At 33.9% G+C, this 72,089-nt stretch overlaps 3 protein-coding genes and 1 non-coding gene across 9 annotated transcripts in view; 2 read left to right on the top strand and 2 right to left on the bottom strand.

The window, feature by feature from the left end:
* The first annotated feature begins 18,042 nt into the window (after positions 1–18,042).
* Positions 18,043–25,638, top strand: LOC120067633 (uncharacterized). Of its 4 annotated transcripts, none has more exons than XR_016525617.1 (5): positions 18,043–18,423; positions 18,577–18,710; positions 19,499–19,617; positions 24,453–24,673; positions 25,341–25,638. XR_016525617.1 is itself a non-coding variant. In XM_090308787.1 (4 exons), exons 2-4 carry the CDS (start codon positions 18,605–18,607, stop codon positions 24,564–24,566), a joined length of 339 nt encoding a protein of 112 aa, XP_090164913.1. In that variant the 5' UTR covers positions 18,043–18,423; positions 18,577–18,604; the 3' UTR covers positions 24,567–24,884. The 4 variants fall into 4 exon arrangements, 2 of the variants coding, with proteins under 2 accessions (XP_090164913.1, XP_038875103.2); XR_016525618.1 differs by having other exon boundaries at positions 18,083–18,423; positions 18,594–18,710; XM_090308787.1 differs by lacking the exon at positions 25,341–25,638 and having other exon boundaries at positions 24,453–24,884.
* Positions 25,639–39,412: 13,774 nt separating this feature from the next.
* On the top strand, positions 39,413–40,179 carry LOC150032213 (uncharacterized). Its single transcript, XM_090308445.1, has 3 exons — positions 39,413–39,647; positions 39,843–39,988; positions 40,087–40,179. Exons 1-3 carry the CDS (start codon positions 39,413–39,415, stop codon positions 40,177–40,179), a joined length of 474 nt encoding a protein of 157 aa, XP_090164571.1.
* Positions 40,180–47,538: 7,359 nt separating this feature from the next.
* TRNAL-UAA (transfer RNA leucine (anticodon UAA)) lies at positions 47,539–47,621 on the bottom strand. Its single transcript has one exon. It is a non-coding gene; the product is annotated as a tRNA-Leu (tRNA).
* Positions 47,622–70,199: 22,578 nt separating this feature from the next.
* LOC120092751 (RNA-binding (RRM/RBD/RNP motifs) family protein) overlaps positions 70,200–72,089 on the bottom strand; it is a 4,604-nt gene continuing 2,714 nt past the window's right edge. Inside the window, exons 5-6 of one of the 3 annotated variants that reach the window (XR_016525536.1) lie at positions 70,720–70,929; positions 70,200–70,575 (exon numbers count right to left, since the gene is read on the bottom strand). The gene's annotated coding sequence lies outside the window, so the exon portion shown is untranslated. Of the gene's footprint in view, positions 70,930–72,089 lie in introns of all 3 variants that reach the window. The other 2 variants (XR_016525537.1, XM_039050935.2) reach the window with 2 other exon arrangements.

Below are 72,089 nucleotides of genomic sequence, written 5' to 3'. Positions count from 1 at the left end.
GATTGAAACAATTAGGACAGATATGGTACAATCGCCTGAGTGGATATTTATTGAAAGAAGAATATCAAAATAATCCAATATGTCCGTGTGTTTTTATAAAGAAATCACAATCAAAATTTGCTATTAGAACTGTGTATGTTGATGTCTTGAATATAATTGAAACTCCTGAAGAGCTTTCAAAGGCAATAGAATATCTTAAGAAAGAATTTGAAATGAAAAATCTCGGAAAAACAAAATTTTGCCTTGGTTTGCAAATTGAGCATTTAACAGATGGAATATTTATTAATCAATCAACTTATACAGGAAAAATTTTGAAAAGATTTTATATGGATAAAGCACATCCATTAAATATTCCAATGGAAGTCCGATCATTGGATATAAAGAAAGATATATTTCGACCTCAAGAAGATAATGAAGAACTTCTTAGTCCTGAAGTACCATATCTTAGTGCAATTGGTGCACTTATGTATCTTGCTAATAATACAAGACCAGATATTGCATCTTCAGTAAATTTATTAGCTTGATATAGTTCTTCTCCTACAATTAAACATTGGAACGGAATTAAGCATATACTTCATTATCTCCGAGGAACAATTGATATGGATTTGTTTTATTCAAATAAATCAAATTTTGATCTAGTTGGTTATGTAAATTGGATATTTATTTGATCAACACAAAGCTAGATCTCAAACAGATTATCTATTCACATGTGGAGGAACTGTTATATCATAATTATCGGTTAAACAAACTATAACAGCCACTTCCTCAAATCATGCTGAAATTCTTACAATTCACGAGGCTAGTCGAGAATGTGTATGGCTAAGGTCAATGACTCAATACATTCGTGAAACGTGTGACTTGTCTTCTAATAAAAACCTTCCAACAATATTATACGAAGACAACATGGCTTGCATAACCCAAATCAAATGAGGATATATTAAAGGAAATAGAACATAGCATATTTCACCGAAGCTTTTCTACACTCGTGATCTTAAAGAAAATGGCGACATTACTGTATAACAAATTTGTTTGAAGGTTAGCATGGTAGACTTATTTACAAAGGCATTACCAACCGCATCGTTTGAAATATTGGCGCACAATATTGGAATGCGACGACTCAGAGATCTTAAAGTAATATTTTCATGAGGGGAGTAAATATATTGTATTTTTTAGGAATATGTATTATATAAAATATGTACTCTTTTTCCTCCACTAGGGTTTTTCCTAGTAAGGTTTTAACGAAGCATATTTCATATATATATATATATATGGGCATATGAGGAAGAGTATTATGAAAATTATAATAGAAAATAGATACTCATTGCTTAGTGTCCTAAATACCATGTGTCACCATTCATGTTTTCCATGTGTCATCATTCATGTTGTCCATGTGTCATGTAGTTATTCATGCTTTTGTCACTTTGCATATAAATAGTGGCATTTGGTGGATTTTAAGAACACACTAACATTGGTGAGAATTCCACTTTTACCAATTTTCATATTATCCACTTCATGATTTTGGTTTTTTTTTTAGTTTTAGTTATTTTATTTTATAATTTTAGTTTTTATTTATTTATTTATTATTATTATATTATATTTTTCATATCCGTATTCTCGTTGTGCTCCTAAATTTTTATAATATTTATTGCAATATTTTGATTATCTCTTAATGATAAACTTCGCTTTAAACCAATACTTTAAAAAAATCATGATAATTTCCTTATTTAAAAACAACTCTATCTGATGATTTGATTACCATTTAAATTAGAACCAAAATATTATTGTTGTTTTAAACATAAACCCCTAAAACTTCTTAAAACTTATTCTCTTTGGATAAATTTGCAATGATTTCTTGATTTTAAACTTTATTTGAAATTTTAAAAGACATGAATTAATGTGTATTTAAAAAAAAATGAAAAGAGAAAAAAAAAAGTATAAAAGCATGAACAAAAACAGTGAATTGTTATAAACCAAATTTGTGCATTTACAAAAATTAAAAATTAAAAAAAAAATACAAAAGCATAAAGCATAAAACATAAAAAAATCGAGTTTGCCCACCTCTAAATTGATTGAACCTTGACAAATTTCTTTAACCTTAAAAGCAAGAATAATCACATGAAATTGAGGACATGTGTTAAACAAAAATAAATAAATAAATGTGATATCTCCTTCTAAATTTAATGCGTAAAAAATATTCTAAAAAAAAAGATATATATTTTTTAGAATAGATGATATTATTATACAACAACAAGGGAGATCCCACAGCCGGGATCAAGGCATCAAAGCAACAAAGCACAAAAAAAAAAACAGGACTCGACTGAAATAAAGCCGAAACAAAAGCAAACAACACCATCCACTTGGGAGAAAAACAACGAAAAGAAAACAAAACCCCACCACTCGGGGCCAACCGCAAAACAAAGAACATCAACAAGAACAAAAAGAGGAAAAACATCCATAAACGCATTAGATATGACCAAGAATATCAACCCGCCAGGAAGCAGCATGAGTACGAATTGTGTAGACCATAATGTGAAACAAAGTAGACACCGTCCTCAGATTACCCCCATGAAGCCGTCGATTACGCTCCTGCCAAATGTAGTAGATGGAATCACACCAGAAGACACGAAATAACTTACTATGCACCCCCTTACTCGACCCCACTCGGTATACCCAAGACAACTCAACATCCCAACCCGCCACCTGATGAGACAAACCCAACTGACGCAACACACATGGCCACACCTCTCTCCCAAACCCACACTCAAAAAATGGATGATCCTGCGATTCCACACCTCCTCCACACATAAGACGCCCCCCTCTGACAGCACACCCCAACTCCTCAACCAATCTCGTGTACCCAATATATCCCTCACAACTAACCAAACACAGAAGGAGTGACGCGAAATACCTCCCCCAGACCACAAAAGACCTGGCCAAAACACCTTAGGATGATGAGGGCGCAAACTTTCCCACGCATTAGTGATAGAAAACTGACCACTAGCACCTAGCACCCAAACCCAATAATCCTCCCCCCTCACCCTAGGCCCCACTGCCTGAATAAGACCCTAGATCTCAAGCAAGTCCCATGACATTGTAGGCCACCTCCACCCTCCCTCACCATCCATAAACTCTGATAACCGCGCCTCCATACTACTTTTTGCATCATAGACCATTGTAGGTCCATATGAATCCATAATCGCACCCCCTGACAACCAAAGATCCCACCAAACAAAACAGACCTTCCATCATTTACCATCAAATGAACTAAATGCTTGAATCTATCCTTACAACGCAAGATAGCCCTCAAGCACCATGACCTCTCAACCTCACAGCGAACAGCCCATAAAAACCACCCACGCAAAACATATGCTTCCACCCACGCCACCCACAAAAAGCCCGATTTAATTAAAAGAAGCTAGAACAACTTCATAATAGCAGCCTGATTCCATGAAGCCACATGTTTCACACCCAACCCTCCCTCACCCTTTGACGAGTACACCTCATCCCACGCCACCCGTGCACCACTCCGACTCTCTGCACTGCCCTTCCATAAATAACTATGCAACAGACGATCAACCTCATGAGTTACACACACAGACAACACGAAGATGCTAGACCAAAACATCTGAAAGAACTATAAGACAGACCTGACAAGCTCCAACCTCCCAGCAAAAGAGAGGGACTGAGCCACCCAACTTCTAATACGAACTGTAATCCACTGTATCAAAGGTGCACAATCCACAACCCTAAACCGACCAGCCAATAAAGGTAACTCCAGATACCTAACAGGTAGTGAACAAAGAGAGAAACCCATAAAAGCAACAAGCTCCTCCGCCTCACTAGATTCCACACTCGTAACAAACATGGAACTCTTCCCAACATTTGTAACTAACCTAGACAGCTTTGCAAACTCTGCCAGAACCTGCCTCACAAACTCCAAAGAACCCCTCTCAGCTACACAAAAAATCATCAAATCATGTGCAAAAACCAAATGAGTCAGGCCCACAAGCTCACACCGATCAAGGAACCTAAACCACACAGTAGGCTTATTCAACAACCTGGTCAGGACCTCCATCACCACCACAAACAAAAAAGGAGACAACGGATCCCCCTACCTTAACCCATTTCTACCAAGAAAAACCCCTCAAGGGAACCATTAATCATCACAGAGAGCGTAGGCAAAGTAACACAAGCCCTTATCCAACTAACAAATTGAAAGAGCAATCAACACACCAAACAAAAAATCCCAATTGATCGAATCATATGCCTTTTGAAGATCAAACTTCAACACACAACGCGACTTCCCTCTGCTTACTTTATAGCCCCTACAAGCTCCTGACACAATAAAATGTTATAAAAAATCGACCTATCAAGAACAAACGCAGACTGGTTACCACTAATAAAAAAAGGCAACCACAACCGCAATCTCTCAGCTAAGACCCTCGAGATACACTTATACACAACATTGCAACAAGAAATAGGAGAAAGTTCTCCATACGTTCAGCTCCCTGCCTCTTTGGGATAAGAGTAATAGTAGTAGAGTTAACTCCACCCGACAAATAACGGGACTCACAAAAATTTAGAATCGCATCACATAAATCATCCCCAACCACACTTTAAGCAACTTTGTAAAAATCCACTAAAAACCCATCAGGCCCAGAAGCCTTCTCAGATTTCAACGAGAATAAAGCCTTCTGAATCTCATCCCGACTCATTGGGCTACCAAGCACCTCCACCCCCTCCGTGGACCAGCCGAACTACACAATATCCCTAATCCGGGCAGTAAGATCCCTATACCTCACACTCTACTACGAAAGAAATCCACTGCCACCCCCGACACCCTATCATGTATCGTCTGGTGAGTCCCCCCAGCATCCACAACTGAGAATAAACCACTGCAGCTATGGCGAGAACAGACACAAAGATGAAGAAACGCCATGTTCATATCACCTAACTCCAGCCATCTCACCCTAGCCTTTTGCCGGAGCGACGCCTCATCCAATCTAGCCACTGACCATAACACCTCAGTGGCCTGAGTTGCCTCCGCACACACCGACTCTAGAAAAGGATCCCTCTCCAACTCGGCCTGAGTAGCTTCCATAACCTGCCTAGCAACCCGCACCTCATCAGATAACATAGAGATATGCCTACCAAACAAGGCACTTAAAACTCGATTCACTACCTTCAAATTTCACACAAATCTAACCATAGAGGACACATCCTCCGACCTTCTCCACATTGACTTGATAGTATCAATAAAACCATCTGCCTCCGCCTAATGAGTAAAATAGCGGAACGTAGAAGGTGGCCTACTCCTCTTCTCCCCTGTAGACACCAGAAGAGGGCTATGATCAGTAATCCCCCACTGCCTAACCCTAACCTCAGAATATGGAAAAGCCACCTTCTACACCTCATTAGTCAAGCAGTGATCCAACCGGCGCAAGATACCATTCCCCTGAACTTTACTAGTCCAAGTAAACCAGTTACTTATCACCCCTATCTCAACCAGATCTGCCTCCAACAATGCCCCATCAAACTCTTCCATCTCCCTCAAGCTAGAGCAACCACCAATATCCTTCGAACTACTACGAATAGCATTAAAATCACCATAACAACTTCAGGAAGCTACCATGAGGCACACACATCAATCAACTAGGTCCACAAGTTCCGCCTATCACTCACGTGATTAGAGGCATACACAACGCCAATATATACCCTAGCACTAGATATAATATCCACCAAAGTTCCAGAAATGAATTGATCCCCATTGACATCCAGAATAAAATCATGACACTCTTCCGCCACATTACTTAGATCCTTCCAACTCCTCTCACATTGTAGCTACTCACACAACTCCAAGCATCACCAAACCTACCCACCACCATACCAAAGTTTTCGCGGTAAATCCTCGTCTCAAGCAAACATCAGAAAGTAATAGAAGAGGAGGATAGAAAATCCGCCACCACCCTACATTTGACTTGGACATTCAACCCCTTAATATTCCAAGAACACCAGATCATGAAACTTGCAAGAAATCACACCTACCATCTCCCACTGGACTTTTGCCCGAACTTCCAAACATCCCATCCAAAACAGACAAAGGATCAGGATTAGACTGCACTAATACTAGTGCCAACGATTCTCCCCTCTCATCACTCAATACGTCAAACTGATTACGATCATCTACATGCTTAATGAACCCCGTAATCCCAGGGAAGCCATAAACTACTCTAATCCTCAAAGGTGTCGATCCCGAAGACCCACTGCCACCCCTATGTCCTACACCTCCTCGATCACGCCGACGATAGCTAACCATAGTAAACTCGTCCTCACACCCTACACTCTTATTCCCAACCATTGGGCTAACTTCCTCCCACCAATACTCCACTCCTGACCCTTCCTTACACTCTCAAGGCCGCCAAACACCCCTCATTAACCGCCATAATACTCAAATCCTGACCCTTTGCCACACCTTGTTTCTCACACATAGCCCTAGTATGTCCAAAAGATCCACAACAAGCACTAAGGCTTCCACTTATACACTACTAGAATGGTAAACTCCTAACCCTGCATTCTAACAACGACTGAAGAGGGCAATAACGAATCACCATCCACCTGAACACAAACTCTCACATACGATACCCGACGTCGCTCTCTAGTTGCAACATCAAACGAACACAGGCTTACCCACGATACTAGCCAACACTACTGAACCCCTATCTGTCCACAACTCTAAGGGAACACACTTCAGTTTAATCCAGATAGGGACAAAATAAAAAAAATAAAAAAAAGTTTCAGGAACAATACCTGGTGACCACTGTCGTAATAAGATAGGCTTGCCACCCAAGTGCCACGGACCATTCTCCAGCACCCAGTCTCGTGACTCTGCCTTTTGAAATTTAAAGATAATTAATCCGTTCTCCAGCAAGGTAATAGTTGGCATTTCTATGCGTCCCCAAATTCTCTTGATAAGGCGACAAATAATAGAATACGGGAGTTTTGCATCCAAAAACTGATCCACCAAAGATTTCTCCCATAAACAAACACCCACATCGAGAACCTCCTCACAAGGCTCAACAATCACTTTATCATTTTCAATCAATGGGGGAAGGCGGGAGGGGGGTGGTAAACTTTAAATTTCCCCTCAAATTGGAGCTAAAAAGGGCCGCCCACGAATTTCTCCCTTTCAAACCGGAACTGGATCCAACAGAACCAAACCGCTCCCCCGTTGAACCTAACTGGTCTGTCTTTGAACCACACCCCGTAGTTGAACCGACTCGCCACTCTCATTCGTAGAAACCAGACGCTCAATACTCCCCACAAACCCAACCCTATTTACCTCCTCACGATCCAGTTTCAGTCCCACCACGACCCCCATCTCTAACCCAACACCTCTCAATCCACCCCCCCATAACACCCAAGTCATTCGTCATTCTCCCCTGCTCCCCCTTTTCCAGCCCACTCCCATTTCGTAGCCCATTCATCCCACTCCCATTAGGCCCAACCCCATCTCGCATACCACCCAACATCTTAGCCACACACCCAACTCCCTCCAAGCCCAGCCCAATCACAACCTGTGCCCCAATTTCACTAGAGCCCAGACTGCCTTGCCCACCACCTGACCCAATACCCAGCCCACCCAGATCACCCAAACCCCGGTTCTCCCCAACTCGGATTGATTCGGGTTCTAGGTTAGAGGACATAGGCATCTTCATCCCTTCGAGCGCCACTGGAATACCAACCAACAAACTTTCCAGCCCAACTCCGGCAACACTTCCCGCATCAGACTCTTCACCCTCCTCAGAACGACCATCAGACACCCCAAACTCCTTCATCTCCAAACGAGCCACCAATCCCTATTCAACCTCCGGTTTAAGGAGACGAAAGGGTTGTCGTGCCACGTGAGCTCTATTCTTCTCCTTCAGTCCTAAAGACGACCATTTATGCACCATCCTCCCAAATCCAAACCCGATTAGAACTACCCAACACCCAACTGATTTTAAGAAGAAAAATTTCGTGGCAATGACAACAGAGACCAAATGGTGAACGAAAATACCCAACACCTACCCGACAAAATCACAGTGCCCAAAAAACTTACCACCCAGCATCCTGATACGGAATCACCCACCCAAGCAGAATCACGCGAGCGATCGACGAGGCTGAGGCGGCTGATACGGAGTGACCACCAAAGAACGCGCGGTGACGACAAGGAACCTCACGAGATTGTGCGATGAATAGACTCCCGGAGACAACACACGGTAGCACAAACAACAAGTCTCGCCGTGGTCGGAGAGACGCATGTAGATGTGCAATGGCGAGAGGCAGCTAGGGTTCCCTTTACACGGCGAACAATGTTTGTGTTGTTAAAAAAAAAAAAGAAAGAAATTAATAGGTAAGAATGATGTTGCTATTACTAAAATAAAAAAATATATATCATAATGCTACAAACAAAATTTCTAGCAAAAGAAAAAAAAAAATAGAGAGCATTAAAAAAAAATGGGAGGAGTTACCTAATTGAAAATTAGAGATTTGATATAGCTATTTATAAATTAAAAAAAAAAAAAGGATAGATTATTTATTTTCATAGCCACTTTTAGATTTTAAATTTTAGATTTAGATATAGATCATATATAATTTTTTTCTCTAAACTAAAATAAACCCTTTCAGATTTTAGACCTTAAATAGGGCATATCTTTTATTATTATGATTATGATTATTATTTTATTTAATATGTAATGCCAAAAAAAAGGGAAAATCTCGTTTATTATTATTATTATTAGTTAATTTAACGTGTGTGTCAAAAGATGGTTTTTTTTTTCTTTTTTTAAATTTCACGTGAGAACAACAAAAAGGATACAAATTTCTTTAATAATTTAAATATAAAATCATCTAAGATATTCTTATAACCATTACCAAATTTTATTTTTATAGCTTTTTTTTTAATGATAAATAAATCAAATATTAAAATTAAATGATAAATTAAATATTAGAGGTAACCAAATTTTAAATTAGCCAATTTGATTTTTACATGAATGATATAAGAATGATATAATTTTTTTTAACGATTTTTAATGTAAAATTACAACATATAACTTTATAACCAACTACTAAGAGGGAAAAACACGGAAAGCAAATGTTTTATCCTATAGCTCATTTTAGATAGTACAATATAGAGATAGTAGACAGAGGATAAAATATGATTTGTTTTTATTATTTTTTCTTTACCTTTATTTAATTTGAAGTAGATATTGAAGATAAATGTGATTTTAAAAAATCGTAAATAAGAGATTAGAAGATAAAATATGATTTTTGTAAAATAAAAAATCTCTTTATTTAAAGAGATGTAGGTACTATTAAAGATAAAATGTGATCTTATTTAAATATTTCTCGTTAATTAGAGATTAGAGAATGAAATGTGATTTTTTTAAAATTTTATTTTTCCTTTATTTAATCTTAGATAGATATTAGAAGTTTTAATGTGAAACTACGTCTTAGTAACATCAAACTAAAAGGGACAAAAGGGAAATTAAATGTTTCTCTCTTTATAAGATAATTGAATTTGAAATTAAAAAAATGAAGATTTTCAAAAATAGAAAAATAAGGGAAACTATTTTCATAACATAGAGATTTTTTTTTTTAATAGAAACTAATAGAAATTTATTAGTATATATCAGTGGAATTGATAGATGCTGATAGAAGTAGAATATAAATGGATAGACATTGATAGAATTCTATCCGTGTCAGTATTTTTTTTTCTATTTCTATGAATAGTTTGACATTTTTTCTATTCGTAAAAATTTTCTATTAAAAGATCATATAAAATATAATGAGATGAAAGATATAAAAGAAAATTTAGATATTTTAAAATGCAATAAATAACTGAAAAAAATACTTTAACTGTGAGGGCATGATGGAGATTAACATTTAATATACACACGACCACATGCAACCAGTTTGCCACAAATCAAAGAAATGTAAAACTACGATTTTGGTCCTTGAGGATTTTTTTTTTTTTTTTTTAAATTTTAAATTTACAATCTACATGGATTAGAGGGTTGCCATTTTTGTATTTGGATACTGATTTTGCTTCACTTCCATGAGTGAAGTATTTTCTATAATTTACTCGATTCATCTTCCGTAAGAGAGGTGAGATCCACTTTTAGAGATTAATTTTTTTTGTTAGAATATTAGAAAATAGATTTGAGGGCCTTTTCGAAAAGGAGAAGAGGGGAGGAGAAAGAAGAGGAGAGAGGTGAGAAAGAAGAACGAGAGGTGTGCAAAAATTGGACAAAAATGACGAACCAAACCGAACTAGGTTTCTTTTAAGAAAATGGAACCATCGCTTACTAATATATACAACTGAATGGTTCAATTGGGTCTACGGTTCACAACCCTAAAAAACAGTAAAAATCGAACCGAATCAAATATTTATTATATACGTGGACTGACATGAGAAGTAGCAAATTTGAAAGTTTCATTTGTAAAATTAGAAAAATATTTTTAAATAAGAAAAATGGAAAAATGAATTTCATTAATATCAAAAAATAATTATCAAAGGACAAAAATACCCTAACATAGAAAAACGTGATTCACCGAAAATTGCATTTTAAGAGAATAAAACAGATTTTCAAACATTTTAAAATAATAAAAAGATTTACTACGTATTAGAAAATGGTGGATCAACTTTTTTCAAAACTTTAAAATCGTTGGCAATTTTTTTTTTTTCCTTTTGAAAAAATGTTCAAACAATCTTAAAATCAAATTCGTCGACACAAATACAATGTACTTGAGAATTCCTTTTGAAAAGTTGTTCAAATAATCAGATCCAAAGGCAACCATAAAATCAAATTTGCAAATGCAAATACAGTATACTTAAAAATTCTTTTTGAAAAGATAACCATAAAATTAAATTTGCAAACGCAAATACAGTATATTGAATTTATTTATTTTTTTTGAAAAATTGTTCAAATGACCGAATATAAAGTTGCAAAGAAACCTGCAAAAGTATAACAAAAGAATCCAAAACCAAGGAATTAAAAAAAATGGTTGATTCCTCACGAATCAAAAATCGTGACAGTCGTAGGTTAGTTAGTCCTAAGATATGTTCATTGGGGCATGCGGGATAGCAAGCGGAGTGCGCTCTCCTTCAACAAATGAGAGTTTTCGGTGGAACCGGTGAACCAGGTGTGTGCCTACTCTTGAGGGATCATGATGGATGGACATATTGCCTTTGGCACTACACTGGTCGGGAGCTATTCCCACTCCCCTGATGAACCCATGGGAGGGAAAAACTAATTCGTCTCGAGGATAATATAGAAGACTTACCTCGGCCTAGGGCAATTGAGGTATCGCACGGGAGATGCCGTGTGTGCAAGAACTCTAACCCCGTGACAGATTGTCCCTCCTTCTTGAAGCAAATTTAGAAAATATTTTCTTGAATATAGAAATTAACCATATTACTAAAAAAAAATCCATAAAAGTCCACAAGTTCATCAACATAAGTTTTTTTTTTAAGAAAATCCCAATTTAGTAAGTGTGTTCATGAAATTAAGATTACGGGAAAAAATCCATAAAATGGTGCACTACACAAAAAATGGCAACAACTAGCAAGAAAAAAAAAAGGTCATACCCCACCCCATCGAGTTAACTGGAATCACTCGTAGACTACTTGACGACGACGGAGATGACAACCCAACAGGGCTCATCTTAGTTGCCACACTCCTGCTAGATCCAACCCAGACGATGGTGGCTCTAACTCAAAAGAATTTTCTAAGAAACAAACTTCTAGTGACCAAGATGCATGGGTGAGCTCATTAGAATATTAAGATAGTCTAAAGAAAGGGATTTAAATTAACCTCTGGAAAAATTTTATCCTTAAATAATGTATTGTATGTACCTTCCTTACATAGGAATTTGGTATTTGGGAGTGTGTTGACTCGGACTAGGCTTAAAATTGTCCTAGAAGCTGACAAGGTTATCCTCACCCAAAATGGAGACTTTGTTGGTAAAGGATATCTTGCTGATGGTCTTTTTGTACTGAACACTGTCTCTATTTCAAATATGATAAATGCAAGTGCTTACATAGTTGAGCCTTTTGATACATGGTATGGTAGACTAGGTCATGTGAATATTGCATCAGTTAAGAAACTTAAGGATTTAAAATTGATTAATACATTTGAAACACATGAAACTAGTAAATGTTTTGTTTGTGTAGAAACAAAGTTTGTCAAGAAACCTTTTAAACCTGTCACATCTAGTAGTATACACCACAAGTAGAGGTGAGATAAAATACTACATTTCTTTTGTTGATGATTTTTCTAGATATACTAGAATTTATCTTTTAAAGACAAAAGATGAAGCTGGTAGTATGTTTCTGAACTATAAAGCAGAAGTAGAGAATCAATTAGATAAGAAGTTTAAGAGGTCAAGATCAAATAGAGGTGGTAAATATAGTGATAATACACTGAAAAAAATTTGTGAATCAAATGGCATTATTCATGAATTTACCGCTCTTTATTCACCACAACAAAATGGTATAATATACCGTAAAAACGGAACTCTTAAAGAAATAATGAATGCTATGTTGTTAAGCTCTGGATTGTTTGATAACATGTGGGGGGAAACTGTGCCTTATGCCTGTTTTATTCTTAATAGAGTACCTCACAAGAACCTGGAAAAGATACCTTACGAACTTTGGAGAGGATATGCACCTAATCTCTCTTATCTAAGGGTGTGGGGATGTTTGGCTAAGGTTTCATATACTGCATTCAAGATACCCACGGTAGGATCTAAAACTTTTGATTGTGTGTTTATTGATTATGCACAAAGTAGGCGTTGCATACAGATTTATGCTTGAATGATAAATCTATGTGTGAATATAGGGATGCATAATTTTTTAGCATATTTTTCCTTTGAAAAAGGGAAACACTGAAACTGTTAGAACAACTAATTGTGAGAATGATTATGTTTTCATGCAATAACTAATTGTAAGAATAATTTTGTTTCCATGCCTTCCTTGTCTAATAGTATACACGATATAACTTCTAGTAGTTTGTTTGACATTGTAGATGTTAACAACACAGATAGAATACCTAGAACCAAGAATAAGTAAGAGATAGAGAACTAAGAAAAATTTTGATCATGATTTTTTAACTACTTTTTAGTTGAGAAGCCAAATGATATTGACTATCAGTTTGCATGTATGTACCTTATGGATGAGGATCCTAAATCTTACCAAGAAGCCTTAAGTTCTGTAGACTCTAGCTTATGGAAAGGAGCTATTAAGAGTGAATTAGATTATCTAATCATGAACCAAACTTGGAACTTAGTAGATCTTCCAAAAGGAAGTAAACCTATTAAATGTAAGTGGATTTTCAAAAGGAAAATGAGGTCATATGGTTTAATTGAAAGATACAAGGCTAGATTGGTAGTAGTAGGGTATGCACAAAAACGAGGTGTTGGTTATTTTGACACGTATTCCCTTGTAACAAAAATAGCTATTATGAGGGCCTTGATCGCGTTGGTTGCTATCCATGGGCTTCTAATTCACCAAATGGATGTAAAAACAACATTCCTCAATGGTGATCTAGAAGAAGAAATCTATATGGTACAGCTTAAAGGCTATACAGTAGCCGGTCAGGAAAACAAAGTATGTAAACTAAAAAAATCTTTTTATGGTCTTAAACAAGCTCCCAAACAATAGTATGAAAAATTCAAAGATACTTTGATAAACAATGGTTTCAAGGTAAACTCTTCAAATATATGTGTTTATTCAAAGTTGTTTGGAACTAAATGTGTGATTATATGTTTGTAGGTTGATGATATGCTCATCTTTGGAATAAACATAAAGATGATATAGAATACTAAATTGTTATTATCTTCCACTTTCGAAATGAAAAATTTAGGGGAAGCTGACGTAATACTTGGTGTTAAGATAAGAAAAATTGAAAATGGTTTTTCTCTATGCCAATCACACTACATTGAAAAATTACTAAAGAAGTTTGATTGTTTTGATGATCCTCCTGCAATAACTCCTTAGAATGCTAGTATAAGTCTTAAGAAAAATAAAGGTGATCGTATATCTCAGCCTAAATATGCAAAGATTATAGGTAGCGTTATGTTTTTAATGAACTATACTAGACCTAATATTGCATATGATGTTAGTAGATTGAGTAGATATACACATAATCATGAAAAGAATCATTGGAGTACTCTTTGTCGTCTATTAAGATATCTTAAGGGAACCATAAACTATTGTTTACATTTTAACAAATTCCCTGTTGTATTAAAAGGTTATTGTGATGCTAACTGAGTATCTAATAATGACGAAGTCAGTTCTACAAGTGGTTATATCTTTTATTCGGAAGGGGAGCAATATCATGGAAGTATGCAAAACAAACTTGCATAGCTAAATCCACTATGGAATCAAAATTTATTGCTCTAGAACTAGCAAGACATGAGGCTGAATGACTTAGAAGCCTACTAGGGGATGTACCATTGTGGGGAGCATCAGTACCGGTATCTGTGCACTATGAGTCACAGACCGCCATAGGTATTGCCAAGAATAGTGTATATAATAGCAAAATGAGACATATACGTCTTAGATATGGAGCTGTGAAATAATTGTTAAAGGGAAGAATTATTTCCTTGGATTTTGTGAGGTTTGAGTAAAATTTGGCTGACCCTTTGACCAAAGGCCTAATAAGAAAAATAATTTTAGAATCATTAGTAAACATGGGGCTTAAACCCTTGTAGAATTCTATAGCCCTTTATCTGGGTAATCTATTGCGATAGACTCAATGGTCCATAGCCTTTAATTTCGGTGGTCCAGTACGGATTTGATGGAAAGACCTAAAACCTTTTAAAATTCCATAGCCCTTCTTTTGGGTGGTCTTAGTATGGACTTGATGGATGAGTGTGAAACCTTCATAGCTCAGTTTTGAGTGATTTGTCTTTGACATATTTGATGAAGTAGGTTCTAGTATGGACTAGACTCGAAGTCTTCATAGCTCAGTTTTGAGTGGCCTATTACGATAGATTGGATGAAGCAATTAACGTGATTGTGAAGGTGTGGCTTCTTCTATGAAAGAGTTTAAAAGTCTCTTTCTAGAGTTTTCATGATGACCCGAGGTTTATGTGTATGGCCATAATAAGCACATTTTATATCGCATAATCGAGAGAAGGACTAGGAGTAAGACGTGTTGTGGGGGCCTCAACCAGTGTTATTGAAAGTTCAAGAGGTAATGCACTCTCTCTAACAAGGTTGTTGCCCTACTTCACTGTGCATCAATTCAAATCGTTAGATATTGATGTTTAAGTCTGATCTCCTTTATTTGCTCAGAACACTTATTTATTTTCAATTAAACTTTTATTTTCTTTACTTGTTAACTTTTCTCTAACAGTCATTTGTGGAGAATTGTTGGAAATAGGCCCATACGAAAAGTTAAGAGAGTGGGAAGTTTTGTCCCACATGAATAAATTTAGAATTGCTTAGAGGGTATAAATACCAAGACATTCTAGATGAGAATCCAAAGTAAGTTAGTGGTGGAAGTATAACCCTTTACTATACGTGCGTCGCCGTCCGTCCGTCCGGTCGGACGAACGGGTTCGGGTAACCGCACTTGTGCGAAAAGGAATTAAATTTTTATTACTTATCCTTTTATTTATAAATTAAATTTTTATTACTTAACCGTTCGGACCATTTTAGTTTTCGTCCGTTAATGGTCCTTTCCGCTAACACACTATATAATACTGTTCAGATCTGTGAGAGAGGACACACAACTAAATTTTCTTCCTTCTTCTCCACTTGATTTCTACTGTTTTGAGCAACCTTCTTATCGGTTCTAGTCATTTTTCCGGCGAATACATGCCTGAATTTGGAGGTTGTGTTAACCTTGAAGAGCAATTGGCATGAGCGATTAGTACTGAAGTCTGCACCGTATTTGCTTTCAGGACAGTGGTTCTTCCATAGCGCAACAACTTTCGTGACATCTATTTCAACAATCCTCATCCCTCAGCCACTCAGCCTCCCTCACTCCTGTAGCGCCTCTCCTTTCCACGTCGCAACAGTCTGCCTTCCAAGTGAAGTCGCAACACCCTTCTTCTCTCCACGCTAGCTGTCAATGGTGCTCAACCTCAAGCTTCCATTCTCATTCTTCCTCATTTTCGACTCCCACTTCCATCTCAGGTAATTAGTTAGGACTACAATTTTTTAAAACAAAATATAGTTGTTGAAGCTTTAAGTGTACTATATTATTATGGTTGTTTTTTTTTTTTGTTTTTTTTTTTTTATGTGTATCATATTATTATGGTTGGAAAAGAAATATAGGAGGAGAAAAAGAAAAAAGATTTCTAACACCGACTTGACCTGAATCGATTTGGGATGGTTTAGTTAAAAAACTGAAATCAAGGAAAGTCAGTTTTTTTACGATTCCTTTTTAATGTAAATCGAGCACCTCGATTTAGTCCTTGGTTTTGTTTAAAATTGGACTGAACCTAACCACACTTACCCCTCCTATAAAGAACGAGGAGAGAGAGCGGAGAAAAAGATTTAAATGATACTTTTGTTCCAAGTCATACTGCCACATAATCCATATAGTACATTTTATGTTTAAATTTAATGGTTCTATTAAATGATCTTTTTAAACTTATTCTTGAAAACTCAAAGACTTAAATGGCCAATTTAAAATTTTATGAACCAAATGCACCTAAAAAACTCGGTGGAGTGCAAAGAAGGCTACTTTTAGATTATTGCATTTTTTTAAAAAAAACTTAAAATAAAGGTTCATGGCAAAAATACCTAAACCTACATTTTAGGAGAATTTGTTAGATTTCATAATACAAAACTACCCCTACAATCAAGGGCATCTACTAAATAGACTATAATTGAATATAAAAGAATAATAGGTTGAATGAAAACTTTCAAAGTGAAGATAAGTGCAAGAGGTTGTTTAGGTGAGCTCCTACAATCAGGTACATCGCTAAAGATACCATATAATGTAAGTGTAAATATATATCCTAACCTCTGTGTATATGGAACATTATAGTGGATTGGAACCCTAAACTTCAAAATATAGTGGATTGAGGAAAAAATGTAGTGGATTGGAACCCTAAACTTCAAAATAATCCAATTGAACCTTTGCATATTAAGTGTATTGAAAAAAGAAAAAAGCACATGTCAATAGAAATAATTATATGGAAATGTTATATGAAGATTTTTGAAAATCTTCTATTGTCTAAGACATATACATTGAAAAAAGCATTGAATGTCTTCTTCTTCATCATCTTCGAATGCCTTGATGTCTCCCTCAACTCTTTCCTTCAATGATCTTTGTTTACATCTCATTCTCACACTACATCCTACTTAAAGTTTGTCTTTCTCTTTATCTACATCTTAGCTCGGATTATAAAATAAAAGTATGTTCATTTTCATGATACTTTGATTAAGGGGTGTGATTTATCAACGACTTCAAAGTTGTGGCTTAAGTATTGGATGAACTTTAAATTCTGAAAATTTGAGACTTGAAGATAAAATTATGTTTCTCGTTTAACAACAATTTCATTGAGCAATGTTTTTGTATTTAAATTCCTAACCCCCACCAATATTTAAAGGATTTTGTTGAAGGTTAGAAAATTGAAGTTGAAAATGCTGAAAAAATCATGTAATTCAATTAAAATATAGAAAAATAACTGTTAGATTTACAAACCATTAAATTATTTACAAGTAAATATAAGTGATATATTAAAAAAACAATAATATAATCACTATCTTAGGATTAAAATTCGTTAAAAGCAAATCATTATTGGGTGCCCTAGTGGCACATAAGGGAACTACTCGATAAAAGACTAAGTGTCACTATGCCAATTAAGCTAAACTCACGTTTACTTTTGAAGAAGAAAAAAAAAAACAAAAACTTCCCGTTTTGCTATTTTGAAATTTTCCTTTTTTTTGCTATGCCACTTTGCCTTAGAACCCAACCTATTAGCTTCAATGGGCCTCTCCTTTTCCCTAAAAACCGGCCCAATTAAACCCTCAGCCTTCCCAAACTTCTTCTTTCCCGAAGCAAACTCGTGAGCCGTGACCGTCAGTATTGCTGCCGGCTGCCTCTGCCCAATCTGATCTAAAGCTTCTGCAGATCATCCTTCTCCATCTCCGGCCAACACACGACCTCGCCGGAATAAACCCGTCCTCGTTAACTTCACCCTTAAAACATCCCTCTTTAAACCATTCATCTTGCCCACAAACAATTTCCTCCTCCACTAAACCGGCACAGAAGACGCAAATTGTTTCGTTCTCAGGAAAGGGGGAATGTCCGGCGCCGACCAAACTCAACCCTCCGGCCTTCCTCCACCGGTCAAAAGTCCTAACTCTGAATGCTGAAGCCTTTAGGAAAGAATTGTATTACCAATCCAGTTGCGATAGAAGTATGTTCATGAGTCCAATTTTGTTTGAATATTTATGTGGAAGTATTTGTTAATTACACGTTCTGCCTATTTATTCCATCCTTATTGTGCTCAAAATACCTGCTTCTTTCTTCTGCGTAATGGATTTTGATTTCTTCAATCTGAATGTTTTAGATACTTCATACTTTTAGTACTGGGAGACATGGAAGGAGTAGAGAATATAACACCAGAGAAGCAGAATAACTCCATGGGATCGAGGAGGCGGTTGTCCTGCACCACCTGCTTTGATGCACTGTGGTTCTGCTATTGTATGCAACCTTATGATCAACTCAATTATATTATTTTCATAATTTCATTTTTTTTGTCCTTTTACAACATTTCACCAATCACTAGCATATTTGTGTCGTTTGCCCTCTCCTTATTTATAATAAAGAGTGTGTGGCCCTCTTACTTATTTTTGATTGATCCGTTCCTCATGATAATAAAATAGAGCGAGGAAACCAGACAATGAATGAATTTACTTGCCTTTTGGAACTATTAATGGTTTCTCCATGCTCTATCAAATGATTCAAATCTACTAAAAGCATGTCTATCAATCTAGTAAAATTGCATTTTTTTGGTTAAGCCAAGAGTTATTTTAAAGAGATAGCCTTGTTATTTGCACACTAGTTCTGGATCATTCCTTGGGTTGTGATTATTGGGTTTTGCAGTACCAAACTTATATATTAAAGATTTTTATTTGCAGCCTCTTTACCATTAGATAATTGGAAAGGTTTTTTTAAGGTTTCATATCAATTAGGGAACAGGTTTTGAAGAGGATTAGTCTCATTTAACTTTTTACCTGAATTGTTTATACGTTCTTTATTTTTTCAACAACTATTTTTCACGTTCTCATGTCCCTTATCCAAACCAGTTGTTTAATTTTTTGTTTTCATTATTATTATTATTTTTTAAATTGGCTCATCCTTGTTGAGATTGTCTGATACTCACATTTGCACCTAATTTTTGCTAATTGTAGACCTTTTTTCCTTATTGATGAGCTCATCTTTGGACCTAATTGTTAACTTGTAAATCTAATGGTTATATTTACTGGCAGCTCCAGTTCATCAGATGCAGCAATATTACAGGCTTGGGGTTTTTGATAACTGTTCTGACAAATGGACAGCTCTTGTTGACTGTTTAAATCTAAAGACAAAAAGAACTTCCAAGGTTCAGGTATGTACCTGATACAATAATATCCTCAGGTTCATATAATTTTTATATTTCAAGAATGCTGAAATCTTGCCGTTCTTCATTCTATGTTGAATTAAAATAAGAATTTCCAATAGCCCAGATCTGTAAATGTAAAGTGAGATTTCAAATGAACCAAACTCTTTAAGACACAAAAATCATTTCTAACTTTTAGGCGTGTCTCCTCAAGTCTTTGACTGATCTACTAGATTTTTGAGACAAAAAACAGACTTCTAATTGACAGGATAGAACACACAAAGGAGAAAGGATACCAACTTGTAGAATGCCAAAAGAACTTTCAAAAGATTATCTCATTTTGTGTCTAATTTCTTTATCTATTTCATGTCTTTTAAAATTCACATTCCTATTTGACATAAAGTTGCATGTTTTACTGTCCTACTAGACATAAACTTTAATTTGATATCTATTTGGTCAATTTAAAAATTTTAAATATGTCAGAGTCCTATTAGAAATAAAATTGTAAGCTTAGAGAATTAATATACATTTTTAAAGTTTAGGGACCTATTTCACAATTTTTAAAGGCCAGCCAGAGACCTTTTAGACACAAGCTTTAGAGTTTAAGGCCAAACTTGTTACTTAACCTATAATTTTTCTTTATCTCATGATTCACAATATTAATGTTTTATTTTATTGTTTTTTTTAATATTATGCACTTCATTTATTTGAAGCTCACAAATTTTTGTAACTGATGTTTAGGCTTGAAGCAGCCCAATATGGCTCACAGTTGGAAATTGTCTAAACCACTTAACATATCTCAACTCTTTTTTAGATAAGAACACATCTCAACTCTAAGGAGTTTAAAGATACAGTATAATAGTGAATTTTATTTTCTTTGGTCCTTATCACAAGATTAGTGATTTTGACAATACTTGAGAGTTGAGAGTAATCCTCTGTAAAGTTAATTCTGAAGTCCAGATTCATTGATTATTCTTAGCAAACATTTTAGAATTCTTAGTATGGTTTAGTTCCAAAAGTGAGCCTTTGATGACACTTTGGTATGTAAGTGTTAGTTAACGTTATGGATCTCTTACTGAAACTAAACTTCTGACAAACTTTTTTAGGGTAAGACAGATATATGTGTGTCATGTTGTGGATGAAGCTTCTGATGGCTACCGTGTAGAAAATTTGGATGGAAAGGAACACAATTATCAAAGGTTCTTGATAGGACTTTGTGAAGATAAACCGTTCTTTCCCATTAGTCATCTTCAGGGGGAGATCATGAATGAAGAGACTAACAGTTCCACGTACTCCATACCCATTAGCCTCAATCTTGAGCCTAGTCCTAATATTCCTGAACCTGAGCCTAGCCCTAATGTTCCTAGACCTAGTCTACCTAGTCTTGAACCTAACTCTGCTCTTGTTGTTCCCAGTCTACCTAGTCTTGAACCTAACTCTGCTCCTGTTGTTCTCGTGTCGGTTCTTCCTACTAGACAAGTGCCCTGGATAACATACTATAGGAAGAATCTCAAAAAGGAAATTCAGGAAACCTCTGGTGTTCCATCGGAAAGTGTCCAAGCGTCAGAACCAGCTCAGGTTCAAGATCCCGTTGTTTCAGAGGAGAGTCTTGAAGAAAAGTCTGGGAACATAGAAAATGATGAAATGAGCTCAGAGAAGGTTGAAACTTCAGGAGGTAATGAGGTGCTGAAAGATCCTCAAGAAGATGCAAAATTGTTTCAAAAGTCTGATACTGAAGAGGGACAAACGAAAACTGACAACTATGATACCACTTTGGATATGCCAATTGCTCTGAGAAAGGGAACCAGGTCATGTACAAAATACCCTTTGCATAGTTTTCTGACCTGTAGTAACTTATCTCCTGGTTTTAAGGCTTTTACTACTCAGCTGGATGCTCTAGCAATACCTACCAGTGTACATGCGGCCATGGAAGTTCCCGAATGGAAAGTAATAGTAATGGAGTAAATGAGAGCTCTTGAGGCAAATAAGACTTGGGAGTTAGCAGCTCTCCCTAGAGGTTACAAAACAGTTGGTTGCAAATGGGTGTTCACAGTGAAGTATAAGTCTGACGGAACACTCGAGAGGTATAAAGCCAGGTTAGTTGCTAAAGGGTTCACTCAGACGTATGGGATTGATTATTCGGAAACTTTTTCCCCAGTGGCTAAGTTAAACATGATTGGTGTTCTTCTGTCTGTCGTTGTAAATAAAGATTGGCCCCTACATCAACTAGATGTAAAGAACGCCTTCCTAAATGGTGAGTTGGAAGAGGAAGTTTATATGAGTCCACCTCCAGGTTTCGAAGCTAAGTTTGGGAATCATGTTTGCAAACTCAGGAAGTCTTTATACGGGTTGAAGCAGTCCCCTAGGGCATGGTTTGACAGGTTCACCGTATTTGTTAAGTCCCAAGGGTTTGTTCAAGGGCATTCTGATCATACCTTGTTTAGCAAAAAATCACCCTTAGGAAAGATTGCCGTGTTGGTAGTGTATGTTGATGACATCATCCTATCAGGGGATGACACGGCAGAAATTGCTAAGCTAAAACAAAGGATGACAGGTGAATTTGAAATCAAGAATCTTGGTAGTTTAAGGTATTTTCTAGGGATGGAAGTGGCAAGATCAAAAGCAGTAATATCTGTATCTTAGCGGAAGTACTCTAGACTTGTTAAAGGAAACAGGAATGACTGGATGCAAACCTATTGACACTCCTATTGAGGTCAATAGCAAACTGAAAAGTATTTCGGAAGGAGTTCCTGTGAATAAGGAGAGGTATCAACGCTTAGTAGGAAAACTGATTTACTTGTCTCATACTAGGCCCGACATCTCCTATGTTGTGAGTGTAGTAAGTCAGTTCATGCAGAGTCCATATGAGGAGCACATGGAAGCCGTGACTCGAATTTTGAGATACTTGAAGTCCACCCCTGGGAAGGGCTTGGTGTTCAGGAAACATGACACACGGAGCATCGAGGCATATACTGACTCAGATTGGGCTGGATCTGTGACTGATAGAAGGTCAACCTTGAGGTATTGTACCTTTGTATGGGGAAATTTGGTAACTTGGCAGAGTAAAAAACAGGGTGTAGTGGCCTGAAGTAGTGCTGAGGCAGAGTATAGAGCTATGAATCTGGGAGTGTGTGAAGAAATCTGGTTGCAGAAAGTTTTATTTGATCTTCACGAGAGTAGTCTGGGGCCCATGAAGCTGTATTGTGATAATAAGGCTACCATCAGTATTGCGAATAATCCCGTGCAACATGATAGAACCAAACATGTGGAAATTGACAGGCACTTTATTAAAGAAAAGTTAGACTGTGGAGCTATTTGTATTCCCTATGTACTTTCAGTCCAACAGATTGCAGATGTTTTTACGAAAGGATTATCGAGACAGACGTTTGAAGCTTGTATTAGCAAGTTGGGTCTTGCCGATATCTATGCCCCAACTTGAGGGGGAGTGTTGAAATACATTGAATTAGCCCTAAGGGCATCTTTGTAATTTATGCTATATTTGCTAAATTAGGGTTTTACCTCATTCTATTTATATCTGAGGTTGGGTCTATTGTACATATGACATCAAATAATAAATCCTTTTCTACCGTGGTTTTTCTTCCCTGAATTAGAGTTTTCCATAAACTCCCTGTGTCGTCTTCTTTTCTTCTATTTCAATACTTTGTAATATTACTGAGAATGAAAAGGATTATTAGGGGCCGAGGGAGTTTTTGGAGAGAACTTTGATAATTGTGTTTCCAAGTCGATTACCAAAAAGATACCTGCCCTCACTCTAACAGACGGTACATGCTATAGAGACGATTCTTGAAATAGTCACTTGCAACTAATTAGGATCTAAAAGCGGCTCCACACACTGCTATAATTTATAACTAAGGGTGGGTGTGGAATATATTTTTAAGTGTTTAATTTAAAAAATAAGTTATTTTGGAAGAAATTGGAATATTTGGCAACCGCTCAAAGTAGTTTTTCAAGTGTATTTTAATCAATTTTTATCAAGATTGTTTAAATAAAAATGAGTTTTTTGAAAAACATTTTTTTCTCAAGGAAATCCAACGGGCCCTAAGTCTCAATGCAATAATCCCTCTAATTCACTCTTCCTCCCTTCCTAGCATAGACTTTAGTAATCAGAGGTCTATCAGTTCTCCTAGGAATTGTTTAGGGACCCTTCTCTTATAACAATAATAAAAAGAAGTTGTTGACGTGGTTGTTTCTTTCCTTAGTTTCTGGGGATGGACTCTTGATGATATTTGTAACCATTCATCTTTTATATACAAACCATTATGCTTTTTTTGTGCGCATCAAAAGGAAAAAAGAAAGAGGAAAAATTATTCTGTTTTTTTTCCTTCTGGTAATCTCTTCTAGTGACTGTGGGTTTGAATACCTTATTTTCTCTCTATATTTTTTTTGGTTGGTTAGTCAAATGTTTATTTTTTCTATCTAAAAGAAAATAAAATCTCATTGCTAAGACTAGCCACTTGGTTTTTTGTTTTCTGTTTGTGAAAACTAAGTTTATCCTCTCAATTTTTTATAATGGTTTTTATCTTAATTTTTATCTATCTTAAGTAAAAGAGTTGAATTATAAGTCAAATTCCAAATTTTATAAACAATTTTTTTAGTTTTCAAAACGTTGGCTTGATTTTGTTGAGTGAGACGAATGGACCATTTCGGAGTATGTTAAGATACACCGAGTCTTGTTTCCACAATCAGATATTACTTTTATGATTACTTCACAACTACTTGGAATGAGTCTTGTTTCCACAATCAGATATTACTTTTATGATTACTTCACAACTACTTGGAATGAATTTTATTATTATTATTTAAAAAATGTAATTGGAATGCAGGAAATTCTTGAAAGTCGAGAGAAAGCCAAATCTCACATCTGGACATTTCGAACCCCAGAAGAAGCATCATCACATTGGAAAGAACTATTTGGACATTTAGAAGAAATGGAATGAGAAATGATTGCTTCGAACTATTTGCCTTGGTACTGGATCCTCCCTCGAATTGCTTCGAACTAAATGGCCTTTTCTCGCACGGCTGCCCTCCTCATGAGTTATATTCTGTAAGACTAGTTTTGGTAATAAAAATTATTATTATTATATATTTTTTTAATTCATTTTGGTAGATAAATTATGTTATGAATCATGTATGAATCATTTTGGTAGATAAATTTTGAGAACTCAATGTTAGATTTGCTTGAGTTTTCAAAATAATTATTTGTAGCAGAACATTGATTTAAATAAGCTTGTGGTTCATGATGTTTGCATTGAGAAGTAGTTTCCCAAATCACTAGTTCCATGTACTCTTGGTGATTACCCATGAGCTATGAGAATGTGTTTCCATAGTATATATATATAAAGGTCTTTGGGACCTACTCCAAGTTACACAGGTCGATGGCCATGTGTTGGGGTGCTCAGTCTTAAAGGGGCTATTCTGCATGCACGTATGACTAGAGTTCTGCATTGTGTGTTTGATGACACTCTACGCTGCCATGACTAGAGGTTAGGATACAAGATTGGTGACTGAGTTTTATGGACTTGTAATTGTGCTTAAAAAGAGTTGTTGTATTATAATCTTTGGGAATTATTTGAATTGAAATATGGGACTTTGAATATTTTATATTGATTTCCCGTAAAGAAAAGTCAATGATATTCGAGACATTACTTTCGTATAATAAGTGCCACTCATTAGGCAAGCTCTCTTTTTTATTTTTTTAATTTTCTTACCAGGTAGCCACTGTGTTTCAACGCCTACTAAAATCAGCTTGCCACTTGAGTCTGTGCATAATAACACTCTTGTATGTGTATTTTGTTGGGGTTACACCTTTGTATATAAGAAGGTTGCATGGAGTAGTTTGTAAAATGTTTTGTAATTGAATGTTGGGCTAAGTAAATTAGGTTGGGAATGTCTATGTTTGTAGATTGATTTCAGGTTGTGAAGTACTTGAACGTTTTTGGGATTTTCATATAGCTTGTCTGTAAATATTTATCCTCTTTCACAGGTGTCTTAGCCATATTTTAGAGGAAACTTTGCCCAGTTTTCAATTATTTGAATTTTTGCTAGATTTAAGGTGGTTAAAAGAGTTAGCAAGAGCATGATAGTTGGCAGTGGAGTCTTGGTGTCGGTCAGGATTCACAGTTGGCATGCCATGTCACTAGATGGTTAAAAGTGAAAGGATATCTTGAAAGAGCTCTTGCCTTTTGTGGAGTTAATCCAGCGTGTGGTGGGGAGAGGAGGGAGACTTATTTGTAGGAGTATCACTGGATGGGTGAGAGGTCTCTTTGTGCCTTATATCCTAGACTCTGTCATTTGTCGGATCTTAAAAACCATTTTGTTGTTGACTTTCTTGTGTGGTTAGGGAATTCTTGTTCCTTTTCTTTTGAGTTTCGTTGTAACCTTTCCAATAAGGAGATGTTGGATGTCGTTTCTCTTCTTTCTTTGCTTGAGAATTACTCCTTTAGGGATGTGAGGGTTTAGAGACTCAATCCTTTAGAGGGGTTCTCTTGTAAGTCTTTTTTACAGAGTCTTGTGGACCATTCTCCCTTAAGCGTCTCGGTCTTTTCTGGAAAGCGGAGGAAGATCTGGATCATATTCTTTGGTGTGCGAGTTTGCTAGCTCTGTTTGGGAGTGTTTTGTTTAGGAGTTTGGCGTTCCATTCGCTCGTTAGTGAGATGTTGTTGCTATAATTGTGGTGTTCCTCAATCTACCTAGGAGGGAGAATTATTGCTTTTTGTGGCCTGTGGGGGTGTGTGCTATTGTTTGGGTTTTGTAGGGGAGCAAAATAGTAGGACTTTTAAGGGTGTGGATAAATACCCTAGTGAGGTTTGGTCAATTGCTAAAGAGTTTTTTTTAGGAAAAAAACACTCATTTTGTAAATTGTCTTTAAATACTACGTAATATTTTAATTTTAGTTTAGGTGTGTTCCAACTCTTTCCCCCTTGGGTCTATTTGAGGGGGTCTAGGTTTAGTTAGTTAATTAGGTAGTTTGTCTAGCTCATGTTCAACCACTCTTTATCTTGATTTGATCGAAGTATTTTAATTGTTTTAATTGTTTTACCTTACATGTTCTCAAGTTCAACCTTATACTTCTTGAATTTTTTAAGGGCTTTAAACTTGTGATGCATTAGGTAAGCATAGTCATACCTTGAATAATCATCAATAAAACTGATGAAATATTCATCCCTTCTTCATATCTTGACATTCATTGGATCATAGAGATCTGAATGCATGAGTTTTAAGGGTTTTTTAGCTCTAAGATCTTTTCCTGTAAAAGATTTTTGGTCATCTTACACTTAAGACATGACTCACATGGAGGTAAAGAGTAGTCTTCTAACTGACTCAGGAGTCTACTCTTGACCAATTTTCCAATCCTATTGAGATTAATGTGGTCAAGTCTCAAGTGTAAAAGATAGGTATTAGAAGAAACTTTTTGCCTTTTATTTTGAGTTTCGGCTATTTTAAACATCTCACTATTTAAAATAGTTTTTGCCTTGGTTAGTCTTAACACATATAAGTTGTTTTCAAGTTTTGTAGAACAAATTTGAACACCTCTTGAGCTAACGAACACTTCATTAACTTCAAAAGATACTTTGTACATTTGTTCTAACAAAAAAGAGATAGATATTAGATTCCTTCTCATATTAGGAACTTAAAGTACAATTTCTAGTCAAATGAATCTATCTCTAAAAACAATTTTAAGTCTCTCATTGTTGAGACGACCTCTCCTATTCCAAATTTAAGAGTTATCATTTTCCAATGTACATTTTTCAACAATGAGTCAATCATATTTACCTTGTTTTGTTTTCTCAACTTTCTTCTCGGCAAGGTATTTTGGGTAGTTACGTTTCCAGTATCCGTCTTTGTTACAGTAGAAACATTTTTCTTTGTTTGTAGCTTTTCCCTTACCTTTGCGGATTGCAGGAGTCTTACCTTTCCCTTTCCCTTCTTTTTCATTTGAGTAATCTTATTCTTTGAAGTGGAAGGTACATACTTAGTTCCTAAAGATGATCCCTTTTGGAACTTTGAGATAACAACATTTGCTTCTCTTTCTTGTCCCTTAGTCTTCATAAGAGACTGGTATATGTGGAGCTCGTTTGAGAGAGTAGTTAGATGTACTCAATCTTGTTCATCATGGCATTTATGCAGAACTGCATGAAACTCTTTCAGAAAAGACTCCATGATTAAATTAACCTGACTTTTCCCATCAATGACAACATCGTTCACCTCTGCTACATTGAAATAGATCATCATATCCAGAACATGTTCTTTAACAGAGGTTCCTTCTTTCATGCAGGAGTTGTAAACATATTTAAGTAAACATATTTAAGAGCATCGTGCTTGATAGATGGGGATGGTTGTACAAACATTGCCTATAACAAATCCATGATCTCCTTAGCGGTGACCATGTTCTTGTGTTTCTTAGTCAGAACATCAGGTATGCTCGTCATGATATAGACTCGGGCCTTATCATTGACCCTAGTTCATCTATCATAGGTATCCCGAACATTCCAATTTATTGATGAGCGGGGATTTGGAGGACATTCCTCTGTTAAAATGAACCTAAGATCATTAATTACTAGTATCGTGTTTAGATTTGATTTCCAAGTTGTGTAGTTGTCTTCGTTTAATTTTTCAGAAGCGAGTAGTTGAACTAATGAACTAGACATGTTTAAAATATAAACAAGTTCTTTTAGTGAATTGCTGTTAAATTCAATCAGGTTTTAGCAAAAGTAAAATAATGTACCCATATAATTTATTAATTTTACAATGATACTTCAGTAGTCAGAATAATTGCTACCAAGGGGTAGTCAATTACTCCTTCACTGAACGAAGACATTCTTGACTCAGTACTAATACTAGAATAACTCTTATTCATATAACATTTAGTTACTGCTCCTTTGATCAAGAATTTACTAACACTAAGTAATTCTTGTTAGTGTAATCTTCCATTTTCAGATCCTAGAGATCAATCCTAACAAGCTACTGAATGGAAAGACAATGCTGAGAACGGACCTAAGAGGCCCTATTCATTTATGAAGTTTGTGTTGTTTCGATCCCCATGCTGACACGCTATAGGACGATCCCCATGTTACGACGTAGGATGTGTTGACACACTTCCTTCTCCCACTTACTATGAACAACTTCCCTTATTCACCTTGCTATTGACTCATGCAAACACTTCTGAATGGAGGCTGCATCCAGGGTGACACGAAATCGAGCATGGATCTTATGATGTGAACTCTTAGGGACCTGGGAGTTAAAAATAATATACATATATACAATTTTTCTCCAACTGAAGTGTTCTAGATGGTTTAGGTATACTTTTACTTAGGCATATTTCAACTAATTAAATATATCCTAAGTCTAGGTGTTTATCCGAATATAACTTTTATACTGGATTTAACCTACAATGTCTAAGTGATAAACTCTTTAAAATGTCACATCGCTCACACATGCTCATAAAATCAAGTTAACCTAACTCAAATACCAGCTCGATTCTCAGGTAGCAGGTGTTTTGTAAACTGTCAACTTAAGTATCTCCAGCCTTAGAAATGATCTTGCTGGGTGAATTTTCTTGTAACCTTAGCTTTACAAGTTATTGACCTATTTCAAATATTAAAAAAGGTTGTGTTTGTTAACCCTATGTAAGCATGCAATTTTCTTTGTTATAGATTTTAAAAGTCTAATTCATTTTATAACACTTATAACTTAGACAATATCTATAACATACATCAAATATTTCATAAATTAATATAACAACTTATATTAATTCTCATGAAATCCTATATATGCATACTATATATTATAACACGTATAACATACTTTCAATGTATGAGACACGTTTATCCTATGGTGAGATTTTAAATTTATATGCCATACTTTATGCACAAACAAATTTAATTTAATTAAAATATACATCCATAAAGCATAATTAATTTAACATACTAAAGTGAACCAGTTTTGACATCCTAGACTAAAATTTTCTAAAATTTAATTTAATTAAAATATACATTCCTCTTATATAAAATTAATGATTAAACAATAAGTGGAATTATGTGTCTTAAAATGGTGTAAAGGTGGTTTAGTCATAATCCACCTTTTAAAAAATTTTCATTAATTTTAAATAGGATTAATTCAAATAATTAATCTTGAAAAAAATTAATTTAAAACTAATTTTAAATAAAACTAATTCTAATAATTAACTTTTAAAAAAATAATTTTAAATAATTAATTAAACAATCTAATTAACAATATTAATTTAATATCAAATATTAAATAATTAATTAATTTATACCAATTCTGACTATAAACCCCTATTTATCTGCTTGATCTTTAAATCATATTTAAATATTTTCAACTCCCCTTATTATTTAATTCATAATTAAACGATAAGACGTTAAGTACATCAAATATAATTAACGACTTCTTAAATAGAATTTAAATGTTTCAAATTTTCTTATCACACTATTCTAAGGTATAGTCCGATATGAGCTAGCAGATGACCTAATGGACCTATAGATTATGAGCTCCAACAATTCAAGATTAATCGGCTAACTCTTTAACCCAGTTAACCAATATCTGTTAACGATCAGGACACTTCTCTATAGCCCAGTAGCTGCACTCTCCTTACTATAGATATATTTCTAACCACTCGATATAACTATGATTAGTAAGTCGATTCTTCACAGGTTGTTCTAATTATAGTTGAGTCAAAATTAACGTTCTACTCCTGTAATTACATCTTATTTCTTAAGTCCCATCGATCCTCTAATGAACAATTGGTTTGTGGTCCAACTACTAAATCGAGTCCCTCTCGGGCCAATGAGAGGGTGGGGTCCTTTGTTTAAGACTTGGAGTCAGCAATTAAGAAAAAAATCTATCTACTATCCCTAGAATTGGCTAGGAGTGAATTCTATCTTACAGGATTATGTCTCCATTTATCTATCCGGTCTTATCTCTAAAATGGTAGGCTTATTGAGTCGACGAACTCGAGTCACTCTCACCCATGCAGATTAAAGGATAATCTCGAATAAACAGAAGTTCATAGTTGGCTAAGGATTAAGAACGAGTTACCTAGGTCATCATATTGAAATAGTCAATTTTAATAGTAAACGACTTTATAAAGTAAAAGTGACTATTTCGCGGTTCGATCTTATGCTAACTCATTACATAGGACGTCCCCACTCGCATGTCTTCATATGAAGGATTCAGGATCACATCATTTGTATCAAATACAAAGTGGACCACATCCATAGTGTCCATAGGATAAGGTACCCAGCCTTATCTCTATCTTATAGACCATTTTAGTTATTACTCGAATTTGATCAACTTTTATGTCTCCATATATAGTTCAAGTATTCATGCTACAGCCAGGGGTTCTTAGTTTATTGGATCTAAGGTTCTTAAATGCAATTCACATATTCAATAACATCTTTACTGAATACTTTAATAATAAATTTATTGTAAAATAGAATATGTTTATTATTTGTAAACCACGAGTTTTAAGACATAAAATCCAACATAAACTCTGTTTTGAACTAGTTTAAAATTGTTGGACTTGTCTCTAACACTTGGAATCCCATATTTGTAGATTCAAAATAGTTACGAAGCCATTTAAACACTCTTCAGTAAGAACCCAAGCTTGTTTAAGTAACTAAAACTGTAAGTTGCATAAAAAATGTTCGAGTTGTGTTCTCAAAATCTTAAATACACAAAGTTTAGTAGTTGAGTATCAACCAATATCACATTTGAAGTGATGTTTTATATTTTAGTAATATGAGTTTCATTAACTTTTAGCTCTCTTATTCGGCCGTTGAAAACACTCTCCAATACAATAAAGTTTTCTAAAAGTAAGTTCATACTCTTATTTTGATACATCAATAAAAGTTGTTTGTATCTAATAAGATTTTAATTTCGCTTGACTTTTATGGAGATATTATTTGTTATATAAGTTGTATGTACATTCATCTCTTCATGACATGCTTTAGAAGAATGAACTCATCTTTTTTTCAGTCTATGAAGCACAGATACTTCATGTGAGGCAGAGAATCCGTATCAGACATGTATCAGATACCGATACTTTCAGATATTTCTCAGATACGCATCTGACACACGATTTGACATATCCATTTCTACGCGTATTTTTTTTTTTTTTTAAAGAAAACAGACAAGCAACTCATCTAATCTTTTCCAATCTAAACTAGGCAACCTATTTAAAAAGCTCACTACTCGAGTCCAAAACTAAAAGGAAAAATAAATAACGAACCAAATCCTAGACTAGAATCATTTAATCTCCATCTTCACATTTGAGTCCCCACAAAGTCCGTCAAAATATAAACCATTTGGATATCTTCAACAATTCAATGAAGAAGTTCTTCGTTTATCTTCATACTTCTTCCTCTAATCTTCTTCTTCTTCTTCTTTTCCATATGAGTTACTTTTCTATTGCATTTTATTAACTATTGTACTTCAACATCTTAGATGTTGTTGTTGTTGTTTAATTTTTTTTTTGTATTATATTTTAGTGTTTGTATTCTATTTTGTGCCATTGTTATTAACTTGTATGCTAAAGTTATCTATATCCTAGATTTTTTTAAAGAAAAAGAAAATGTATCTTCGACATATCAGTATCTTCGTTTTTTAGAAATATATATATTAAAAAATATATAAAAAATGATGCATCTTTAGATGTATCCGTACCTTAGTTTTTTAGAAATTGACGAATCGCTGTACCCGATCGTATCTGTATCGTGTAGCTGTATTTGTGTCTATGCTTCATAGTTGTCAGTCAATTGATGTTACTTGTGCAAATTGTTAGTTCTTTTAGCCATGAATTTAATATTATCAGCTCAGGTGGAAATGCTTTCTAGAGAAGATTTGGCATAGGGCTGACCATAAAAGGAGAAACCCAATGATATTTGGCCATGGTTCGAACTTACATCATGGCCATCTAATATGCTTTCTTTGTATTTTATTTTCATTCAAACATAAGAATAATTGTTTTCAATTTCTTTACATGCAGTGTCCCCGTCTAGATTGTATAGGGTGCGAGTACTACGTGCAAAAGTATATACACGAAATAGTGCATAATTCTAGTACTCTCATTACTAGTCTCGTGTGTGAATTATTTATTTTTTATATGCTAACTATAATTTAATAAATGATATAAACTTATGTTGAGTTTATATATATATATATATATTTTAATTCCATACAAAAAATGCATATATCCAAGAAGAGATTGACATAGTTTGAACACAATGGGCAAGTTTTATTAGCCAATTTGTGTAAGGCTGCACTTATTGTTTTTTTTTTCTTTATATAATATAAATGCTAGTTTATAATGAATCTTGATGAGTTTTGAGTAAAATATGCAAGTTTAGAATGAATTGAAAGTACTAATTATTGTTTGTGGATAGACGAATTATTATCTAACCATGATCTTTTTGTTGGAAGATTTGTGTATAGTTTTTTTTTTTCCTTTTTATTTATGGGTATTTGGTATAAGTACTCATTGAAGTACTAATTGATGTTTGTGAAGAGACAGATGATTATTAATATTATAGAAGTATTTGGTAATTTTGATTGTGGTTTTGGAGGGGTGGATGGGTGGATGGGTTCCATATGAGTGTTGGACATGATAATTTTAATTATTGTTCTATGGAAGTGTATTATCGATATACGAGTGTTGGTTAGTGTGTTTATTGATATTTGATAAGTAGTTATAGAATGGATCAAAAGTACTAATTGTTGTTTGTGGATGGACAAATTGTTATATATACTATAGAAGTGTTCTTTATTGTAGTTTTATGGAAGTATGTTATTATATTTTAGGTAACTTTGTATTTAGTTTTGTGGTAGAGTGTATTGTAGTGTCTATTGCTATATTTTAGGTTTTGGTTTTGTACATTGGAAAAGAAATATTATTGGCTTGCCATGCAAAACATTAAATATGCATTTATTATAACAGGCACGCATTACAATACACAAATTTTTAAATATTTTTTTTAATAAAATACGATGAACATTTCTGACACAAAATAGGACATTTGATGTCGGTTTTTAACTATTTGACTGACATTAAAAATAGATTGGACATTTTAAAAAATGAGGCGTAAAAAAAATATTGGACAATTATTGAAAAGAATTTGGTAAAAAACCAACATTGTAGATGGTGTAATGTTGGTTTTCAACTGACATTGAAGATGGTGTACAATGTCAATTTTCAATCAAAATTGAAGTTAATTGGCATTGAAATTTCGATAAGCTATAATGTCGGTTTAAATCTGACACTAAAAACAACCGACATCAAAGACCTTTTATAAAATGATCTTCGATGTCAGTTTGCAACCGACATTGTACCCCTATAATGTCAGTTTTAAACCGACACTAAAACCCAGTTTTGTAGTAGTGTGCCATGCCTTAAGTGATGCCTTAACAGGGAGTTACACATGAACAGAAAACTACATTTATTTGGTCGTGTGTCGAATTCCTTTAGGAGGTCAATGCAGTTAATGCTTAATGTTTCCATGGTTAGCTGGATCTTAGATTAATTCAAGTTTAGTTTCTTTATCATATGGTGTCTCTTACTTCTAAGGTGATGCGATAGTCCTATTTCTAGGCTCGAAGTCTCATATCCCTCTGTGATATCCGCTTACACCCTAATCTTCTCAGTATTAGAGCTTCACTAGATCGTTAAATTAAGTGACCAGTTTAACTTATCGATTTTATCTTTTAAAAGAGAATGTGTAAAAACAAAGTGGTGGTGCGATGAGCTACATAACCTAAGCCATAACGACCTTAGGGCATCCGCATTGCCAAACCTTTAGGAAGATTTAAACCGTGATAGATGATAAAATAATGAACTTTATTAAATCATAAATCATCACTACGATGTAAAAATTGACTAGTGAAAATAAAATAAAAGAACTGCGAGAAATAAATGAATAAAAATGCTGAAAAAATACAACTCAAGAGGGCTTGGAATAAGTCCTCAATTCCTTAGTTTTTTCTAGGATGATTCCCCCTTTTCAAGGAAGAATCGTTCCCCACCACACGCTTTCACGGGATGAGATGACCTAGAGTCGTGATGACTTAGAGGAACTTTCGTTCTTGAGGCTACTGACTTAAGAAGCTGACAAAATGTCTCAAGAGCTGATTAAATGATAGAAACGGTGAAGAGTGATAATGGACTCGATGGTGGAGAGTTGTATTTCAAAAATGAAGGACTCATCTTCTTTATATAGACTCCAAATCGGTTAAGGAGGGTCGAGATTCATGTTCTGAGAATTTACTAGGTAAAATTGGGATTGCCCAACTAATTGAAGTGTGAAAAATTGCAACCATAATTGACTTGTTCGAAATTTGAAAAATGAGGGTTCACTGATGCGGCCACAACAAATTTACTAATGTGGCCGCATCATACCAAAATCAGCAATGTGGCCAAATTCATTTGCCAAAATCCATAAAATCACCTCAAAATCAATAAATAATAACTTTTAAACTCATTAAGACCCTTCTAAGCTCATTTAAACTCGGTAAGACAAAATTTAAGGGAAAACACATAAAAAGTCCAATTTTCTAAATAAAAGTGCACAAATAAAGGCCCAACAACCTGCGAAATGACATGTATCAATATACATAGAAAAAAGATTTGTAATCATAATTATGCAATAAATGTAGTCCATGAAAATTGGAATATTACAACAAATATGAATTTCAATGACATAATGGTATAGTCAAATGAGGTTGGAGAGTGAAAAAAGTGTCATAAATGTAAAAAATACACATTTTTGGTCAGAAAAAAATGTAAATTTCCGAATGACCGTTTTTAAATGTCATAAATTTATTAATTATTGTAAATAAAATTAATTGTTATTTTTTAACTAAAAAAAAGTGATTTAAATAAAGGAAGAAATCGATTTCATGCCCTCTTCCTCTTTCGTTCTTTGCCAGTAGGCTGTAGCGTCACCATGAGTGAGTGATGATTAGGTCTTCGATCAGTGTCGCCATGAGGGAGAAGTAGGGATCTGCAGCGGATTTGTGTAGCAGAACCGTCAACTCTATCGCTCAGCAATACAACTCCGTCGTTTGATCTGTTCAACACAGATCCGCCGCTTGATCGTTGAGCATAGCTTCTCCGCTCGGACTTCCAGTGCTGTTCCAGCCACAGCAGCGCTCCAATCGGACGTCCATCCCTATCCTCAGCAAGTTTTTGAGATCTAAAATCTATTGCACTCCAATACTTGTACTCCTACTACATCTCACATTTTTTCATCTCATCTGTCGCTCATAGTTATGTCTGGTTTTGGATTGCAATGTTCGTTGCCTCATCTGTGTCAGATTTGAGGCCAAATGTGGAGGCCTTCTACTCTATATTCGTTGATTTAGAATTTGCTCGAATTTACCTGGCTTGATAGAGAATTTGAATACAGAAATTTCAAACATTAGGGATTAAACGAAAATAGGATTTTTTTTTTTTTTTTTTTTTTGAGAATTCAGATTTTGAATTCTACCCTTAGTTGATAAAAATTTATTGTCAATTTATTTATGAACATGTTTTATGTTAAAAAAATTGTATAATTATTGTTTTTTTAATATTATAAAATTTATAAAAATATTGAAATTTTGGTCACTATGATTTGGAGTAAGCTTCGAAATAGATAGTCCCTATGATATAATTTAACCTAATTTAATTTTTAATATATTACATAATATATATTTTAATTAAAAATTTTGAATTGGATTTATAACATGATATTACATATTTTTAAATTTATTTAATATAATTCTACATTTTAAATTTTAAAATTCAAATTATGGATACCAAGAAAATATAAAAATATTGTTTTAAGAATTTATACTATTTGGATCATAGAATCTGAAAATAGTTTTTAGAAATAAGATTTGGGTAGTCTACCAAATATATATTCGCTCAATTTAGCGAATATGAAAACATAAAACAGAATCTGAATTGTGAACTACATCCTAATCTATTTGGTTACTAGGGGAAGGAATGTCTATCTAGTATGTAGGGCATTCGCTTGATTCGAATGCATAGGGAATATGTTTTGTGGAATTTGTGATGAATTAGTATAGGAAGGTATTTGGAGTTTCTATTTTCAGTTTCCCCTCAAAATTGGTCGATGTTGGCACGAATAGAGTTGGATTCTTGAAAATTTTTACTAGTTTAATAAGAGTATGGTTATGTCACTTCAATAATGTGCTTGCTAACCGATTCGTTATTTCTTTCTAAATTATTTAGGTCTCGTTTGGTAATCATTTTATTTTTTATTTTTTATTTTTAAAAATCAAGCATATGAACACTACTTTTACCTTCAAATTTCTTCTTTCATTATTCATTTGTCACCAATGGTTTTAAAAACCAAGTCAAATTTTGGGAAGTAAAAAAAGTAGCTTTTAAAAAATTGTTTTGTTTTTGAAATTTGGCTAAGAATTCAAAAGAAAAATGCAAATCATGCTAAGAAATATGAATGATATATGCTTAATTTTTAAAAACAAAAACGAAAAAACAAAATGGTTACCACACGGCCTTACTTATTACTTTATTCAAGATATTAGCTTAAACTGAAATGTATTTATTTCTTCTTAACTAAGTTCTTTTTGGTTTGATCTAGTTATGTTCTTGTATTTTCACTGGTCGTTAAGCTTTCTTTTGTTTCACATCTTGTATCTTGAGCATTAGATTCATTTCATTAATTCAATTAAAAAATATCGTTTCCGTTTCAAAAAATCAGCTACGACAATTGAAAAAAAAAACTCCCACATGATACAATGAATACCGGAATATCACATGATTAAAGCAATTAAAGAGTTGACTTAACTGTATAAACCTTGTAACAGACTCCAAACAAGCTTAATTCTGTGTAAAAAGAGAGAAGAAGAAAAAAGAATGTGTTTTGTGTGTGATTTTTCTTTAAATGCAATGAAGAGAGATTGAATGGCCGTGAGGACTTATCTTGTATTCTTCATCTTTGTATTTGAATCAATAAATAAATTGAATTTAATAAGTGTCATTTTGGAAAATAAAATTTTATTAATCCCATATTGAATGCATTAAATGGAAATGTATATTTACCAACAAAACGTAAAAGTAAAAAAAAAAAGAAAATTCAAATATATTAAAATAATTGAAAATATTAGAATTATCTAAAATTATGTCTAAAAACCTTCCATGAAATAATTTAAAGTTTAGAACATTTATAAAATATGTCTATAATGAAGGATTTTGATGTAGAAATGTATTTTTCAATCTAATAGATTTTGATGTTGAGCTAAATCCAAAGCACTGGTGCAGTTCTTTTAAGAAAATCTACCAAATCATCACAAATCTAAAATGTAAACTAAGAAGTTGAAAGATAAAAGAAAATACTTGGGATAAGTTTAGTACTAGAGGTATTTTTACGTCAACTACTTCTTAGTTAAATAACTGTCCTAAAAGTACTTTGATCTATTTTTAGAAAATTTCGAATGACTTCTGGATATTAAATAACAACAATAATAAAAAATATATGTAGGTCCCTTTGAATTGACTTTTTAAGTGTTTAAAAATATATATTTTTTTCACTTATAAACACTTAGAAAGTCAATCCAAACTTGCTGTATGCTCATGAAAATATAACCAAATTTTCCAAATTTTGAAAGGAAAAACATTGTCATCCATTAGCACTTTGTTATTGGTGGGGTAACTTGGTTTAATCTAAAAGAGACTTTCAGCTCAATTTGAAGGGCACTTGATGTTGGATATATATAGTGAAAGAAAGTGAAAGTTCGGTGAAGATTTGAAACATAAAATGAATTTAATTGTGTAGATTAAATTCATTGTTTAGAAACTTTCAAATTGGATTGAAACTTCAAATTAAAATGATGTTTTATGTGTAAATTTAACATGTGTGAAAGTTAAATTTGTAGTTTCTTCAATTTGAATGAGTTATGTTTTGTTTTTGTCAAGTAACAACTCAATTGGGTTGAATTTGATAAATATTTCAATTTTTATATTTTGGAGAGTTACTAAGTTGCTAGCCTATAAATAATAACTTGGTTCTTCACTTGTAGCATTCCATACTAAAGTGAAGAGTTCTCTTCTTTCTTTCTTTCTTTCTTTTTTTTTTCTTTTTTTTTTTTATTTCTTTTGTTCTTAATTTGAGTTGAGTTGAGTTGAGTTGAGAGCAAGTGTCCAAGAGTTTTGCTAGATCCGAGTGGTTCGAGGTTGCAATTCTACTAGAGTTAGTCATTGTATCTTGCTGAGACGATCGTTATAGTCTACTTGCAGCCCGTGCAAAGCGAATAATTGTCTTTAGGACAACGCTTATCAGAAGTGTGCCTCGGCTACGATTTGATTCTCCAAAGGTTTTGAGGTTCTTTCAAGTCTTCGATAATTTTCATATCTAAGCCTTGTTACACCATTTAGCTTTCATTTGAGTTTGAATATTATACATTGAGTGTATTGTTTTTAGTAATTAAGATGTAATCAGTTTGCTAGTGTATTCAATTATATATATATACCATTTTCTCCCAACAATCTGAAAACAATTACTATATTTGAACCGGTGGTTGCAAAGTCCTCCACCAATGTCGCTACTTCTACCATGATGGGATTGCGCATTTTCAAACCTCATACAGAAAAACCAAAAAAGTTAAAGGGAGACAACTTTAAGAGATGACAACAAAATATGATCTTCTACCCCACCACGTTGAATCTTGCTCATATTTGAAGGAAGATTGCCCAATTACCCCACTAGAAGCTATAATTCCTGAAACGGAAGCTGCGAAGCAAGCATAGATGCATTTAGACTTCTTATATCGTAATTATATACTTAGTGTTCTTAAGGATACTTTGTATAATGTCTATTGCAATGGCTACGATACATTAAAACTATTATGGGAGGCATTAGACAAGAAGTACAAGTTGGAAGATGCTAGTATTAAGAAATTCCTCGTGGAAAAATTCTTAGATTACAAGATGATTGATACCAAGTTGGTAGTCAATCAGATGGAAGAATTACAAATTATCATCAGTATTTTGCAAAGTGAAGGATTAGAAATTAGTGAGCCATTCTAAGTTACTATTGTGATTGAAAAGCTACCTCCTTCCTGGAAGGACTTCAAATATTAACTCAAGCACAAGCGAAAGGAGTTATCCATGAAAGACCTTGCAATGAAGCTTCGTATAGAAGAGGATAACAAATAGGGAGATAAAACTTCATTGGAAGTTGAGGCCAAGACTTACATTGCCGAAGCTTCAAAACATAAACCCAAGAAGCAAAATTTCAAGAAGCATTATGGGCAAAAGAATGATCCTAGCAAGCATATTCTAGGAAATTGTTGGGTTTGTGGTAAGAGTGGCCATATTGCTACAGTGTGTAGACACAAGAAGAGACAATTCCAACAATCAAGCCAACGACATGGAAAATGACGATCTGGTTCCCGTCATTTCTGAAGTAAATATGGCTTCAGACACCAAAAGTTGATAGATTGATTTGGTGCTATTTGGCACATTTGTTCATTCCATATGCTTCAACCGCCTCTATGGAAGACAAAAGCTACTAAAATAGACTTCTAGAAAGATACTTACGCTAAATGATGTATGGCATGTGCCAGAGATTTGAAAGAATCTAGTGTAAGGAACCCTGTTTAACAAATATGAGTTCAAGCTTATATTCGAGCCAGATAAATTTATTTAGAAAAAGGGGGATATGTATGTGGGAAAAAGGCTATCTAAGTTATGGCATATTCAAATTGAATGTATTGGTACAAATACAAAAGAATAATAATAATATCAACTTTCTACTTATATTTGTTGAGTTGTGTGATGTTTGACATTCTAGATTGGGACATGTCAATTATCGTTCTTTTAATAGAATGGTATGCTTAGAACTATTGCCAAATTTTAATATTGATAATAGACACAAATGTGAAGTTTGTGTTGAATCAAAGTTTACTAGAAAGTCATGTTCATATGTGGAAAGAAGTCATGAGTTACTTGATTTAATTCATAGTGATGTATGTGGCATGAAAAGTATTCCCACAAGAGCTGGCAAGAGATATTCTGTCACATTCATTGATGATTATAGTAAATATTGTTATTTATATTTATTACATAGTAAAGATGAAACCCTTATTGTTTTTAAAACATATAAGGTAGAAGTTGAAAATCAACTTGAGAAGAAAGTAAAGATGCTCAGATAAGATAGAGGTGGTGAATATGAATCATCATCACTTTATGAATTACGTGAAGTTAATGGTATAACTCATCAAACTACAACACCTTATACATCACAAAAAAGTGGTGTGGTTGAAAGAAAGAATCGAACTTTAAAGGACATGGTTAATTGCAAATTAAATAGTTCAGGTTTACCTCACAATTTGTGGGGGGAAGGTTTGCTGACAACAAATTTTACATTAAATAGAATTCCACATAAGAAGACTAATAAGACGCCTTATGAAGTGTGGAATGGAAATTACCCTCCTATAAAATGTTGAAAGCGTAGGGGTGTTTGGCAAAAGTACAAGTTTCTTTACCAAAAAGGACCAAGCTTAGACCTAAGACAATTGATTGTGTCTTTATAGGCTATGCAAAGCATAGTGCTGCTTATAGATTTATGGTGATTAAATAAAAAATATCTGATATTAATAATAATTCCATAATGGAATCTATTGAAATTGATTTCTTTCAGGATATTTTTCCTTTAAAGGAGGAAGGACACAAAATTATTGGTGCCAAAAGAATTAATGAGACTAGCTCTTCGAAAGGTAAAGACAATCAAAATCTTGAGTCTAAACCTAGAAGAAGCAAAAGAGTTAAGAAAGCTACTTCTTTTGGACTTTATTTAATAACTTATATGATCGAAGGTGAGCCTCAAACTTTTCAAGAAGATGTATCATCTCCTGATGCACCTTATTGGAAAGAAGCTATCAATAGTGAGCTAGAATCCATTTTACAGAACAATACATGGATATGATTGATTTACCTCCTGGAAGTAAACCAATTGGAGTAAATGAATTTTTAAGAGAAAGTTAAAGATGGACGACACTATTGATAAATACAAAGCTCGGTTGGTAGCTAAAAGCTTTTGCCAAAAAGAAGGGCCAAATTTCTTCGATACCTATTCTCCAGTGATGAGAATTACATCTATAAGGATGTTAATTACAGTAACAACTTTACCAAATTTGGGAATAGACCAAATGGATGTAAAAACTGCATTTTAAAATGGAGATTTAGATGAAGAAATTTATATGGAACACCCCGAAGAGTTTGCTGTTAAGGAACTTCAAGACAAAGTTTGTAAATTGGTCAACTCTCTTTATGGGTTAAAACAAGCACCCAAACAATGACATGAAAAGTTTGATCATACTATGTTATCAAATGGATTTAAGATAAATAAGTGTGATAAATATATCTATGTTAAAACTACAGATCAAAAGTATGTCATTGTTCGCTTATATGTGGATGATATGTTAATAATGGACACAAATAGAAGTGTTATTGATTCCATTAAAAGGATGTTGATATCAAACTTTGATATGAAAGACCTTGGTTTTGCTGATGTTATCTTTAGAATTCGAATAACAAGAAATCCAAGTGGGTACATGCTTTCTCCATCTCACTATATATATAGGGTGCGGAGAAAATTTGATCTTTTTGAGATTAAGCCAGCTGTTACTCCATTTGATCCAAATTATAAGTTGAAGAAAAAAAAAATGATGAAGATGTATCTCTTCCAAAATATTCTAGAGTTATTGGTACCTTAATGTACACAATGAATTGTACAAGACCCGATACTGAAGGTTAGCAAGATACACCAACAATCATAGGCATGATCATTGGAATGTGTTAGTTAGAGTTCTAAGGTACTTGAAGTACACTCTAGACTATGGATTGCATTATACGACGTATCTACGTATACTGGAAGGATTTAGTGATGCTAATTGCATTTTTGATAGCTTGGAGATTAAATCAACTCACGGGTATATTTTTACCTTAGGTGGAACAGCTGTATCATGAAAATCTTCAAAACAGACGCGTATAATACGATCTACTATGGAATTAGAGTTTATAACTCTTGATAAAGCAGAAGAAGAAACTGAATGGTTTCAAAGTTTTCTTTAAGATATTCCATTGTGGCCAAAGCCTATAAATGCAATATGTATATTGTGACAATTTAGCGACTTCTATGAGAGCTAAGAATAATATCCATAATGGCAAGTCACGAAATATTAGATGCAAACATAATTTGATAATGGAATTGCTCTATAGTGGAATAATTTCCATTGATTATGTGAAATCAAAAGAAGATATTGCAGATCCTTTGATGAATGGATTGTCAAGAGAGCAAGTCACATATACATTGAGGGAAATAGGGCTAAAGCCTATGAAATGAGTCATCTGGTGGTAACCTAACCTAGTTGACTAGAGATCCTAAGATTTATGCTCAATAGGCAAACTAGCTGGATAATTCATAGTTAACACACCAAGAAACTTATAGTTTCTTCCTATTTCTATGATGTTCTAGAGTGTGTGATCTGTTGAAGTTAAAGTTATATTTGTTGGGGTTGATGCCCTAAATCTCGTAGGGTTCTGTAGTTTGTACTTGTATTGTACAAAAAAATTATTTATTTAATAAAATATGAAATGTTTTATTTGAAATTTAGTACCATTAAACCCACATACCAATAAACTAACATCCAAGGTTATCTTCTGTAGCTTAAACATGTATATAGATGAAGGAATGAAATATCATGCAACGGAAGACAACATATCAATAAGCACTTAAACTACATTTAATTTGAGTTTTAAGCATGTTGATCATATAATATTCAAAAGAGGGTTTGAAATACATATTACTTTTGAAGATTCCAACACGAAATCAGCTGAAAAATACCAAGATAGAGCTTGAATCACCGAAAGGACTATCACCGAAATCTTATCTATTATGCTCAAGCTGGAATGTGTGGTAGAAATACTGAACAAGTTGTTGATGAAGTACGAGAGTAGGGTTTTCAAGTTATTAATTCAAAAAATATATTTCAGCATTCTCACTGATCTTTATGCATGGAGCTTCAATATATAGGTAAAAAACATGCAAATGTATAGGGTTGCATGGTGGGCAGCTCCAACTTGAAGATCATCACCAAAATCATTTGGAATTTGATGATATTCCATCAAACATGTTAGTGGCCCATTAACCTAAATCATTTTATTTAAATTAATTCAAAATAATTAATTTATATAAAACCAATTTATAAATGATTTTTAACTAAATTTTTTAATTAAAATAATATTAAATTAATAAAATATCAATATCACCAATAAATCAAATTTATATTTAAATCATAATTTAAATATTAATTGATTTTCTAATTTCGTTTAATTTCAATTAAATTAAACGTTTATAATTGTATCAAATATAATCAATCGAAAACCTAAAATTGAATTTGAATATTTCAAATTCGTAACTCGGGTTGTGAAGATCATTTAAATATTAACCAAAGCTCTGAAGATTAGAAGACATATCAAAGCTGTGAAGACCAAAAAACATATCAAAGTTATGAAGATCAGAAGACATACTAAAGCTCTAAAGATCAGAAGACATATTAAAACTTTGAAGATTTAAGCTCCTTAGATTCAAGTATTGAAGCTTCTAATTCTTGAAAACCAACGCTCTCAAGCTCTTAAGTGCTAAAGACTGAAGCTTCTCAAAGTTTCAAAGACTAAAACACTCTAATTCTAAAGAACTGAAGATCTAAACTATTTGAAGGTATGAAGATTAGAAGACTTCAATAAACTGTATCTTAACAACCTACCAGTTGAAGATTCAATCTCCTCAAACTCAAGGAAAAGCTTACAGGCTGATCCAAAATGATCAACAGTCCCAAAGACTACTCCAAGCGGGTCAACAATTCTACACTCTAGAGAAATTCTACACCGAGCGAGAATTCTCCCAATAACTAGAAGACTCTCTAACTCCTGAAGCTGATCACACCTGAAGACTCCTGAAGCTAACCACACCTGAAGACTAAAGTTCTTCGAAGATACAAACATTCTTCCAAGACTTCTACTCCAAGAACATCACGTCTTCACTTCCTCAAATCAAGCGTACGCATTTGATTGAGAGAATCAGAGGATCAAGTACTAGAGATCAAACCACATCACATCAAATCAACATCAACATAACACCAACTCAAGTTGAACTCCACGAAACAAGTTTCTCCGGAAGCCTCGTGTGATCACTAATCATCCAAGGAGATCAACAAACCCAAAGGCCGATCGTCCAAGAAGATCATCAAACCCAAAGGCCGATCATCCAAGAAGATCAACAACTCCAAAGGCCGATCATTTAAGAAGATCAACCAGCTTAAAGATTTTAGTTTATTTTGAAAGCATCAAAATATGATGTATTAGAGATTGTACTTGCTATGCTAAAATCAATACAAATCCAAAGTTCAAATTTCACGAATTAAGTTTCGGAAATCTCGTGCAAACACACTGCTTTCAATCTCTGTTTCTTTGGATAATATTTTGTGAATATTTTAATTGGATGAATTTTTTTTGTGAAATAAATTTCATAATAATGATTATTATGATTATTATTATTATTTTGTGAATACTATTCGTGATTTCCTTGAAATTTGCAGTGTTTTTGTATTGTCAAGTGCTTTGGGTTTTTCCCCTCTGTCAGTGGTTCTGTTATGTATTTTTCTTTTGGCTATTCTTAGAAGAAAAAAGAACCAAACAGATTCTTTCTTCTGAAATTACTTTGTTCAGGAAGTTGAAATCTAGGATTTCTTTTTGTTTGTTATTTTGTAAATTGTGGTAGCAGTGGATCTAAATTTGGCATGAGTTCACCATTTGGGCATCTGTGGTAGTCCATTTTTATTTTATGTTTGCCACTAATTTTGCGTTTTTGCAATTATATGTATGACAATGGTGATTTAAGCCTATATATCGTTATATATATAGAGAGAGAGAATTTCATATAAAAAAGCACAAAAAAAAAAATATAATCCTTGGCAATTATGGAAAAGTTGAAAACTTTTTGAATGTTTTATGCTATTGTGGGAGTATTTGGGAAAAGTGAATATTCCCAATTGATAATCCAAATTTTAGAATATTGGATAACAATTTAAAAAAGTTACATATGTTTGAGTTGACTACAATTTTTTTTTTTTTTTTTATGGTATTCTTAACGTATGAATACAACGTATACTTCTTTAGTAAATAATAGTATGTCTCAACATCTATGACGAAGATACAATACAATAAGAAAAATACTTTCTAGTTGAATTATCACATTGACTCTGTAAGGTCAAAGATAATATTGTAGATCCGCTTGCAAAAGACCTAACTAGAGAGTTGGTTGAAAGTTCATCAAGAAGAATGAGAATATAGCCTATAATTTTAAAAAGTTAATCAGAGAGGCAACTCAACTTAGTTGACTAGAGATCCCAAGATCTATGTTCAATGGGCAAACCGACCTCTAAATAACTTAATGAGCACTGCATTGAAATTTTGATCGTTTATCCATTCTAAGGATGATGAGACAGTGCAAATGTGGTTTAGGGTAAGCATTATACTTTTAATTATTTCTATAAGTTGTTGAATAATTATTTATGAAAAGGCATATACAATGTTCTTTATAGGAATCACCTATGTGAGTGTGAAGGGACTGATTTTATGAGAATTTTAAGGCAAATTTCCTAAAACACTCATGAGACCAGACATTGTTCAAGGCTAAAATGAACACAATTATGAGAACAAACTTTGTTATAATGAGAAACTGTGTGACTTCAATTGTCTTAATTTACTCTAGAACAACTGACAGTTCAAGGCATCAAGTCCACTAATTAGCTAAGTAAACTCGATTGATGTTCACTAGGGGAAGTTCGAAGTGTTTATTACTTATCTCCATGCAGATTCTTCATTGAGAAATACCAAAAGTTTTATTTTTTTTCTTTTATCTTGAATTGTCAATTTACTATTTATGGGGGGATTGTTGGAATAAATGGTAATGACCGTAGTCTCGTGTGGAGTTGGGTTGTTTCATAAATGAATATGTCATTTTGAAAATAATAACTTGAAGAAGAGACAACCCTATTTAAATGACCAAGAAGAGTCTATAAATATGCCTCTTCTTCGAATTGCTTTTTAGAACTCTTTCATGATCACTTTTCTTCTATTAAAACTTTCTCCCTTTTTATAAAGTCATTGAAGTTTCCATTTATGGCAAAGGATAGTTCGTTGGATCTTGTGGATGATGTGCTGCTTCCATAAGAAAGGTAATTTTTCCTATCTTAAGAGACAATTACTCATGAAACTTAGGCACTAGAGTGAGTAAAATTGTCTTAAGGAGACAACGTTAATTCGTTGGGCTCAGATTCTCTCACGTTTACAAGGTTATGTATTGTCTCATATTTTTTGTGAAATTATTCATATAACAAAGAATAAGTTGCAAAGCCCTCGAGACAAATATAATCTACCTTCACGACCAAGTTCTAAAGATCCCACGACAAATTTACTTCGAGAGAAAAGAATGAGAGGAAAAATATAGGATATTATACTACACCTACCCATCAATATAAATTCAAGTACATTGCGCATCAAATTTTTCTAGTTAAAATCTCGTGTGAGCAAGTTCACATACTCGAAGCTATTTCGTCCATTTGTTAAAAAAAAATAAAGAGAGAGATTATTTTTCTTTTTTTAAAAAATTTCACAAACTATAATAAAACAAGTTTAAAAGTTAAAAGACTAAAACAGACATTTTCAATAATGAAGGATAAAGTATGAATAATTTGAAAGTCAAAGGACAAAAGTGAGATTTAAAAATAAATCCATGATTCCATTATTATATTCTTTTTTTTGGATATAGTTGAAGCTAATAAAACAAAAAGGAAATAGGTTTCCGTTAATGCTGGCTGTGGGGTTCGAACCCACGCGCACTTATGTGCAGAAGATCTTAAGTCTTCCCCCTTAACCTCTCGGGCAAACCAGCTCAATTACGTCATTTGTTTTGAAAATTAATATTTCTCATTTTATTTACTTATTATAAATATCTAACTTTTTAATTGTAAAATTCATTAAAAAAAAAAAGAAAATTTATTTTAAATGAAAAAATTGCTAAAAATATTTACAAATAATAGCAAAATATCATAGTCTATCTGCGAAGCATAGATAGTAATCTATCACAGTCTATCGTATATAAACAGTAAAATTTTACTATATTTGTAAATGTTTTGGTTCATGTTTCTATATTTAAAAACAGTCTTAAATAAATCCATATACTTTTGGTTGTTCATAAATATTATGTACAGTATAAATTGATGAAATTTCAAATAAAACAGTATCGTTAAAATTGGTTAAAATTTGTGAATTTTCAGAAAGTTTTTTTTTTTTTTTTTAAATACAAGTTTTGGTTAAGCTGTTTGATGGTTAATTTGTACATTAATTAAACTTAAATTTTTACCAAACTTTATACTATTCAAATTTCCGAGTTTGGACAAAATTACAGAATGTTTTGCTTTGTTATTTTCTTTTAATTAAAACTAGTGTGTGAATCGGAAAATATTGAATCAAGTGTAGACATTGCAATATATAACTAAGGTTTGGGGTCCAACTTAAAGTTGAGGGTGCAAATTTATACAATGTCATAAGTTGAGGGTAAAAATTGATTTTTTTTTTCCAGAAAATTGCTAAAATTAACTTAAAAACTAAACACCATTTTGGTTTATATACTTACAATTGTCCTATTTTAGTCTTCATACTTTCAATTGTCCAATTTTAGTTCACGTACTTTTAATAAATCTTAGATTTAATCACTCAAAGTTAATTTAACTGAAATTGGTAATAATAATAATAATTTTCATGCAAGGAAGTGAGTATATTTTAAAATTTACAATAAACTTTTAATAGATAACAAAAAGATTTTTTTTTAAAACAATCATAATAAATTAGTAATGAGGACTAATTTAAGATTTATTGAAAATATATAGACTAAAATTAGATAATTGAAAGTACAAAAATACTAAAACTAAACCAACTCCAAAGTATAGGGACAAAAATGTTATTTTAACCTGAACTTATTAAAAATGACATGTTTTCTAAAACAAATTGTTTTTTTTTTTTTACCAGTTTGAGAAGTGAACTATCCCTTTACTCTTAGATTACAAAACAAAAAAGAAAAAGAAAAAGAAAAGCATATAATCATTTAGCTAAAATAGCATTTTATTGAATGAGATATGATGAAAATAAAATCACTTAGCACCAGCTACGCGATTGCATAACTCATGTGCGAATTTTCTTTAATCATATTTTCTTACTCATGTGCGATTTTGCTTTGATCATTTAGCTAAAGGGTCTCTAGCATATGGTTTAATCATATTTTTTTACTCATGTGCGATTTTGCTTTGATCATTTAGCTAAAGGGTCTATAGCATATGGATGAGACTGAACAACACTGTGGATACGACCTACTTTGTAATTATTACAACGATATAATCTAAATAGTTTATGTAGAGACATGTAAGTGGATGTACCCTATACAAAGAGTTTGTTTAAGACTAAACCACAAAATAATTAATCTCTCTTTATAATTTCGTTAGTTGAAGGGATTAATATTTCACTGGATGATCTGTGAATTATGAACTTCTACCTATAATAGCTCGTCCTTTGATTTGCATGAGTAAGAGTGGTCCAAGTCGCTGACTTAATATGCCTATCATTTTGGGAATTTAATTGAATAAGGAGTTGGAAACATAATTTTACAAAATAGATTTTGCTGCTTTTAGTATAGGATAAGTAGATGAGTAATCTCTTTAAGTGCTTACTCCGGGACTTGAACAATGAGACCCATCCTCTCATTGGTCCGAGAGGAACTCGGTTTATGGTTGGACCATAAACAAATTATTCATTAGAGGATCAATGGACTTAAGGATATAGAGGTAATTACAGGATTAAAATGGACATTTTACTCAATTGTAATTGCGAACTATTCGTGAAGAATTGATTTACATGTAATAATTTTATCCATGGACACAACTTATCCTACAGTGCATAAGAGTGCAACTATAGGTCATAGTGGTTTGATTCATAGTTAATGAATGTTGATTAACTAATTAAAAAGTTTAATTAATTAATATCGGATCATTGAAATTTATTGTAGGTCCATTAGGTCTCCTTACTAGCTCACAACAGATCAACAAGGACTAAAGTTTTGAAAGAATAATTTGAAATGTTCAAATTAGTTTAGAAAAACATATATTAATTGTATATGGTATGATTAATATAAAATATAATGTATATGGATACATTATTATATAGTTAATTATGAATATGATTCAAGCTTAAACTATATAACATGGGAGGATTAATATATTTGAATGTGATTCAAACATTAGATTAATATGAATAAGATTCATATTAAAACTATAAGTTATGTATTAATATGAATGAAATTCATATTAAAACTATAGGTTAAGAGAGAAATATCCATTTGAATATGATTCAAATCTTTATTTAATTAAATATGAGATATTTAATTAAATTAATTATTATTTAAATTTAATTAAATAATTAAATAATTAATTAACTTTCTATTAATGAAGGGGGAATGGAGAAGTGAAGAGTTAAGACTCCCCTACGTTAAACTCTAGACGGGATGTTATTTTGGGAGAATAAATTGTTCTTTTCTAGTAGTTCTCTCTTCTCTCCTCTCTCACTCATAGAAGAATAGAAAAAATAATTAAATTTTAACTTCTTGATCTCCATCTCAATTCCTTATCTCTTTCAGGAAAGTACGGTTTTTGCCAAGAGTCAGCCAAGGAAGACCTTTTAGAGGATATTTTAAGAGGCTTTGTTGTGAAGAAGATGAATCTACAAAGGTACTTTTGTTTTCATTTAATTCATGTTTAGCCTAAATAATATACAATATGATGATGTTTGTTTCAAATCTATATTTTTATGTAATTTTCATTTAACCAAAATCGAAGCAAAAGCGATCAAACGCTTTTGCTGGAGATTCAATCCCTCATAGACTTACATGAGTCAGTTACTAGACCCACCACATCCAGATAGTTACCAAGAAGAAGTATTAGTCTGAGCCAAACATGTAGCGGCAAATGAGGAGGTGGGGGGTGTCCCCGTATAGGGAAGAGGATGTGATGGATGCATCCAGGAGGGATGAGGAAGTAAGAGAGGGGTACATCGATCAATTCCTTGGGAGCTAGGGATTTACATGTTAGAGGTCCACTTGTGAGAGGTCCAACTAGTGGACAACAGAGGACATGTGAGTGCCGCCAACACTTGCAGTGCATTGATGATCGATTAGACCACATGGAATCCTCATTCACGGCTAAATTGAAGACGATCAAAGATATGTTAATGATCATTGTGAAGGTATGACACAAGTTTATTCTTCATTTTTAGGGTTCAGAGTTTAGAGGATAGGGCTTCAAGCTTATTTTGTTTGTTGGTTAATTTGTTATTTTGCAGGGTGATGGATGCAAAGAGGGGGGATGCTTCTGGAAATACTGTTGCAATAGATTTATCAATACTTTTATGCTTGTTGGATATAAATACCACTTTGTAAACCACACCATTTGTTTCTCACAACCTTCTCATGAACCATGTGAAGAGATCAAATCCCCAGCGGAAATGATTTATAACTTTGCATCAATTTTTGTTTTGAAGCAAAAAAGAACTAAATTACAGAAAATAAGAGCTAGTATAAATTAGGGTTTAAGCAAAATTTTATCTTTGAAGAACCACTTTTCTCCAAGAAATTCTTTGTATCAATGTCGTCATCTTCCACGTGATCTTTCTTGCTATGACTCTAGGCGAAAACTAGCTCGTGGGAGTCTTATAAAGAAGAGGAAGTTTTTTTATGGAATTCTTGAAAAAAGATTGAAGAGTTGAGAGAAATGTGCGAGTTGCAAAAATTATGAGAAAATTGAGAGAACGCCACATCTCTACTCTTTATTAGGTTAAAAATCATAATTATGAATTCATTCATTTACTTTGATATCATATATTAAAATAAATAATCATTTGAATCATATTCAAAATATATATCTCTCATAATCTATAGTTTTAATATAAATCTCTTTCATATTAAATGACTAATTATTTAAATCACATTCAAATAATTTAATCTTCTCTTGCATAATTTTACTATGAATCTCATTCACATTAAATTATGAAATATTTGAATCATATCCAAATATATTTATTCTCCCATATTTTATAGTTTTAATTTGAATCACATTCATAATTTACTATATACTAATGTAACTACATACATTATTAACTTATATTGATTATATCTAATACAATAAATATATTTTTCCTTAATCAATTTGAACACTTCAAATTATTCTTTCAACACCTTGATTCTTGTTGGTTCGTTATGAGCTAGCAAGGGGACATCATAGACTTACAGATTATAAGCTCCAACAAATGGAGATTAATAAATTAAACTCTTTAAGTAGTTTATCTCCATTTATTAACTATGGGAAAAACCACTATAGACCCATAGTTGTATCTTATGCACTATAGGACAAGTTGCGTCCATGGATATAATAATTACGTGTAAGTCAATACTTCACGAGTTGTTTGTAATCCCAACTAGGTCATGTTTAATTTACCCCTATAATTACCTTATTTCCTTAAGTACCAATGAACCTCTAATGAACAATTTTTTTATGGTCTAACCATAAACCAAGTTGGGCCAAGGAGAAGATAGGGCTCATTGTTCAAATCCTAGAGTCAGCACTGAAGAGAACTACTCATTTACTTGCTCTTTATGGGAAAGAGTGAATTTCATCTTGTGAAATTGAAGGATGTCATTGAAGAGAACCTTGAGCGGAAGCAGAATCGTCCCAATTCCCATTTTTCATAGAAAGAATTTTTTACAGAAAAGAAAGAAGAAATTATACATTTACTTAAATTGCAATATGCTTAAAAATAAGGTCTTAGAAACCCTTATCTTTGAAGATAGATCTTCAAGAATCCCTCGAATTGAAAATAGGCACTACCACGACGGCGACCTTGGTATTCTTAGGTAGAAAACCCAGGAGTGGTGGGCTCTAACTATTTTGGAATGAGAGAATGAATTCATTGAAGAAAGGAGGAAGAGAAGTTGTGATTGATCTCTAACAATAACTCTCTATCAGAACGTTTTTGTCTCTCAAACAGTGAAGAAGGAGACTCTCTCCTTTCAAAAGCCAAAAATCATAAAATCACCCACTTATGTGGGCAGAGAGAAAAAAGAGGGGATGAAGTTTGTTTATATATAAAAAAATATTTAATATAAAAATATGATAACTAACTTATCCTAATATATATATTAAACTACATGTTATATCAAATATAACTTATAACCTATAGTTTTAATATTGTATCATATACAATATAATCTATAGTTTCTTTTCTTTCTCATATGGCATTTAATATAAATCACATTTATATTAAATTTAACAATTATGAATTCAATTTATATAATTAATATTTGAATCTTATTTAAATATTTATTTCCTCTCTCAAATGCTATAATGTATCAAATACATTATAATAATTATATCATATATAATTAAATCTCTCAATTAATCTGAACAATTCAAATTAATCCAAAAATTGATTCTCATTTAATCCTATTGAGCTACCGAGGGGACCTCATGGACCTGTAATTTTAAGCTCCAACGGTACATGAATAATTAATCAAACTCTTTAATTAAATTATTCACCATCCGTTAACTGTCAGACACTCCACTAAAGACCGACAGCTGCACTCTTAACATAACAGATATATTTCTGTATCCATTGGATATAACCAATCAACAGTACGATAATCCTTCACAAATTGCTCGTAGGTACAGCTGGGTCAAAATAAAGTACCACTGATCCCTCCAATGAACAATAGATCATAGTTTAACTATGACTAAACCCCTCTTGGGCCAGGAAAGAGTGTGACGCCACTATGTTCATGAAGGAAATCGAACTTGAGATTTCCATGAGAAGCGGAAATAAGATCATTCCAAATTACAATCATGAATGAACATTACAAATTACATTCATAAAACAAAAACAAACAGTTATGCAATTACTACAAAAATTACATCATGAACAACTACAAATGAACAAGGAGAAAACACTACGAACATTTGTAGACTCGTCTCCACGTTCCTTGCTCACGAACGCTTGAACAATAGCAACCTCGAACGCTCAATCTACATGACTGTAATACAGCACAAACACTTTGCGCTCGAACTCAGTGATTGTCTCAGTCACGAACTCCTCAGCAACACGACAGCCTCCACAGAACCTCGATGGTGTCGAGTTGAGTATGACACCACCAAGAAGGCTACCTTGGTATTCTCGGTGTGAGAATCCAGAGGGTGGACTCTGTTCGAACTTGGTATGAGGCAGATTAAGGAGGAAACACCGATCGTGTACACGATTGGACAAGTGGGAGATGGTGAAGACCAATCATATAGGTCGATGCCCAATTGTTTAGCTAAAGCTATGCGATTGTTTAGCTCGGTGTTTGTCGCCTACAAACACTACACGATTGTTTACTTTGGGCAAGCTGTCGTTTAGTAAATCTGTATTTATTTGACAACTACCGTGAGATTCTTTTGCGAGAGAGAAAATCTCAAAACAAAATTTTCCTTTTGTAAAACCTTTTCCAAAACTTACTAAAATAAGGAAAACAATTTTCCTTTTAACTCACGGTTACCATGAATCCAATAACCACCCACTCAATTGGTTATTAAAGAAAAAGAATTATTATCCAATAATTAATATTATTATAAATATAAATGATAACCAACTTATCATACTATATTTATAACCTATAGTTTTAATATTTTATCTTATGAAACATATAAACCATAGTTCTTTTTCTATTCCATGGTACTTAATGTAAATCTCATTTACATCAATCCTCCAGTAGATGTATCACATACATCATACTGATTATATCATATATAATCAAAATACCTCTTGTAAATTTGAACATTTCAAATCAACACCAAGAATTGATCCTCAACTGAATCCATTGAGCTACTAAGGGGACCTCATGAACCTATAGCTCGAAACTCCAACAGTACGTGAATAACTGACTAAACTCTTTAGTCATGGGATCCACCATCCGTTAACTGCCAGGCACTCCACTAAAGACCGACAGGTGAACTCTCTTTACCACAGATATATTATGTGTCCATCTTAACCAATCAGTAGTGCGACAACCCTTCATAAATTGCTTGTAAGTACAGCTGGGCCAATAACCGTTATGCCCCTGTAGTTACATTTGTCTTCTTAAGTACCACTGATCCCTCTAATGAACATAAGTCATAGTCCTACTATGACTGAGTCTTCTCTTCTTCTTATCCCTGCTTCGGGAAAGGAGTGAATTCTATATTGTGGATTGAGTTCCTAGCTCCCAGATCAGACAAGTCCCCAAAAAGATAGGCATGTTGAGTTGGCAATCTGGCCACTCTCACCTATACTAATCAAAGGACCGCCCTCAAAGGCAGGAGATCTCAAAACACTCAAGATTGAGGTCATGTCACCTATGATCGTTTAGGTGAGATGCAAGTCTCTAGTATCAATGACGTTATATACACAGTCTAGTCATCTCGTGGGCCAGGTCTTATACAAACTCTTTGTATAGGACACCCCCGTTCGCACGTCTCCACATGAATGGTTAGGATCTACTATCTGTAGTAGTTTACAACACTTGCAACACTATGTTCAAGCTCGGAATCAGCCCTTAAGGGAGCAATCTCTCTACTTATCCCTGCTTCGGGAAAGAAGTGAATTCCATCTTGTAGATTGAGTTCCCAACTTCCAAATCAAATAAGTCCCCAAAAAGGTAGGCATGTTGAGTTGGCAATCTGGTCACTCTCACCCATACTAATCAAAGGATCCCCCTCATAGGCAGGAGTTCCCAAAACACTCAGGATTGAGATCGTTACACCTATGGTCGTTTAGGTGAGATGTAAATCTCTAGTATCAACGACGTTATATAAAGAGTCTAATCATCATGTGGTCCAGGTCTTATACAAACTCTTTGTATAGGACACCCCTGCTAGCACGTCTCCACATGAATGGTCAGGATCTACCATCTATAGTAGTTTACAACACTTGCAAACTTTTACAAAGCGGGCCGTATCCGTAGTGGCACCAAGATCAGGTATCTCACCTTAATCTTTATACTACATACCTATTTAGGTTATCACTTAAGGCATGAACCACTTGTATATCACATATACATGCTTAAGTTCACATAAGATAACCAAGGAGCTTTTTTTATTAGATATGAGTAAATGCCAGAATTAAATAACATTTATTTATTCATTAAACAATGTATATCTTTACAAAACAACGGGACTCCGGGAGAATTAGGACACCAATCTCAACAATCTTCCACTTGTCCTAATGACTCGGGAGATTAATGTACAACACAATATAAAAATGTACAATATACAATAAACTAAGGCATACCCTTACCCCAGTATCATCTCCCACTTGCCCTAGACAAGATGCTGCATGTCCCGCAGACCCGGACTCTTCAGGTGACCCTCAAATACTTTAGTCGTGAGGGACTTTGTAAAAAAATTAGCAACGTTGTGCTCTGATGCGATCTTCGTGACTATCACATCATCGCGATGCACAATTTCCCTACTCATGTGATATTTCCGTTCTATGTGCTTACCCCGACGATGACTCCAAGGCTCTATCGAATTTGCCACAGCCCCGCTGTTATCACAATAGAGAGTGATAGGAAAATCCATATTTGGAACAACTTCCAAATTTGAAAGGAACTTCCTCAGCCAAACAGCCTCCTTAGCTACTTCACAAGCGGCTACGTATTCAGCTTCCATGTCCGCGATGCATCCTTGCTTGATGCTTCGCCATACTATAGCCCCTCCATTCAGAGTAAACACTAACCCCGATGTCGATTTGCGAGAATCTCTATCGGTCTGAAAGTCAGAGTTTGTGTATCCTGTAAGGATCAAATTCTTATCTCCATACACAAGCATGTAATCCCTCGTTCTTTGAAGATACTTGAGAATCGTCTTGACCACCGTCCAGTGATCAAATCCTGGATTGGCTGATACCAACGAACAATCTCTACTGCATAGCAAATGTCAGGTCTAGTACACAACATTGCATACATCAAGCTTCCTACAGTAGAAGCATATGGAATTCGTCTCATCTCCTCAACCTTTTGAGGTGTCTTAGGACATTTATCCTTAAACAATACGATTCCATGCCTGAAGGGTAACAAACCCCTCTTGGAATCCTGCATCCTGTACCTGATCAACATTTGATCAATGTATGATGCCTGAGCAGGGCTAACCGTTTGTTCTTGCGATCCTGAAAGATCTGGATCCTTAAAACATATTGTGCCTCACCCAAATCGTTCACTTGGAACTGGGCAGCTAGCCATTTCTTAATGTCAGTCAGATACCCTACATCATTCTGAATGAGTAGGATATCATCCACATATAGTACCAGGAAAGTTATTGAGTTGTTGATGCTCTTCTTGTAAACATAAGGCTCATCAACGTTCTGGTCAAAGCCAAATGACTTGACAGCAGTATCAAATCTAATGTTCCAAGATCGAGATGCTTATTTCAACCCATAAATGGACCTATTAAGCTTACAAACTCTTTGCTCTTGATCTAGAACTACGAACCCCTTTGGTTGAGTCATATAGATGGTCTTCTCAAGATTACCATTAAGAAAGGTAGTCTTGACGTCCATTTTCCATATTTCATAATCATAAAATGTGGCTATGGACAGGAGAATCCTGATAGACTTCAACATGACAACATGTGAGAAAGTTTCCTCATAGTCAATTCCCTCAACCTAAGTATAATCCTTTGCCACGAGTCTAGCCTTAAAGGTTTGCACCTTTCCATCTACACCTCTCTTCCGCTTATAGATCCACTTACACCCAATAGGTCTTACCCTATCAAGTGGATCAACAAGTTCCCAGACGTTATTGAAGTACATACAACTCCATTTCCTGGTTCATGACTTTAATCCATTCATCTTTGTCAACATCCTCCATTTCTTTCTTAAAAGACAACGAATCTTCAACCCCATCATTCGTAATGACGTTTTGGGCTTCAGTCAAACCCATTTAGCGATCCAGTGGGTTCATAACCTTCCCACTACGTCGAGGCAGTCTCAACTCTTGAGCTGGTTAACTAGACGTTCTAATCTCAATAACTTTTGTTGATCTGTCGGCCTGTTCAACAGTTCTTGTTGAACCCTCAGTAGTCTCAGTCTCACTAGAGATTTCACATAAAATGAGCGTACTTCGTGACTTATGATCCCTCATGTGGTATTCTTTCAAGAAGACAACATTTGTGGAAATAAACTTGTTCTCACTTGGATCATAGAAGTATCCACCTCTCATTTCCTTGGGATAGCCTATAAAGAGGCAAACCTTCGAATGTGGTTCCAACTTCTTTGGGTTAGTCTTAGCACATGTGCCGAACAGCCCCAAATCCTGAAGTGGCGTAAACTACCTTTACGGCCTCTCCATAACTCAAAAGGTGTTTCAGAAACACTTTTCGAGGGAACGTTGTTCAGGATATAACATGCAACCTACATTGCATAACCCCAAAACGAGTCTGGAAGATGAGAATAACTCATCATAGACCGAACCATGTCCAACAAGGTTCTGTTTCTCCTTTTAGATACACCATTCCACTGAGGTGTACCAGGGGTTGAGAGTTGGGACGCAATTCCATGTTCTATCATATAGTTCTGGAATTGGAGGTCCATATACTCTCCACCACGATCAAATCGTAGTGTTTTTATCTTCTTACCTAACAAGTTTTCAACTTCAGTCTTATACTCCTTGAACTTGTGAAGGGCTTCAGACTTACGTTGCATTGGGAAGAAATACCCAAACCTTGAATAATCTTCTATGAAAGAGATGAAATATTCATACCCACCTCGAGCTCTAACATTCATCGGACCACAGAGGTCTGAACGTACAAGCTCCAAGGCTTCCTTGGCTCTATAACCTTTTCCAATAAAAGGTCGTTTGGTCATCTTGCCTTCGAGGCATGATTCACATATCGGCAAGGAGTTTTCTTCTAAACTCTTTAAAAGTCCACCTTTCACCAACTTCTTAATCCTTGAGGTTAATGTGACCTAACCTTAGATACCAAAGATGAGCGTTTTCCTTTGAAGAAACCTTTGGTCTTTTAGCTGTTGTTGCCGTACTGAACATTTCAGTGTTAAACAAGGCTTTTATGACTAACGACCTTAGTACATATAAGTTATTTTCCATTGAACCATAACCAATCTCCATTCCATTCTTGAAAATAAAACTTTATTCTCAGAAAAGGAGACAGTATAGCCTTATTCAATGAGACAAGAAATCGAGATTAAGTTCCTTTTAATATAAGGAACTACAAAAACATTATCCAATAACAGATAACATTTCTTGTCAACAAATAACTTCAGCCTGCCTATAGCAACAATTGAAACAACCTCACTAGTACCAACTCGAAGAGTCATCTCTTCCTGTGGCAACGTTTGCCAGGAACTGAATCCTTGGTAAGAGGAACTAACATGATTGGTAGCACCTGAATCAAGGATCCAGGCATAATCATCATTCTCTACCAGACACGTCTCCAAGACCAATAAATCATATTTACTGTCTTGTTTCCTCTTTTAGAGAGTAATGGGATCGAGGTCGTTTGCCACGAAATTAGTTTCACATGATTCTTTCCACTGTAAATAGTTGGTCATTTTAAAAGCTTTAAACAAAAATATTAACGAGTTGCTAAAAAGAATAACACATTGACCTACATTAGATTTTAAGCAAATACCCGTTGTAAAATAAAACAACATCTAATAAGGTTTTAGCAAAACTAACATGAACCCAGTGTGATATCTAGTTTCGCAATGACGCTTCAAAGGTTTAGGACAAAATTCGTCGAAGGGAGGTCAGTTATCCCTCCTCTTAATTGAGAAGATCTCAACCAGTCATCAATACCAGAACAACTCTTGTTCTTATAACGACTATCTATCATTGATTTAACCAAGAGATCATTAACTTACTTAACAATCTCCCGTAAGTGTGACCCGCCATTTTAAGCCCTAGAGGTCTATCCCAAAAGGCCAATCCGAAGGGAAAAAATCCGATTGGGGAAAAACCTAAAGCGACCCTATCCATTTCTAGAGTTCACCTTGATATTAACCAACTGCACAAAACCCATCCGAAGGGGGACGCTCAAAGGCAACACGAGGGAATACAGAATGACCTCACGGTGTGAACTAATGACAGAGACCATAGGACATGTTGACACACACCCTTCACCCACTTACTATAAATACTCTCTCTATCCATCTTGATATTGATTCATGAAAACACCATCCGAAGGGGGATGGTCCCAAGGCACCACGAGGCCAAGCATGAATCTCACGGTGTGAACATACAGGAGAAACGTGATTGGAATCATAGACATATCATATATGCATTTTCCTCCCACTGAGTATTTTATAACCTAGGGTTTAGCTTACTTAGAATAAACATGGCTAAGGATTTTAACTAAATGACTTTTAGGTTTTCCCAAAAGTAACTTTTACCTTGAATAGTTAAACAACTTTTTATCATCATCCATTAAACTCTTTAACGGAGTCTTTGACCAAATCGTCGCATGCTTGTTGAAAATCTATCTAATTCACCTTTCCAAGTAGGTTCCCAGGTAGGGGTGTTATGTTTCCATCAACTTAAGAACCCCAGCCTAGCTAAAACCCGCCTTAGACAAAAGGTCCCTTATAGATAGGTTTATAACAAATTTAATCTTTTATTCCAACCAATTTAATCCCATTAAACCGATTTTAAAAGATTAATCTAGGTTACTAAACTCTTTAGAACCACTTAAACTTAGGTATATCTCAATTTAATTTTAAAACCCTTTTAAAAAACTTGAGTTCACCCTAAGTCCGCATGCAACTCTGAATTATTGATTTTAGGTCTAATTTTCTTTATAACACTTATAAACGGAAATCAACACCACAATGTTAAGCTAACACATGCAAGGCATTCATAACGATTAACAATAGCCTAAGTGTCATGCTCAATGCATTTTCCATTCATTGCTACTTATTTTATATAACACTTATACAAAACAACGATGAAACAAGCAAAATATGCTTCCATTCACCCTTAGACTATAAGATTTATAATAAAAAGATGATGCATGATAATGCTCATTGCATGCAAAATATAACTCTTATATTTCATGATGCATGCGCATGCTTTCAAGTAATTTCTTCATGCAATATTATAACATTTATAATACATGATGCATGAATAATTGCACAACCTAAGGTGGGTTTAGAACTATATGTCAAACACTTTAGCATATACATCATATATCACATGTATAATAAACCAATGTTGATGAACCGAGTAAAATTGCCTTCAAAACACAAAAGGAAAGCTAACTATTACAAAGACAAGGAGTCTTCGGTTCAAATAGGCGAACCGGGTCTTGAACCGCTCGGGCAAAGCATCACGTCTCCAACCATCGTGTACTAAGCACTCTGCGATCATCTACACGATAAAACAAACGCTTTGCTCTATCGCTTACCAGGGCTCCCAAAGCTAAACGATCGTTTAGTATTTACTACATGATCGTCTAGAATAATCTAAACGATCGTTTAGCTATTACGACACGATCGCGTACCTTTACTAAGTGATAAAGCTTGAAGTACACGATCGCTTAGCACGTTCAGCACAACGCCCGCCTTCCGCGATCGTCTAAACGACTACAATGTCGCATAGCACCATCGTCTAAGCGATCGCTTAGCTAGTGCCTTCGTATCGCATACGCGTGATCGTATAGGTAGTAACTAAGCGATGAAGCTTGTTAACTACACGATCGTCTAGCGTGCACATCTTACTAAATGATGAGCATCGCATGCTCCCACTACGATCGTCTACCTCCAGCACCTAGGAAAATTTTTTCCTTTTTTAAAACCTTTTCCAAAATTTACAAAATAAGGAAAATGATTTCCTTTTAACTCACGGTTACCATGAATCCAATAACCACCCACTCAATTGGTTATTAAAGAAAAAGAATTAATTATCCAATAATTAATATTATTATAAACATAAATGATAACCAACTTATCATACTATATTTATAACCTATAGTTTTAATATTTCATCTCATGAAACATATAAACCATAGTTCTTTTTCTATTCCATGGTACTTAATGTAAATCTCATTTACATCAATCCTCCAGTAGATGTATCTCATACATCATACCGATTATATCATATATAATCAAAATACATCTTGTCAATTTGAACATTTCAAATCAACTCCAAGAACTGATCCTCAACTGAATCTATTATGCTACCAAGGGGACCTCATAGACCTGTAGCTCAAAGCTCCAACAGTACGTGAATAACTGACTAAACTCTTTAATCATGGGATCCACCATCTGTTTACTATCAGACACTCCACTAAAGACTGACAGTTGAGCTCTCTTTACCACAGATATATTATGTGTCCATCTTAACCAATCAGTAGTGTGACAACCCTTCACAGATTGCTAGTAAGTACAGCTGAACCAATAACGTTATGCCCCTGTAGTTACATCTATCTCCTTAAATACCACTGATCCTCTCTAATGAACATAAGTCACAGTCCTACTATGACTGAGTCTTCTCTTTCAAAGAGAAGTTGTGGCCACTATGTTCAAGCCCCGAAATCAGCTCTTAATAGAGCAATCTCTTTACTTATCTCTGCTTCGGAAAAGGAGTGAATTTCATCTCGTGGATTGAGTTCCCAGCTCTCAGATCAGACAAGTCCCCAAAAAGGTAGGCATGTAGAGTTGACAATCTGGTCACTATCACCCATACTAATCAAAGGATCGCCCTCAAAGGCAGAAGTTCTCAAAACACTCAGGATTGAGGTTGTGTCACCTATAGTCGTTTAGGTGAGATGTAAATCTCTAGTATCAACGACGTTATATACAAAGTGTAGTCATCTCGTGGTCCAAGTGTTATACAAACTCTTTGTATAGGACACCCATGCTCGCAGGTCTCCACATAAATGGTTAGAATCTACCATCTGTAGTAGTTTACAACACTTGCAAACTTCTACAAAGCGAACCGTATCCGTAGTGTCACCAGGATCAAGTATCCCACCTTAATCTTATACTACAGACCTATTTAGGTTATCACTTAAATATGATCCACCCGTATGCCTCTACATACATGTTTAAGCTACAAGATAACCTTAGATGTTAGTTTATTGGTTTGTGGTTAATGCAACTAAAACATGGAATAAAATATCATATATTTTATTAGATAAACAATGAGTATGTTCAAATCATTTACAAACTATAAGACCCTACGAGATTTAGGGCATCAACCCCAACAGAAATTACGTTCTCAGTTCCCCATTCGGTCAAGTCTCCAAAATGGTAGGCATATTGAGTCAGTGGCTCGTGCCACTCTTACCCATGCAAATCAAAGGACGATCCCTTAGAGGCAAGAACTCATAACTCACTAAAGATTAAGATCGAGTCACATATTATCATCCTGTGAAATGTTAATTTCTTCAATTAACGAATTTACAAAGAGAGATCAGTTATTTTCCAATTCAGTCTTATACAAACTCTTTGTATAGGATATTCTCATTCACATGTCTCCACATGAACGATTTGCATTTGTAAAATTTACAAAATGGGTCATATCCATAGCGTCACAAGGATAAGGCACCCAACCTTATCTATTTACTATAGAAGTATATTGTTTGAACATTATCCACTTGTATGTCAACCACATACTATTCAAGATTTCATGTAGTAACCTGAGATTTTTCTTTATTGGATTAAGTTATGCACAATTTAAATAAAAAATAAAATAATAATTGTTTTATTGAAAATCGATAAACAATTTATTACTTACAAATATCAAGCTTTAGGGCACAAACCAAATGCCATGTCCAAAACTCATCATTTTCTTTGTCCACCAAATTGAAAACAACCATGTATATTTGTTTATTGGTATCAATCAAAACAACTTTGAACATAATACCTTCATACTTTCCTTTTATGTGGGTTTCATCAACTATAATTCACCAGTCGGATGTAGTTCAAGAAACCTCTTATAGAATCCCAAAGGCCATAAATACATACTTGAAGTGTCCTTCAGGGTCAAACTCTAACCCATATTGTGAATTTCTCTCTTGGCAATCCTCTATCACTTTATGATTCTACGTTGATCATTGACTCTCCCTCTGTGGTCATCAGATATTGATCTATCAATTGTTCATCATTAAGTGAGTCTCCATCAATGACACAATGTCTACCTCGAATACATTCACATTATTCACACTAATGTCTACATCATAATCCAATGACATATCTACATCTAAGATTGATCCTTATTCTCAACTCATCTGTATCATCTCTCAATTCAAATGGGACCACATTCTTCTTTAGTAGACTTAGGGATCACACATCATTCATATCCATGTGATATTCAGGAATAAAATCAAGTTGGGTGGGAAATGAGGGTATATTCTGCCCGAATGGACTTGGAAATGATGGTACCATAATCTTACAGTTTTGCACGACAAGCAGTAACTTAGACACTAAAAGAGTCATCTAAGAAATGTCATCATCGTTAAGAAAAAATGGAGGTCTTCTTGATTACCAATCACAAAAATAGAAACATTTGACCTAACATTATATAGAAACCTTATAACCAACTCAAACTCATCATAATTTATCCCACTTATTCTATATATTTAGCGTAAAAAGTCTTCATAGGTCTAATCATAGTCGAGATTTCTGTATTTTCTCGGAGACTATGTAAAGACTCACGCATAATACATTTTTAGGGGCCAACAACATGCATATTATAAACCAAACAATTTTATTAAAGATAAGAAATGAGATATATCTTGTTTTTGTGAGTTTGTGCAAAGAGATGTGTTGAAAGGGAAGGAAAGCCCCAAACGTGAGAATGAGGAAGCTTTGAGACCCAAAAACTTGTTGAGCAAGTCAATCGATGAGTTTCCAAAAAATTGAATAAATAATAATAAAAATAAAATAATTTGGGACATAAACGTAAAATCAACTTTCATTAATAAATTCAGACACATGACCAAATTTAATTTTTAACTCAATCTTGATCTTGATCTTGGTCGAGAAGAAATGAGTTTAAAAAATTCTACTATTTGTGAAAGGGGAAAACATTCGAGAGTTATTTCTGACAGTTTTTCAGGGTATACAATCTTAGAGCTTGTTTACAATCAGGTAGCTCTCGTGATTTTTTTTAGTCATATTTCTCTCAGTACAACTTCATTTTAACTAAATGCTAACTCATTTTCATACATTGATTTTTTTTTTCTAGCCATCCTTATAAACAGAACAAAAAAATGAATGGTTCTTTAATTTTCAAAAATTGAAATGATCAATTTTAAACTTTGTTAGACCATTGAAAAGTCAAGATAATTTAACATTTTTCTCATTTTATAAGCATGGTCAGAAAGAACACACAAAAATGTGTAAAAACGTGTGATCATTTAACGAAAACGGGGTTGTATCAAAAGAGATATGACCAAAATAAAATCATACAACTAGAGTTGCAAGATTGCACAATGCAAGGTATGTGATCGCACAATGATCGAGCTAAATTTGTCTGCCTAATTCTGGATTAAATAAATTGATTGTTTTTACCTATTATGTAGTAGTAATAGCACTAGTTTGAACTTAGGGAACCATTGAGTTTCTCAATTAAACTATTCCCAGCCCGAGGTAATCGAGGGGGGATGAGATTGTTTTGTTTGATTGTAGAAAATAAATTGCAAGAAAAATAAAGAAATATTAAATTCGAATGATTAAACAGTCTAGCCTAGGCTTTCGAATTATTCCCTAATTTGCAACTTGGTCATATATTCATCAAATTAATTCCTAAATTTGTTGGAGAAGAAATTTTGGCCAAAATCCAAAATGCCATGTGTTGTCCATTTGATCATTTGATCACAATCGATAAATTTGGTTGGATGACCTAGTGGGCTTTGAATCATAAATTGGATTGGACTGAGTATATAAAATTTCTCAGGTCCAAAATTCGACCCAATTCAAGCCCATGGAAAATTGGGTTGAAGAAAAGAGATTGGGCCTAAGTTCAATTTTAGCTCAAACCCAGAAAGTAGTTAGGTCCAAGCCCAAAAGTCCAAAGGCAAATGGGGCCCAAACCCACCTAAAATCTATAGAAATCCTCTATAAATAGAGGCATTTGCCTTTCATTTTGGGAGGAGGAAAAAGTTTTGAAGATTGGCAGCTTTGAAGATTAGAAGCTCTGAAGATTGAAGTTCTACATAATTGAAGTGTGAAGCTCCTAAGTTCTCAAACTCCAAAGTTCGAAGCTCCCAAGTTCTCAAGCTCTAGAATGAAGCTCCAAATTTCTCAAGCTCGAAAGACCAAAGCTCTTAAGCTCTCAAGATTTGAAGACTAAAGCTCCCAAACCCTAAAGATCTAAAGACCAAAGACTTGAAAGACTAAGGCTTCAAGCTCCTAAAGACTCTAGAACTTGTAAGAAGATTTGGAAGACTTAAACTTATTGTAACATTTGAGAGAAAGAATCAAAGGAATATATATTAGAGATTGTACCTTTACATACTACAAATTAATACAAATACAAAGTTTGAATTCAACAAATTAAATTTCTTTAGAAATCTTGTCGAACGGTCGAGCTTAGCCAACTTACCTAGAAAAGCTAGGCGAGAGTCCATTTTAGTCAATTTAATTAGATGATAAGAATCCTAATTAATTTGTACTAACCGCATTAAGACTTGGGATCATGCGAAGGTGAATGATCAATTTTCAAGTGCATACTTGAACATTCAACATGATTCTTCTTAGGTCGATGAAACAATATTTTTCATCATAGACATTGAATCACAAGTCTAACTAACTTTTTTCTACCTTAGATTAAATTACAATTATATGTCACATATTTTAATTCAATGCCTAGCTAATGATTGTACATCCTCAAGCAGAAATATAATCATAAACATGTAAAGACAATAAAATAATCCAAAGATAATATGTGAAATTATAATTAAACGATCTAAAACTCACAAGTCTACAACATAATTACTCTACGCCTAAGCTAGAATTCGGTCCTTAGCCCATGATCTTCATGGAGATTGATGAGGTAGAGTTCGGATACACTCAAACTCAAAGGTAGAAGAAAATAGAGAAAATAGAGAGAGGCTAAAAATCATTGGGTGGGAGTGCATCGACATTGCGGCGCCAACTCACGTGTGCTGGAATAGGGAAGCGTTGCGGCACCAAGGAATTCCATAAAAAATCGTTCTCTTGGGAAAAAGCATCGAGCACAACACCTAGCAGTGCAGCTGTGATATTCAAGGGTAAAATTGTAATTTTAGCTTTCTCTTTCCCGATTGATGCATTTTAGCTCCGTTTTAACTCCATTTTAACTCTAACGTCCAAGTCTACTTCTCATGTGCTCGATACCTAAAAAATCAGAGAATAAATATATAAAACTAAATAACGACCCTGAATTAAGCGGAACAAATATTTTCGGTGCTATCACACAATTCATGTGCGATTTTGTTTTGATCATATCTCTCTCGTTACGACTCCATTTTAGCCAAATGACTACTCATTTTCATAATTTTTTTTCCATATTCTTTTCAACCCTACTTACAAAGCTAAGTAAAATATTAAAGTATATTGACTTATAAAGTTAGAGAGAAGATGAAGATAAAGGTGAGAGAGAAAAAAAATGTTGTGAATCGATGTTGTTGAATAGGAAATTGGAATGAGAGAGGAAAGGGAAGAAGACAAAATAGTAGATAAAGATGAGAGGAAGGAGAAAATTTAAGGTATTTAATGCTGTTTAATTAAGGGTAAAAATAATTTCATTCCTAAAAAGGATATAAAAAACTACTTTTTAGAAAGTATGTAGTTTTTTTTTTATCAAGTTTTTAGTATTTTTTTTAGTAATTTTTCAATTTTTTTTTTAGTTCAACAACATATAAAGGTAGGAATCTGAAGTCCTATTGATCGAGAATCTACGCCTTAACCAATTGAAATATGCTTATTGATAGCTCTAAAAAAGAGTTATATTTTCTTGTTTAATTTAGGCTCGTTAAGGGATTTTTGTGTTAATTGTAGGTACCGATCAATCAAGAGGTAGAATTAGCCATTTGATGAGAAACAGAATTAATTTGAAGTAATTTAGAGGTGATTTGAGCATTTGGGTTCAAAGGAGTTGAAATGACCAAACAATCCTTGTTAGAGCGTTGCAACGCTCTTATTGATTCAACCCTCTTGCATCACATCACTGTTGCAACACATGCCTGATGCTTGAGGGCTGAATCCATAAGAGTGTTGCAACGTTCTTACTAGGGTTGCAACGCTACAACCAATTCTATAAATATTCTTTTCGGTTTTCAAGTTAGAAAGGATGTTGAATTTCATGGATGCCGAGGAGAGTTCTAACTTTCTTATTTTCCCTTTGTATTTTTAGTATCAATAGGTTAGATTTATGTTTAGCTTTGGATTGTAAGCATGGATTGGATTGTATTTTATGAATTTATCTATGGTTTTTTTAGGTAAATTCCATCTAGTTTCTTGGATCAAGTATTCGATGTTAATTCCTTGAGTTTTGATCTACTCTCAATTGATATTTTGTATTTTGAATTATGTCTTCTTTAATTCCTAAACGTATAATATTGAAGTTGACTTTTCATGCATAATCGTGCATGCTAATTGATTCTTAGTTCATCACAATTTTGCATGAATATCTTGTTAAATTTATTTTTATATAAGAATGTCTAGTTAAGGTCATCTAAGTAGCAATAGTTGGGCCTTTGATGGCTATTCCTAGAATGTGCTAATTGCTAGGTTCAAAGATAAAATTGGTTAATTGAATATGACTTTCCTAATAGCTAATCGACATAATTGAATCTTAAATCATAATGCATGTGTTTTTAATTCTATATGATCGTTATCGAACCCAATAGAATTTAGAAGCATGTAGATTAGTTAGAGTATGTCCTTTCCGACCTTAATTAATAATTATGATGCTTTCTTGGTTAGATTCAAGCTAGTTGTCCGTCACTGTAGAAGCTAGTTAGATCGAATCGAGAAAGTAGTTATGCATGCATAATTTATTTGCATAATTAATTGGTAGAAAACGATGATTGAAATTACACTAAATGTCTATCTTGATTTGAGAACTAGATGAGCCAACCAATGTTTACATTTATTCCTTGCAATTTAATTTTCTGTATGTTTTCAAATTAATCAAAAACCAAAACCTCGTTTTTACTGTTTTTTCACAGCCAAATTTAGCTTAGGAGAGATTTAATTCTTGGCCTCTCTGTGGTTCAACCCTACACTTACCACTATTGCTACACCTATGTAGTGATAGGAGTAGTTTGGTGATCTTTACAAATATTCTTTTGATCAGGTTTGAGGTTTATTAACAACATAAGCCTCAGACTTATCACTTAGCTTGACAAAAAAATGTAATGCTTGAGCTCCTAAGAGATATATAAATGAACCAAGATCACATCGAGATGAGAGAAATCTTGAAGGTATGAAAATGTGGTTATGAAAGACTTAAAAGAATTGATAGATATTATGTATACCAACAAGGTACACATTCCTTTTTGGTGGTCCAATCATAAGAACACAAAAGTTAAGTATGGCTATGTGGCTCAATCATAAGAAAACCAAAATTAAGTGTACTTGTATCAATTAAAATTTTTAAACTAACCATTGTATTAAATAAATTTCTAAAGTTTTACAAGTTAACTCAAAATTATCTAAATAACATTATTTTCTCCAAAATCCTACCAAAATAGTAAGATATAATTATCAACCATTTATAACTACATATGATACTAAAATAATTGTTACCGTTTATTTCTTCTAAAAATATATAGTTAAAATAATTTAGTAAAAAATATCTTTTTGGTCCCTAGGTGTGTGATATAATTTCTATTTGGTCCTTAGTTTCAAAATGCTATACATTTAGTCCTTAAGCTTTGAGTTTGATTTCAATTTAGTCTCTAGTTTCTTAATGTTATAGTTTTACTCTTGATATTTGAGTTATGTTTGATTTTGGTTCCTAGATTTCAAGATTTACATTTTTAACCTTAATTTTTCAGTAAATACTCATTTTTCATCTTCAAGTATGTCAATATATTTAAAATAATTAAATGAATTATAAGTTATCAAGTTTCATATTTTTCATCACTTTTAAAATTAAATTTAAAAATTTATTTCATAATTATTTTAAATTAATTAATAGACATTGATGTCAATGTTTGAAGGTAAGTATTTAATGAAAATTGAAGTTAAAAATGTAAAATCTTGAAATCTAGAGACTAAATTCAAACAAAACTCAAATGTCAAGGATAGAATTGCAACATTTTGAAACCTATTGACTAAATTGAAACCAAATTCAAAACTTAAAGACTCAATGTGTAACATTTTGAAACTCAAGGATCAAATAGAAATCAGACCTCAAACCTAAGGAGCAAAAAGGTATTCTATCTAATAATTTGTATAATCAATTTTACATGTTAGCGTTATCACATAAATTTACGTGAACAATACAATAAATGGTGTTCACAAGGGGTTTTTGTATGGAAGGCCCTTTTTTAGGGGCCCAAATGAAATTTGGCCCAAGATTCAAATTTGATCAAAAAAATGATTTTCCGCTTATGCCAGCCGTGTGTGAAAGTACCATTTTGTCCTCAAACTACATGCGAGGGACTGATGCTCAAACGAATTCTCGCTCTCCTTTCTCGCTCCTTTCTTTTGTTCCTCATTAGACGCAACTACAATTGTTTTCTTTGTTCAAATTCTTCCTCTAGCTTCTTGCTTCACACTCTTTTTTCTTAGTCCTCATCAGGTACAACCACAACATATATTGTTGAAATACAGAAATAAGCAACGGAAGAAAACATGATCATTAAGCATTCTAATTCCATAATTTTGACATCAAAATAAGCATGTTCATAAGTAATTAAGAAGGTTTCAACACATACCTTGAAGATCCTCCAATGCAAGTTGCTCCTCACAAATCCTCATCTCCAAATCTTCAGTGAACCACCAAGAGATCTTCTCTACTATTCTTAGACTTGAATTTGAGTGGTGGAACTCACAAATGGAGTGAATTTGTGAAGGAAATAGAATGAGTTTTAGGTGAGGAAGAACTCAACAGGAACAAAATTTTCCAGTAACTTCAACCCTCAATCCTGCCAAAATGGAGTGTTTTTATTCTTCAACTACATGCAGGCATGATTGAATTCAGTTAAAGACACCTCTAGCTTGAAGATTGAGTGGGATAGATGTGTGAATTGTAGAGTAAAACATATGAGTTTGAAATCTCGAGAGCCCAAATGCAACCAAACTCAAAATGTAGCGACAAAAATTATGACTCCGTTTGGTAACCATTTGGTTTTTTGTTTTTGTTTTTAAAAATTGAACGTATATTATCCGCATTTCTTACAATGATTTGTATCTTTCCTAAGTACAATTGTTGAATTCTTAGCCAAATTAAAAAAAACAAAAATACTTTTTTGAAAAATACTTTTTTTAATAATCAAAATTTGACTTGATTTTTTAAACTATTGGTGAAAAGTAGATAACAAAAGAAAATATTTAGAGGTAGAAGTAGTGTCTATAGGTTTAATTTTAAAAAACAAAATGATTACCAAACGGGGTCATAATTTTTTAAAAATAAATTTTAAAGTCAACAGTAAAGATGAAAATAAAACAAAATTAAATGGTACAATGCAATTTTAAAGAAATTAAGAAGAAAATAAAAGATAGAATTAATTTTTTTCAGATGGGGAATTTTGTACGGATGGCTCAAAATCAAAGACCTAAATAAAATTTGGCCTCTTCCAAGATTTTCAATGAAATATGGTCTTTTACTTGTGTCAACGGCATATGAATTTACTATATCACCCCCACAAAAGAGATTGACAGGCCCTTCGTGCGTTATACTCTCATTTCTTGCTCTTGGTCCTCGCATCTCACTCTCGGTCCACTTTGGTCAAATATTTTGACTTTTTACCTATCACTCGCTCTCGGTTCTCATATCCCACTCTCGTTTCGTGATATCGCTCCTCATCAACATGTTTCTTGGTAATTAATGTGCATGCACGACAATCAATTTAACAATTCACTCATTCCTTTCCAATCAACTTGAGTAAATTAAGTAAATTGTTTAACAAATTTCATTTGTGTGGATAGAAATCAAAATCATATTGCATTATGCAAATAACTTTTCATGAGTATCAATGGATCTATGGGTTCATCTATAGGAAAATTTTCGATCATGTTTGGTAACCATTTCGTTTTTTGTTTTTGATTTTTCAAATCAAATCCTAAAGGGGAAAATCAGTTTCTA

Source organism: Benincasa hispida, chromosome 12 (assembly GCF_027475165.1).
Source record: "Benincasa hispida cultivar pf3 chromosome 12, pf3_genome.v1.1, whole genome shotgun sequence".
NCBI lineage: Eukaryota > Viridiplantae > Streptophyta > Magnoliopsida > Cucurbitales > Cucurbitaceae > Benincasa > Benincasa hispida.
Note: the sequence above shows the minus strand (reverse complement) of the source record. Positions and strands in the feature narration are given on the sequence as shown.

Excerpts from the sequence above, each read along its gene's own strand:
- LOC120067633 (XM_090308787.1), top strand. The coding sequence starts at position 18,605 with ATGGAAGGAGTAGAGAATATAACACCAGAGAAGCAGAATAACTCCATG. Across the intron at positions 18,711-19,498 it reads TGCACTGTGGTTCTGCTATT|CTCCAGTTCATCAGATGCAG; the intron begins GTATGCAACCTT and ends ATTTACTGGCAG. Across the intron at positions 19,618-24,452 it reads AAAGAACTTCCAAGGTTCAG|GAAATTCTTGAAAGTCGAGA; the intron begins GTATGTACCTGA and ends ATTGGAATGCAG.
- LOC150032213 (XM_090308445.1), top strand. The coding sequence starts at position 39,413 with ATGCATTTAGACTTCTTATATCGTAATTATATACTTAGTGTTCTTAAG. Across the intron at positions 39,648-39,842 it reads AGAATTACAAATTATCATCA|TTGAGGCCAAGACTTACATT; the intron begins GTATTTTGCAAA and ends CTTCATTGGAAG. Across the intron at positions 39,989-40,086 it reads AGAGTGGCCATATTGCTACA|ACACCAAAAGTTGATAGATT; the intron begins GTGTGTAGACAC and ends ATATGGCTTCAG.